The 72,089-nt window shown below is 39.2% G+C and overlaps 1 protein-coding gene across 1 annotated transcript; it reads right to left on the reverse strand.

Moving 5' to 3' along the window:
* Nucleotides 1-29,589: 29,589 nt before the first annotated feature.
* On the reverse strand, nt 29,590-56,075 carry LOC143857124 (AT-hook motif nuclear-localized protein 11-like). The gene is made up of 6 exons (XM_077367408.1): nt 54,410-56,075; nt 54,150-54,329; nt 46,390-46,457; nt 44,204-44,335; nt 38,567-38,728; nt 29,590-30,296 (listed from the first exon to the last, which is right to left on the reverse strand). Exons 1-6 carry the CDS (start codon nt 54,639-54,641, stop codon nt 30,066-30,068), a joined length of 1,005 nt encoding a protein of 334 aa, XP_077223523.1. The 5' UTR covers nt 54,642-56,075; the 3' UTR covers nt 29,590-30,065.
* Between the last annotated feature and the right edge of the window lie 16,014 nt (nt 56,076-72,089).

Consider the following 72,089-nt stretch of genomic DNA (forward strand, 5'->3'; position numbering starts at 1 on the left):
TGTGAATGGTCTTGTCTTATCCTTGAGCCCATTTGTGAATGGCGCCTCTTTTCTCGAATCCATTTGTGAATGGTATCGTCCTCCTTGAGCCCGTTTGTGAATGGTGCCTCATTTCTCGAGTCCATTTGTGAATGGTCTTGTCTTCTCCTTGAGCCCGTTTGTGAACGGTGCCTCTTTTCTTCGAGTCCATACAACTATGGTCTCTTATCCTCTTTGAACATCATACATCTATGATGTCTCATTTCCTTGGAATCCGTACAAATACGGTATTTCATTCTCTTCGAGTCCATACAACTATGGTCTCTTATCCCCTTTGAACATCATACAACTATGATGTCTCATTTCCTTGGAATCCTTACAAATACGGTATTTCATTCTCTTCGAGTCCATACAACTATGGTCTCTTATACCCTTTGAACATCATACAACTATGATGTCTCATTTCCTTGGAATCCGTACAAATACGGTATTTCATTCTCTTCGAGTCCATACAACTATGGTCTCTTATCCCCTTTGAACATCATACAACTATGATGTCTCATTTCCTTGGAATCCGTACAAATACGGTATTTCATTCTCTTCAAGTCCATACAACTATGGTCTCTTATCCTCTTTGAACATCAAACAACTATGATGTCTCATTTCCTTGGAATCCGTACAAATACGGTATTTCATTCTCTTCGAGTCCATACAACTTTGATCTCTTATCCCCTTTGAACATCATACAACTATGATGTCTCATTTCCTTGGAATCCTTACAAATACGGTATTTCATTCTCTTCGAGTCCATACAACTATGGTCTCTTATACCCTTTGAACATCATACAACTATGATGTCTCATTTCCTTGGAATCCGTACAAATACGGTATTTCATTCTCTTCGAGTCCATACAACTATGGTCTCTTATACCCTTTGAACATCATACAACTATGATGTCTCATTTCCTTGGAATCCGTACAAATACGGTATTTCATTCTCTTCGAGTCCATACAACTATGGTCTCTTATCCCCTTTGAACATCATACAACTATGATGTCTCATTTCCTTGGAATCCGTACAAATACGGTATTTCATTCTCTTCAAGTCCATACAACAATGATCTCTTATACCCTTTGAACATCATACAACTATGATGTCTCATTTCCTTGGAATCCGTATAAATACGGTATTTTATCTTGCCCAAGCCCATTCAAAAATGATGCTGCATTTTCATTAAGAATCTTTCAAAAGTCATCCATTATTCTCTCTGAGACCATTTGAAAATGACGTCTCATTTCCTCTGAAGCTGTTCAAAAGCGATATTCCTTTCCCTCCGAAAATCCATTTGAAAATGGTATCCCATTTCTCTCGTTGCCAGCGGCACCGCAGCGGGTTTGTTTTATTGCATTCCAATTCTAGGATTTCATCTAAGGTCTTGCATTATATTAGGTTGCATTGTGTTTAGGGGGTTCCTTTGTCGATTAAAGTTACGCAAAATGGTTCTGTCATTTTAACTTTGGTATTCGATGACTACGTCGTCTCTACCAAAGAGGGGCATCTGTAGACACCCACATTTTGCTTTACTTTAACCAACAATAACCTAATATATGTTTTAGGTCATTAATATCTTGATCTGACTTTACGGATCATCAATCGGGACAAAATAAGATAGGGTCACTTCATAGCCCGAACCCTGATTCCATTCCGAGACCCGATTTCCGTAAATCGTTAGATCAATGGCAGATCTTGACCTGGGTCTAACCATCCAAAACCACCTAACCTCTCCTCTCATCCTAACCATCCAAACCTCACCTAACCTCACCTAACCTCTCCTCTCATCCTAACCATCCAAACCTCACCTAACCTCACCTAACCTCACCTAACCTTACCTAACCTCACCTAACCTCACCTAACCTCCTATCCCATTCTCCTATAAATACCCTCTCATCCCACCATCCAACAAAAAGAAGAAAAAGAACCCCTCTCTTAGAAAATTCATCCCTCTCCCTCATCTCTTCAAGGGTTCGGCCATCCTTGCCGGATCGGGTGATTTTATACGTTGGGTGATATATATCAAAAGCAGTCATTATCAAGCAAGGAATCATCTTCAAGGAATTACCATCAAAGAAAAATCAAACACAAAGTGGGTTTCCAAAGAGGTAGGCATTTATTTCAATTCTATGTAGGGTCTGTTTTCATGCATATCTTTTACTTTAAAAGAAAAACCATGTTAGGAAGCATGTAGGGTCTGTTTTCCCCCTGGTTAGCCTCTGGTTAGACCCTGGTTGCACCCAGGTTCGCTGCTGGTTGCACCCAGGTTCGATGCTGGTTGCACCCTGGTTCCCTACTGATTCGCACCCTGGTTCCCTGCTGGTTGCACCCTGGTTCCCTACTGGTTCGCACCCTGGTTCCCTACTGGTTCGCACCCTGCTTCCCTGCTGGTTGCACCCTGGTTCCCTACTGGTTCGCACCCTGGTTCGATATTGGTTCGCACCCTGGTTCCCTGCTGGTTCGCACTCTGGTTAGACCCTGGTTGCACCCAGGTTCGCTGCTGGTTGCACCCAGGTTCCCTGCTGGTTGCACCCTGGTTCCCCTGCTGGTTCGCACCCTGGTTCCCTGCTGGTTCGCACCCTGGTTCCCTGCTGGTTCGCACCCTGGTGCACCCTGGTCCGCACCCTGGTTTGTACCCTGCTTCCTCCTAGTTAGACCATGGCTAGTCTCGGGTTTGCTCCTAACTTAGACCCGACTCACTTGACCCTAACCATTAACCCAATCCAACCAAGTCATATCCCAACACAATCCGAGTCGCATGTCTGAATCCATTTGGCCGAATCTCATAAGCCCGCCCACTTTGAATTCCGAAAATTCAAACCCTTGATGATTCCAATATGCTCAATTCTTTGATGCAAATTCCCAATTCCAAAATCCCATTGCTATATCAATGTTTTTGAATCTCAAGTCCAATGCTCAAATACAAACCCGATTCCTGATCCAAATACCAAACCTGTTTTCCAAAATCCAAGCAACCTCCCCAGTGGAACTACGTGTGGCTTGATCCCCATCACGGGGTACGTAGGCAATTTGGCACTCCCAAGTTCAGTCGCACCTTTCTCTATCTTTCCCATTCCCTCACACTATTCATCATCTCGATTCATCTCGTGTCTCTCGGAACCATTGGATTATGGTTTCCGTCGTAAGGACCCTTAGAGCCCAATTTAGGAACACCGGTGTCGTGTCGTGTCCTAAGTTTTAGGGAGTCTTAGGTTTTAGGGAGTCCTAGAGTTAGGAGTCCAGCCTCATCACGGACGTTTGCTATGTATAGCAACCGTGCCATAGGTCTAGTTACACTAGTCACCCAATCTTTCCCTAGGACAAGCCTAGTAAACTAGGATGTAGGCAAACCTGCATTAGTCTAAGGGACCATTTGCATTTAGATGAGAATCATATAGCATCTTAGATGAAATCCTAAGATAATAAAATCCTCAACTTGAATTAAATAACTTCTCCTAAAACTGTTGAAACAGTCAATCCCGTCTAGGTCGGTGTCCTAGTTGAGTTAGGCTTAAGTAGCTTAGCTTAGGTGCACCGAACTACGTCGACTCTGATCCCAGTAAGGCTTGGGTACGTAGGCAGCTTGGATGTCTGATGGCATACCACCCGCGAGTCGGCACCACAAACAAATTGTGGTGTTTTGTATATTAATTTTCTCGTAAATACTTAATCAAATCACTTAGGACTTTCCATGAAATTAGAATTCTAGGAGAACTTTCACTTAGATTGAATCCAGACAAATTAATAAATCAAGATACACATTTAGGATTCTCATTGAAATTAGATCATAGGATGCATGTCACTTAGTTCGCACATTAACATAGAGTTGAATGAGCCATTTAAAATAAATTTAAAAGAGTTAGCTTTTGGAATCGAAGACCGATTATCGGGCAGGAATGGTGCATGTGGCGGATAACTCCCCATACCTTCCATTCTCGTAACCAGGTAGCGAGTCTAGATTTCTGGTTAATTACGGGTCCTAGATCCCACATCTAGGTGGCGACTCTGTCAGTCTCTTTCGTGTGGAATTCGGATTGCCTTAGTGATCCCAAGTTCACAGGAAAGATTAATTCAAATCAACATTAAAATGCACACGTCAATCGCGTGGAAACGAGAGACCAAGAGAGAGTGCGAGGCGGCTCGCGCCCCACCCCTCTCGCGGGATCCGGGTACCACAGATACCAATGGTGCGGTGGCACTAGAAGGCGGGTATAGCCCTCACGGCTCCTACTTATAGTATCTCTCCGAGAGTAACCTGATAGCACATCCACAGCAGAAAGTAACCACAAAACAGATAATATATGCAAAGGATGGAAGTGAGTGTGTGAGCCCTTGTTTTATTTTGTATCTATTTGGTGCCCCTGGCATTCTAACGGAAAAGGTTCCCATTTGAAATGATTTTAGTCCAAATTTCTTCCAAAATTAGTAAAAATGGCATTTTTACAGAGTTAGGCAATATTCCAAGAATTCCCCAGCAGAGTTGCCAGCCTGTGGACCCCGATCCCGAGGATGGCGAGTGAGGGACACGAGATCCCACGTCAATCCTCTAAGATCTCCACAATGTGAATGAGAGCTCTACCAAGGAACTCTCGAAATGATGCCACTCACAGCATGGGTAGCGATATAAATGAGATACCTCTCGATTCAAGGACCAGCCCGGAACCAAGATGTACCTATAACAAAGAAGAGTCGTCATCCAAGGAAGTAGGCCCTGGATCCCATGAAATACTCTGTTGCAACGGATAACCAGAGATACAAAAGTCCGTGCCTGATGACGAATGGGGAAGGTATTAAGCGCCCTCAATTCGCCCAAGTGCAAGCACCTGGTCTCTTATGCCATTTTTAATTAATTTTGAAGAGTTTTGGGCTAAAATCATGTGAAATGGGAACGAGTATCCCCGAAGAAACGTCTATCTAAGCATGCATGACCCGGGGATGGGCAAAAGAAAATAAACATCCAAATCCTAACTCAACGCATCTACTCCTAACCCATCACATCTAGGAAAGCAATAACATCCGCATGCACAGCTACAGCTAAGCAAGTAATAACAGATATGATAAGCAGAAAAGCAGTAAATATCTACAGCTAAGCATGTGAAACTAAACGCACAAGGAATAAGCAAGCTGAAAGTAAACACACAAGGAACCAAAGACAAACACACGATAAGCTAAAAGATGCGAGGAAAGAAAGGAATCAGAAAATAGACGGTATGCGCAAACCCGAAATGCCAGAGAAAAGAAAATGGGACATACGATAGACTCAGGGAGCGATTCTAAAGGAATCGAGCTCAGTGATCCTGATCCGCTAAAGATCAGACAAGTCTTGCGATCGTCATAGCCTATCGTTGGGCTCAGCGAGGACAATCCCTGTAAAGGGGTCACGCTACGTCGTCGCCCATCCTAAAACCCGATAAAATGTTGGAAAACCAATAAAACCGGCAAACCACAATCACAAACGGAAATGAAATGAAAATGAGGCTCCGAGTGACGTGGCAATCACCATCCTTGCCCATTTTGGTTTTCGTATTTTTGGAAAAAGATTAAAAGATACTTTTAGATGGTGAAATGATTTTTTTGAAAGGTTTAAATGATTTTATTGAAAAGTTTGACTGAACTTGGGATGACGATCCCAAGCTACCTACGTATCCTGTAGAAAGGGATCAAGCCAACGTAGTTCGACACAGCTTTTCGAAAAACGCTTTTGTTGTTTTTTGAATTTTTGTTGTTTTTGTTGTTTTTATCCCTTTTGATTGAAAGGGGGTTTTGGCTCAAGAGGTTGCCGTCCATCATCACCTAAACCCGACGAAGTGTTCCCAAAATCGATGGGGATCCCGAAATGCGAAGAGGATCCCAAGGAAAATGAGGAGTGAACCCGAAGAAGAAGAAGTCCCCTTGGTAAGGATGGTTTTCTTAGCCGACCAACTTGTAAGCGCATTTATTGAATTAGAATTAATGTCACAAATACAGTAGTGTTATTGATGTATAGCCAAAATGTCCTTGCATGCAGGAGCTACTCGGGTGGCATTGGAATGGGCCTGAGTGCTTATAATAATGATGATCAATACTTAGAGAGTAAGTCACAGTTACATCCGAGGCCCAAATGACTCGAATACAAAGAGGTGTTTTGACCCTCCTTGATATCAAATCATCACGAGTAATATGCATCAGACCAGACTTGCAGTGAGGATTTCTGCTATACAAGAATAAAATGACTTTATTTGTGACATTTACTCGGAAAATAAGATTTAAAGAGATTGCCAGTTAAAACAGGATTTGAAGGGTTTTCCGTAGATATTAAAAGGTAAATATCTATGCCATTAGCTAGGAACAATAGCACAGGCCATGCTCCACTTGAATTGCCACATGCATCCCCACTCCATTTCCTCTAAAGGTCTAGCCTATAGACATTTTCGATCTTCAAATTACCCCTCAGACCAGCGTCTCATCCTCCTTCTTTTTTATGACAGTAGCACATATAAAACTGAAATGTAGAAACTTACAGTGCTCTTGCCTGCAGCTTGCATGTAAATTTGGTCATGGCTTAAAAAATCAAGTTAAGATGAAACCCACGAACCAAGCATCATTTGAGAAGAAACTAAAATAGAAGCAATTATGGAAACCTTAAACAAATGAAGGGTGTGGATATTACCTGAAATTGATTCAACGTGGGAATTCAGAGGCAATTTTTAATAATGGTCGAGTGATCTGTCCCTTCCTTCCTCTGAATAGAGCACAAAATCAATCATGATGGCTGCAAATTAAATGGTAGTAATGGAAGAGATGACCGGATGGGGGTTTGGATGAATTCAGAGCTTTAGATCTAGGGTTTCTGGTGGAGGGATTAGAGATTATGGCTTCAATAGACGAGAGTCTGATGAAGATCTGACGATGGTGGATGGGCTAAAAAAAATGAAGATGGGGAGTTCTGATGGAAGGGGTCGGCCAAGGGTGGTGGCGATGGAAAGGTTTTCCCTTTTTTTTTAATCTAGGTTTTTAATGGAAGAGGGTTTGGGGGTAAGGGGTTTCGATGGTGGAGATTGGTGGTGGATGGGGTAGATGGAGGTGGTTATGGTGAGGTGAGAGGCATCAGCAGTGGGTTTGTGAAGGGTGGTGATGGTGGTCCGATGGAAGAGGGTTTGGGCGAAATGGAGAAGATGATGGTGGAAGAGTGTTTGGGCGAAATGGGGTGGCTGTGGTGATGATGGAGGTAGCAATCAGAGGTAGCAAGATGGCCGGCCGGATTCCGGGTGGAGGCGACGGGGAGGTTGGGGAAGATGATTGGCCTTCCCCTCTCTCTCTCTCTCTCTCTCTCTCTCTCTCTCTCTCTCTCTCTCTCTCCCTCTGGATTTTCTCTCTGTTTCTCTCCTTTTTTTTTGAAATGGAAAAGGGGTTTAAGGGTGGTTGAGATGTAGGATGGTGGAGATGGAGATGCAAATGAGGGTGGGTTGCAGAGATTGGAAATGGAGATGGGTTTTGGTTTTTGGAGGTGCAGAAAAAGGGGTTTCGGTTTTGGGGGTTGAGGAAGGTGAAGGTGGAGGATGGAAGAGGGTTTTCGAAGGGTGGTGTTGGGGTGGAGATGGAGGTGGAGGATGGTGGAGGTGGGTTTCGGTTTTTGGAGGTGCAGAAAAAGGGGTTTCGGTTTTGGGGGTTGAGGAAGGTGAAGGTGGAGGATGGAAGAGGGTTTTCAAAGGGTGGTGTTGGGGTGGAGATGGAGGTGGAGGATGGTGGAGGGTTTTGTGAAAATAAAAAAAGGAAAAATGAGTTTGACGACGGCGGCTATGGAGGTGCAGAGGTGGTGGAGGGGGTTTCAATGGAGATGCAGAGGTGGTGGAGGGGGTTTCAATGGAGGTTTGGGTGGTCGGATTCCAGCAAGCTTGCCGGAATCAATGGAGGTGGGCTTGCAGCAGTGGATAACGAAGAGGGTTTTGATGATGGGAAACGGTGGAGGAGATGGTGGTGGGTTCTGATGGTGGTGTTGTTGCCTTGGCTCCCTCTCTTCTTCTCTGCTTTTGTCTCTCTATCTCCTCTCTCTGTGTATTCTTGCGGCTGCCCGTCTCTCCTCCTCTTTTTTTTTTTTTAGAAAATGGGGCTCTCCCCTTTTAAGCCCTAATCGACCCTCTTTAAAGGGGAAATGGCATTTTTGCCCCTACTCCTTCCATGGACAGCCCCCTTCAAGTGTATTTATGACTACTCTTTTTAACTACGAGGGGTGGTCTGGGTAGAAAATGGGGGAGGTAACATTTAGCTCTTATTTGCTTGGCTTCGGGGCTCGGATTTCGGGATTTATTCAATTTTTGGGAAATTTGGGTCAGGTCAAAATGGGGTGTCTACAGGCATCTACATGGATTTATAGAAATCTAGGGTAGCAAATAAGGAAATAAAATCAGCAGAAGAGAAAAGGAAAATAAGGAAAAGGAAACATAAATTATGGAAATAGCTTAAAAAAGAAAGAATCGTAACAATTTTCTCTCACAGTAAGATATTTCTCCTCTTACCACAGGAAGTTTTTCACACCCGGGTGGTTTACCCAACGGGGAGAATTGTGGGTTGTTGACTGATAGCCCTCCAGTTTCTCGCTCACAGCAGGATTGCCTTTTAATCGTAGTTGCAAACACACAGACCTCAGCTAATCATGCAATTGATTTCAGCACCCAAAATAACAACCCAGACACATTCATAGAGATGGAAGGGAGTACTTTTACCTGATCTACATATATTGTTTGTTCACCACATAAAAGAGCCTAAATCTCATAAAAATACATGGCATTATCAAGCTTCAAACCAGTAAATCGGCATAAATGCCCTCTCTGCCCAAAATCCAAAATAAAAAAACAGTAAAAAATAGAGAATATAAATGATGATGCTGACGAAGCTCCATAAAAAGAAAATAAAGAATACCTATGTAGAAGGATTGAATGAGAGAGAGGAAGATGAGAAAGAATCCAAGTGAAAAGGAAACTTGAAACCGTAGTTTAAAAGAGAGGGAGAGATTTTAGGCAGAGAGGGGGAGATTTTGGGGAGAGAATGGAATAGAAGAAGAGAAAAAAGAGGCAGGTACAAATAAAAAGAGGAAAGTGACGGAAACTCTGTGTTTTGACTTTGAATTTTAAACAAAACCAGATTTTAGGGAGAGAATGGAATAGAGGGAGAGAAAAAAATAGGCGGGTACAAATAAATAGAGAAAAGTGGCGGATATTCTGTGTTTTGAATTTTAAACGAAATCAATAAGTGCCCGTTTGGATACCCCTTGGATTTGGATTTGGAGGTGAATTTGGATTTCCAAAATCCATGAATTTGAAATCAAGAATTTTAAAATTCACAAATTTATAAATAATGCCGTTTGGATGACCACATATAGATTTGGATTTCAATTCTAAATTATTATTATTTTTGTTTGGATGCTCTTTGGATTTGAATTTGAAATCTAACAAAACCAAAAAGCCCTAAAATACTTGATATAGGGGCATTTCAGCCATTTTCCACGATCCAGTGGTATTCTAGTCATTTTACCCTATATATATGGGGGTATTTTGATCATTTTTTTATGTCAAAAGGGTGTTTTAGTCATTTTCCATAACTCAGGGTATTTGGTCATTTTCACCCGGTATAGGTGTATTCCGGTCATTTTCCTTGACCCAGGGGTATTCTAGTCATTTTACCTAATATGGCGTATTTTTATCATTTTTATCTCATTAGGGTATTTTTAGTCATTTTAGTCATTTTTCATGAGCCATCGGTCATTTTTACTTGATACAGGGGTATTTCGATAATTTTCCATGATCTTAGGGTATTTTAGTCATTTTACCCTATATGAGGTTATTTTGATCATTTTTATATCATAAGGGTATTTTCGTCATTTTGCATGACTCGAGGGTATTTTGTCATTTTTACCTGTTATAGGAGCATTTCTAGTCATTTTACCTAATATGGCGTATTTTTATCATTTTTATCTCATGATGGTATTTTTAGTCATTTTAGTTGTTTTTATGAGCCATAGGCCATTTTTACTTGATCTAGGGGTATTTTAGTAATTTTCCAAGATGTTGGGGTATTTTAGTCATTTTATACTATATGAGGTTATTTTGATCATTTTTATGTCATAAGGGTATTTTAGTCATTTTGCACGACTCGAGGTATTTTGTCATTTTTACCTAATATAGGGGTATTTCGGTCATTTTGCCTGACTCGGAGTTTTCTAGTCATTTTACCTAATACGATGTATTTTGATCAGTTTTTAATGTCATGTGGGTACTTAAGTCATTTAACACTTTTTTGGTATATTTTGGTCATTTTAACCCCTTACGAGTCAGATTTAGATTTATAAATAACCTCTCGTAGAAAGGATTTATAAATCCAAAAAATTACACTAACATGATGAATTTGTAAATCATGTGGATTTCACTCAAATCCAAATCCAGATGTCATAAAGGCTTGCCAAACGCCAAATTTGGATTTGAAAATCCAAATTCACCTCCAAATCCAAATCCAAGGGGTATCCAAACGAGCCCTAATGGGATAGCAAATTAGAAATGGGCTCCAAATTTTTGAAACTAAATTAATTTTAGGGGCGGCAAACTGAAATCGATAAGGCAAATTTGATTTAAAGAGCGGCAAATTCTAATTTTAGAGCAGAATCCTACAGGCTTAGTGTGTGTGTGTGTGTGTGTGTATGGGAAATCTCGTGCGATGCACGGGGAGTGGGAAAACATTATATTTAGCTTCTCATGATAGACAATAGAGAAACTGCATATTACGGAAACCTTATAGATTGGAGGGTTGCGATCATCCCATCGAAATGATTTTGGGGGCACAACCTATTTGCGTCGCGACCCATCAAATGGACGGCTTGGATCATCCTATGGCATTGACCACAAACTTAATTTGAAAAATCTGGGTGGCGCCTACAATTTGGCCTTAATGTTAATGCACGACCCACACCATAGGATGATCGAAACCATTCATTTGATGGGCCACAATGTAATTAGGTCGTGCCCCGAAAATCATTTCCATTAGATGATCACAACTCTCCAATCTATAGAGGTTTCCGTAATATGCAGTTTTTCTTTAGATCGGAGGGCTATGATTATCAAATGGAGGGTTTGCATCATGGGGTGGTGCGTACAATTCATTTTGAAAAATACAGATGGGGCCCACCTCGTTCAAAGATTTGAAGAAATTAATATTTGGGCCCACCAACTGTAGGGGATAGACCAGTTCAAAGATTTGAAGAGATTAATTTTTGGGCCCATCAAAAAGATTTTGAAAAATATGGGAGGGTTTGACCGACCCGTAAGGGTCCGGGGGACACAGGCCAGGTCAAAATGACCCGGGGAAATTTATGGGTCACGAATCTTGGACCCATATCCGGCCCAAGAACTGTACGAACGACATCACAGGTTGATCAAAACTGTCCATGTGATGGAACACAACATCAACAAGTTGTGCCCCAGAAATCATTTCCATATGCAGATCCTAGTCGTCCAATCGATAGAGGTTTCCATAATATGTTGTTCCTCTTACATCAGATGGTTAAGATCACCCTATAGATTTTTTATTACAAAAGCATAAAGGAGGGGGGTAAGATTGAAATTATGTGGCTTTCATGGGTGCCTTTATATAATTCATATATATATATATATATATATATATATAGAGCAAAGTGTTCCTGCGCAGCTGCTCAGTTAGCTTAACTGAGCAGCTGCCCCAAAAAACTCATGTGGCCCCATATTTTTTGGGTGATTCAAAGCATTCATTTGATGGGCCCTTCCATGGATTGGGTGTGTACCAAAAATCAGCTCCATTGGATCACCAATGGGTGTCCATTTGTGGGGCCAAAAATGGACAAATACTGTTTCTCCACAAATCTGTCCATTTTTTGCCCCACAAATGGACACCCTAAGGTGATCCAATGGAGCTGATTTTTGGTGGACACCCTACCCATGAAAGGGCCCATCAAATGAATGCTTTGGATCCCACCCAAAATGTGGCCACATGAGTTTTTGGGGCAGCTGCTCAGTTAAGCTAACAGAGCAGCTGCGCAGGAACACTGCCCTCATATATATATATATATATATATATATATATATATATATATATATATATATATATATATATATATATATATACAGAGGAATGGAAACTAAGGGAATTATTTCAATTACACATCACTTTTTTTTTACTTTTTTTAACAAAGGCACCCATTCAACCCACATATTTACAATCCTACCCCCTCCTTTATGCTTTCTAACAAAGGCACCCATTAAAGCTACTTAATTTCAATCCTACCCCCTCCTTTATGCTTTTTAACAAAGGCACCCATGAAAGCCACATTATTTAAATCTTACCCCCCTCCTTTATGCTTTCGTAATAAAAAATCTATAGGGTGATCTCCGATGTAAGAGGAACAACATATTATGGAAACCTCTAACGATTGAATGGCTAGGATCAGCGTATGGAAATGATTTCTGGGGCACAACCTGTTGATGTTGTGTTCCACCACATGGACGGTTTGGATCAACCTGTGATGTGGTCCGTACAGTTCTTGGGCCGGGTACGGGTCCAAGATTCGTGACCCGTAAATTTCCCCGGGTCATTTTGACCTGGCGCGTGTCGCCCGGACCCATACAGGTCGGGTCAAACCCTCCCATATTTTTCAAAATCTTTTTGATGGGCCCAGAAATTAATCTCTTCAAATCTTTGCACTGGTCTATCCCCCACAGTTGGTGGGCCCAAAAAATAATTTCTTCAAATCTTTGAACAAGGTAGGCCCCACCTGTATTTTTCAAAGTGCATTGTACGCACCGCCCCATGGTCCAAACCCTTTATTTGATAATCATAGCCGTCCGATCTAAAGAAAAACTGCATATTACAGAAACCACTATAGATTGGAGAGTTGTGATCATCCAATGGAAATGATTTTTGGGGCACGACCTATTTACATTCTGGCCCATCAAATGAATGGTTTCGATCATCCTATGGTGGGGTCGTACATTAACATTAAGGCCAAATTGTAGGCCCCACCCAGATTTTTCAAATGAAGTTTGCGGTCAACGCCATAGGATGATCCAAGCCGTCCATTTGATGGGCCGCGACGCAAATAGGTTGTGCCCCCAAAATCATTTCGATGAGATGATCGAAACCCTCCGATCTATAAGGTTTATGTAATATGCAGTTTCTCTATTGTCTATCATGAGAAGCTAAATATAATGTTTTCCTACTCCCCATGCATCGCACAGAGTGTCCCACTAGTATATATATAGAGGAATGGAAACGAAGGGAATTATTTCAATTTCTCCCAAAAATCTGTGGGAATTACACATCACTTTTTTGACTTTTTTTAACAAAGGCACCCATTCAACCCATATATTTACAATCCTACCCCCTCCTTTATGCTTTCTAACAAAGGCACCCATTAAAGCCACTTATTTTCAATCCTACCCCCTCCTTTATGCTTTTGTAATAAAAATCTATAGGGTGATCTTAACCACCCGATGTAAGAGGAACAACATATTATGGAAACCTCTATCGATCGGACGGCTAGGATCAACGTATGGAAATGATTCCTGGGGCACAACCTGTTTCCATCACATGGACGGTTTGGATCAACCTGTGATGTGGTCCGTACAGTTCTTGGGCCGGGTACGGGTCCAAGATTTGTGACCCGTAAATTTCCCCGGGTCATTTTGACCTGGCCCGTGACACCAGGACCCTTACGGGTCGGGTCAAACCCTCCCATATTTTTCAAAATCTTTTTAATGGGCCCAGAAATTAATCTCTTCAAATCTTTGCACTGGTCTATCCCCCACAGTTGGTGGGCCCAAAAATTAATTTCTTCAAATCTTTGAACGAGGTAGGCCCTACCTGTATTTTTCAAAGTGCATTATACGCACTGCCCCATGATCCAAACCCTACATTTGATAATCATAGCCCTCCGATCTAAAGAAAAACTGCATATTACGGAAACCTCTATAGATTGGAGAGTTGTGATCATCCAATGGAAATGATTTTTGGGGCACGACCTATTTACATTTTGTCCCATCAAATGAATGGTTTCAATCATCCTATGGTGTGGGTCATGCATTAACATTAAGGCCAAATTGTAGGCCCCACCAAGATTTTTCAAATGAAGTTTGCGGTCAACGCCATAGGATGATCCAAGCCGTCCATTTGATGGGCCGCGACGCAAATAGGTTGTGCCCCCAAAATCATTTCGATGGGATGATCGCAACCCTCCGATCTATAAGGTTTTCGTAATATGTAGTTTCTCTATTGTCTATCATGAGAAGCTAAATATAATGTTTTTCTACTCCCCGTGCATAGCACGAGGTGTCCCACTAGTATATATAAAGAGAGGAATGGAAATTAAGGGAATTATTTCAATTTCTCTCAAAAATCTGTGGGAATTACACATCACTTTTTTTGACTTTTTTAACAAAGGCACCCATTCAACCCACATATTTACAATCCTTCCCTCTCCTTTATGTAACAAAGGCACCCATTAAAGCCACTTAATTTCAATCCTACCCCCTCCTTTATGATTTTTAACAAAGGCACCCATGAGAGCCACATAATTTCAATCTTACCCCCCTCCTTTATGCTTTTGTATTAAAAAATCTATAGGGTGATCTTAACCATCCGATGTAAGAGGAACAACATATTATGGAAACCTCTATAGATTGGACGGCTAGGATCAGTGTATGGAAATGATTTCTAGGGCACAACCTGTTGATGTTGTGTTCCATCACATGGACGGTTTGGATAAACTTGTGATGTGGTCCGTACAGTTCTTGGGCCGGGTACGGGTCCAAGATTCGTGACCCGTAAATTTTCCCCGGTCATTTTTACCTGGCCCGTGTCACCCGGACCCTTACGGGCATGTCAAACCCTCCCATATTTTTCAAAATCTTTTTGATGGGCCCAAAAATTAATCTCTTCAAATCTTTGAACTGGTCTATCCCCCACAGTTGGTGGGTCCAAATATTAATTTCTTCAAATCTTTGAACGAGGTAGGCCCCACCTGTATTTTTCAAAATGAATTGTACGCACCACCTCTTGATCCAAACCCTCCATTTGATAATCATAGCCCTCCGATCTAAAGAAAAACTGCATATTACGGAAACCTCTATAGGTTGGAGAGTTGTGATCATCCAATGGAAATGATTTTTGGGGCACGACCTATTTACATTGTGGCCCATCAAATGATTGGTTTCGATCATCCTATGGTGTGGGTCGTGCATTAACATTAAGGCCAAATTGTAGGCCCCACCCAGATTTTTCAAATTAAGTTTGCGGTCAACGCCATTGGATGATCCAAGCCGTCCATTTGATGGGCCGCGACGCTAGGTTGTGCCCCCAAATCATTTCGATGGGATGATCGTAACCCTCCGATCTGTAAGGTTTCCGTAATATGCAGTTTCTCTATTGTCTATCATGAGATGCTAAATATAATGTTTTCCCACTCCCCGTGCATCGCACGGGATGTCCCACTAGTGTGTGTGTATATATATATATATATATATATATATATATAGCTAGAGAAAAAAGGAATTTCGTTTCTTTTTCTGTGAGATTTACACATTAGCATTACTCTTTTACCATTAACCCCTTTGCTGATATCTAACATCTATCATTATGAGAAATTATTTGAGGGTAAAATCATAATCTACATACGAAAAGTACAGACTCAGGGTACCTGTCTATGACAATTACAAAAAAAAACTACCAAGAAGGGGTAAAGGCATATGATAATGACGAAAGAACTACTTTATATTACTCATGCAAGACACTTGCAAAATATTGACGGATTCCGGGCACCTGAAGAGGAACAACAATTATGGAAACCTCTATCGATTGGAGGGCTAGGATCAGCCTATATCGATTGGAGGGCTAGGATCAACCTAAGGAAATGATTTTACGAGCACAACTAATTGATGTTGTGTTCCACCACATGGACGGTTTGGATCAACCTATAACCCGCTATAGATCGGAGGGTTCAGATCAACCTATGAAAATTATTTTTGGGACACAACCTATGTAGGCAGTGGCCCATCTAATGGACGATTTGGATCATCCTATGGCACGGGCCATACCGTACATTTTAATAAAGTGAGTGCGATCATCAAAATACGGTGAGTAGTGCCATTATAAAATATGGTGGTGAGGACATTAGCACTATATATAATTTGAAACCATCGTTGTTACTTGGATGTTCCCACGCGGGTCGGGTTCAACTCGAATTTGGGTTGGGTCGGGTTAAGCTTTTTCGCAAATCGGATTGGGTTGGGTTGGGAAAAATCAACCCGAATTGGAAATCGGGTTAGGTCGGGTTGGGCTATCGGGCACCCGACCCGACCCGAAACCTGAATTTGGGTTCCATCTGAAGAAGTTCTGTATATGTGTTTTTCTTTTTCAACATTGAAATAGTCTCCACCGTCTACAATGGACGGTTTGGATAATCCTATGGTGCGGGCCATACCATACTTTAATAAAGTGAGGAGTGTGATCATCAAAATATAGTAGTGTGAATAACATTTCCCTTTGTTAATTGTTAGTCCCTGTTTGGTTTGGATTTTGAGAACCGATTATGAGTTAAAAACTTATTATTGGTGACTCACTATTGGTTCTGAAAATCCAAAACAACCCAGCTTCAGTTGAGGTGGTCAACAATTGGTACTATATCAAATCGGGTCAACCCGACCCGACCCAACCCGAATTGGAAATCAGGTTCGGTCGGGATGAGGAAATTGCAAATCGGGTTGGGTCGGGTTGAACCCAGTCGGGTATGAAATCAGGAACTAATTTTCCTTTTTCCCTATGTGCGGGTCAAATTACGGAAAGTTTGATATTACAAATGCAGGACACCTGTAAAAATATTGACGAATTGTGGGCACCTTAAGAGGAACAACAATTATCGAAACCTCTATTGATTGGAGGGCTAGGATCAGCCTATGGAAATTATTTTACGGGCACAACCTATTTATGTTGTGTTCCATCACATGGACGGTTTAGATCAACCTATGATGTTGTCTGTACAATTCTTTGTCGGCCCATGCATCACACGGGGTTTTTTGCTAGTATATATATAGCAGAAGAGAAAAGAAAAGAATCTTTTGATTTGTTTAAAAAATCTATGGATTTAACACATCAACATGGTTGTTATGGTATTAAAGTCATTTTAAGATAAAATCTTACAAGAAAGTCAACATTTACGGCGGTTCTCATTTAAAGTCATTTCTTCTATACGTAATTGTCATGTTTTTATGCATTTTCTTTGTAGTTTTTTCTGTAGTTGTCATATTTTTATGCATTTTCTTTGTACTTTTTTCCATAGTTTTTCTACTTTCTAGCCCTTTTTCAGTAATTTTTCTCATAACTTAGGACTTACGGCATTATTATTATTCACTATGATTATTATTATGTTACCCACCTTTGTAGAAGTCGTACTTCGGTACAGTTTTTACCACGTCAAGAATAAGACAAATCTCTAAAAAAGTCACATAAAAGGCTAACATCAAAGGATGGGCGAGAAGTAGCCTTTGACGAAGGTGGCTATCAAATACCTATAAAAACAACAACAATCTTAAAAAAACAGAAAAATTCAAACCGTCCATTTGATGTAATGGAAGTTTTTGCCATTGGATGGTGATAAATTCACCCCCTTCTATTCACCCCTATTTGTCAAAATGGACTATACATTCCACACCATAGGATAATCCAAACCGTCCATTTGATGGCCATCATTGGGTGGTGATAAATTCACCCCTATTTGTCAAAATGGACTATACATCCCGTACCATATGATGGTCCAAACCGTCTATTTGATGGCCACCATTGGACGGTGATAAATTCACACCCTTCTATTCACCCCTATTTGTCAAAATGGATTATACAACCCACACCATAGGATGACCCAAACCGTCCATTTGATGGCAACAATGTATCTGTACAAGTTTATATTTAACTAAAGGGTAATTATAATTTGTGTACCATTGGTATTATGGAAACAGATTTATTTGCTTACTGTGCTTATGGACAATGATGTTATGTGATACTCCAATCTGATTTCCATAATTGATGTTGCTTTGCCATTAGAATGAATGCCAACCTCTGATTTCCAACGAAGTCCACTGTACAAAGATTCATTGCATTTTTCATTTAATCCCAATTTTCACATCAATTGTCTCTTAAACCATTTTGTATTTGCTTATCAGGTATATTTTACTAGGTTATATTTCCTTCTGTTGATTAATCTATTTGAAGGACTTCAAGCTGTCACCCCAGCATACATTGTCCTACATGAGCTTCCAATGTTTCCCACTGATATTTGTTCTCCAACTTGATCAAAATAAGTTGCAATTAACTTCTATAGAACCTCTTTAAGTTCATGTTTAAATAGATGCTTTATGTCTTAACTGGTTATTCTTCAATCATGTAAGAACCTATAAATGTCAAAGATTACCACAAACCAATGTCAAATATTGCTTTATTTTTCTATTTTATAATGTCTTAATCAATATGCAATGTTATCAGTTATTTAATTTCTCTATTGTCAATAGTTTTAATAATTCTTTTAATTAACCATTATCTTTTCTTCGCCGCCCGTGCATCGCACGGTGTTTTTTACTAGTATATATATAAAGAGAGAGAGAGAGAGAGAGAGAGAGAGAGAGAGAGAGAGAGAGAGAGTTCCTTCTCCCTACAGTAGATAACTTATCTACTCCCTAGGCTTAAAATATAGTGGGGGCACATTGTTTGGGTGATCCAAAGCATTCATTTGATGGGCCCTCACATAGATAGGGTGTGCCCAGAAAATCAGCTCCATAGGATCATCCTAACCCTTCAAACTTTGGAGGCAAAAAATGGACAGATTTGTGACGGTTTATACCCGTCCATTTTTACCTCCACAAATTGAAGGGTTGGAATGATCATAGTTGATTTTTTGGGCACACCCTATCTATGTGAGGGCCCATCAAATGAATGGTTTGCATCACCCAAACAATATGGCCCTTACTACATATGAGAATAGAGTTCCTACTCCCTAGAGTAGATAACTTATCTACTCAATAGGCTTAAAATATAGTGGGGGCACATTGTTTGGGTGATCCAAAGCATTCATTTGATGGGCCCTCACATAGATAGGGGGTGCCCAAAAAATCAGCTCCATAGGATTAAAATAAAGTAGGGCCACGTTGTTCAAACCCCAAAGAACATGTATTTATTAAAAAATTCGTTGGATCCGCCTTGTTCGAAGATCCAAACCGTTCATTTATTTGGTCAATGTAAATAGGTCTTTTCCTAAAAATAATCTCACTTCAATGTGTTGGGTCATATATATGATACCATTCATCTACATATCGAAAGGATACATAGGACCATCCTTTAAATTACCCTACAATGAGATTTGTGTATGGTTTCCTCTATATACAAATCAAAGGGTTAGGATTATCCCATGGAGATGATTTTTGGGGCACAAGTTACTTACATTGTGGCCTAACAAATGAACGGTTTGTATCTCTAAACAAAGTAGCCTCACCAACTAAATGTTTCATATCTTTGAACAATGTTGCCCCCTATATTTTTATTTTTATTTTTAAAATACATGGCCCTACGTACAAACCCCACATAACGTGTATTTATTAGAAAATTTATCGGGGTCCAACTTTTCAAAGATCCAGACAGGTCATTTGTTGAGCCCCAATGTAAATAAGCATTTCTCCAAAAATAATCTCTATTAGATGATCCTAACTCTTTGATTTGTAGAGGTTTATATGGTGATGTCTTAGAGAAGATTTTATGGGCAATCCTATTAATGTTGAGGCCAACAAATGAACGGTTTGGATCTTTTAACAAGGTGGCCAAAGAGTTTATTTGGGGAAAAAAAGGGGCATCTGTAGACACTCCATTTTGACCAAGTCGTAAAGTCCCCAAAGTAAAGTCCTTAAAGTTTAAGTTTCCATCAGCTTATTCCGCGCATTTGTGGGTACAAATTGCCCAAGAGTTTGTTTGCATTCCCAAGGTTACCCCTAGAAAATTCCTTGATTATTTGATTGAAATTGGCAAACAAGGCAAGCTGAGTTAGTGCAATTATCAAAGTATAATTGTATTGATATTGTTTTCCTTTGTTTAACTAGGGGGGGAGTGAAATACCCAACATGGGTGTGCCAATGCCATCCCCCATGTGCAAATAGCTAAAGTCAGCAAAAGGGACAAATGGGGTGTGCGGGCATCAAGACGAGGGTGTGCTAATATCGGCACAGTCTTTTCTTATAAAAGAACCATCCGAATTAGGGTTTAGGCAGAGATTTTTTTCTTCACCAGCAAGAAAGGGAAGGGAGAAAACCGAGAGAGAGCAATGGAGAGAAAATAGAGAGAAAAAAAGGGTCGAGACCATCTCCACAACCTCGGATTCGGGCCACCACCTCCACCTTCTTCTTCTTCCCCTCTTCTCCTTCAAAACCGCTGCCCATTAAAACCCTAGAACTACCATTACCATCAATCCCATCTTCCATAAACCCCCATCTCCACCACCCAAACCCCTCTCAGCCACCATCCCCATCTCGATCTCCACGGAATCCATGCCCTCACCACTGCTAGCCACTAATAGCTACCTCCTACCTCCACCTCTACCATTGTATTTCTCATCTTCTTGATTTTAGATTTGGATTTTCAGAAAAAGGGTTGATTAGAGTTTGCAGAGAGACTTTTGCTTGAGGAAGAAGAGGAATAAGAGCTTCTACCAACATACCCAACATCTCGATTCCAATTTCCACAGCCACTCTACACCATTCCATCATCGTCCTCATTTCCGGCCAACCACCACCACCACCGTCCGGCCTGTTCCCTCACCGGCTATCTCTATTACCCTCAAACCCTCCATCAAGAACCCCCATATTTCACCACCTCTGCCATCAAACCCATTTTCAGTTTTTCATCTCTACAACAACCCAGCAACTACCGAGATCATCTTCCCCCGTAGTTTAATATTGTAATTTTGCTTGTTTTTTCTCCTTCTTTCCTGTATCTTTCTTGTTTTTGTTCTCTGGGTTGCCCCCTCTTGGGTGCTCCCTTTTCATTTTATACAAATTGCTATTTAAAAAAAAAAAAAAAAAAAACTAATAACACAACAAAGACAACAAATAGGCTAATTATATTGGAGACCACCAATTTGCATTGTATAGATCCGAAAATACAGGTAGCCAACCAGATCGAAAGAATTTTAATGAACACGCTAAGCCATATTCTTTCAATATTACTAAATCCGATCAGATTTTCGATCACCTGTTGGAAGGAAAGTTCAAAAAACTATCACAAGGACACAATTCGCTCACAGGATTAGTCAAAGGATAAAGACTCTTGTAAACGGCATCATTCATCGAGACATTCCACACCAATAATTGTATCATGTTTTGGAAATTTTCTACAAAACATAAGAAAAGGGATGTTGAAGCTCCCAAAATGGAAAAACAAAGTCATTATAACTGATAGTAATCATTTCCCCGACATGGCAGAAGCTAGTATGATTGTCATTTGATCCTGCATGATGGCAGACTTCCAAAGAGACGACATCAACGAAATTGGCGAAGAACAGTTGATTCGACTATGTTATCCTAGGTAGTTTTAAGGAAATAAAGAAGTGAAGAGTAGTTAATCAAATTAAACCGAAATTTCAATAAAGTGGTAGTTGATCCTCTTACCTTAATTGGCCTCTTCCTTCATTAATTACAGTTGACTTATCTATAGCTTGCAAGAGGTCAAGGACAAAGGCGGTGAAGTCGATCGGCTGATCGGTCGTTAGGTTCCGGCTGATCGGCCGAACTTATAGGTCAGGTCCAGCACAATAGGCAGGGTAGTGGTCAGTTGAAGGCTGTCACCACCCTGACACAAGACAGATTCTCACATGCCGCAGTTTCGAGTGGTACGGTCGATCGGAAACGAAGATTGAACAAACCAACAACGGCTCGTGTCCGATCGGCCTGGATGAGTCAACATTTCATGCTGACGTGGTGGGGCAACGACGGTTAATTGAAGGCCGCTGCTGCCCTGGCACCTGAAAAATTCCCCCACACCGCAATTTTTAGGCAGTGGGGCCGATCAGCCATGGGCGGTGGCCAATCTACTAGGATGAGTCAGCATTTCGTGCCGATGTGACAGGGCCTGCGGCAGGTAGTTGAAGGCCACATCGGCCCTAACACCTAAAAGCTATGAGTTGGCCGACACTTCGAATTTATTGCCTACTCACGTGTCCTGCTGTGTCCGACACGACACCCGTGTCGACACTCCTTTGGACACTTTTACTTGTATTGCTGGAAGCGTTAAACTTAATGTGGGTGTGTGGAAATGTTTTTGTACCGTGTCAAGTGTGACATTATGTTTTTTTATTGAATATTGTGTTTACCTCATTTAGACAACTTGTATCCATGTCGAAAATGGAGACACGAATCCATATCCACAAATCATGATCACATATACTTTCTATTTTAGCCGTGTCCCCGTTTCTAAAGTTTGGGGGTTTGCCTTGTCCGACACTCCGTGTCCGTGTCGACACGTGACACTCGTGTGTCCATAAATCATAGCCTAAACGATTTCCTTGCGGCGCAATTTTTGGCGGTGCGGCCGATCAGACGCACAGACTATAGGTGGTAGCCGATCGGCTGAGGTGAGTAACTTGTGTTCTCTGTCTCTCTATGAACTTTGCACGTTTGGTGGCTTGTGGTGTTGGTGTCCGATCGGCCAGGGGTTGGGCTGATCAGCTGCATGGTGACTCTTGAGTTGGTGACTCTTGACTGGTTTCTTAATCGGATGTACTTCCTATAGTTTTTTTTTTTTTTTTTTTTCGAAAAATGAAATATAGTTACATTGGGGACAAGTAGTCCCACCCTATTTACATAGCATGAAGATCCAGGATCAGACACCCTAGGCCAAAAATCATAAGAGAATCGGATGTAATTCCTATAGTGGTTGGTCTTTATTTTATTTCAAGGCTTAGTGGGTCAGGTATCTTGGGCGAACCGTTTGCTCGAGTAGCACATTTTTGGGTCATCATCAGAGTGCTAGGTTGCGACTGCCCGCAGGCCGAGCAAAATCTAGGTGTCAAAAATACCTACCCAATTAGATGCAACCTTTCAAGTGATGGTTGCTAAAGGTGAAAAATTGATTTACCATTCAAAATGGTGAAAGTTAATAGGGAATGGGAAATGTGAGGGGAGTATTTATCCATTCACAAGGGGTTCCAATCAAGGCAGACTTCTACCTCTTTATCTTTAAGAGGATGTGATGTTGTTTTCAGAGCTTAGTGGTTGAGCACATTGAGACCGGTCTTATGGGACTTCTCTTCTATATCCATGTCTTTTAAGGATTATAGAGAAGAGATTGTGTCGAAGGGGATTTCTTCAACAAAATTAAAAATTGTGGAACTGGAGAAGATAATCAAGACGTGAGAAGCACTGAGAAGGTGTATTCCCTGAAGTTGTGACTTCTAAATCAAACAAGCAGGACCCGCAAATTCAACAACTATAAGACGAGTTTGAAGATGTTTTCAGAGAACCACACGGCCCGACGCTCGTCAAATGCCTCTTCTTGAAGGCACCAAACGAATCAGTATAAGACCCTACACGTACCCCTACTTTCAGAAAACTGAAATAGAGGAAATTATTAAAGAATTACAAAATTCTAGGGATCATCAAACCTGGTGTATCCATGTTTCATCTCCTAGTGTATCCTCGCTTCTGCAGCTGCTCTATACTGCACTTCCTTGGTAGCCCTCTCCACAGCTTGTCTGGCTTTCTCCCTTTCCCTCTTGATTTCCCTCCGTCTCTCACTCTCCTTTTCAACTCTCCTTTGTTCTTTCTCCTTCTCTTCTCTTTCCCTCTGTTCTTGTTCCTGATCTAACTATTCTTGTTTCTTCTTTTGATCTCTCTTTGAGCATCTTTCATAGCTTTCTCATCTACCTCCAGCCAGCTTTTGCGTCCCTTTCTCTGTCCCTTACTTTCCTAGCATGTTTAAACTTTGCCTCAGCTCTATCTTCGAGGAAGATTGCACAAGTTGTTTTGAAGTTCTGTTGAAGGTGTTCTATTCAAGATCCTCGAGGAGGATCGCAAAGTTTGTTGGAATCTTATGGGTGCTGATTCAATATCTTCGATGAAGATTCAGTTGGAAGTTGGTCTTTTTTTGTTTTTAGGTATGATGGGGAATGTAAAGGAAATAGTTCTTTTTGGATAGTTTTTAATTATATTTTGGGCTTTGGAGCTCTCTCCTTAGCCGCCATACGATGTAATCACGGGGGACTCCTGGTCCCTTCTTCATGTTTATCTTGTATGACTCATTAATATTTATATATATACTTGTCAATTTTCAAAAAAAAACTTTGCCTCAGCTCTATTCACAGCCTACTTCATAGCAGCCGCTGAATTTGTCTCTACTTCTTCTTCACTACAAAGAATATATGTGCACTCATCAGCATAAGTTTGAGACCTACCCCATCGCAAAGTCTTCAAGTTCGTCCATTCAAGAAACGCCAAAGCTCTTCACTGAATCATTAAGTGGTCTAGCTAACTGATAGTTTTGAGTTGACTGTGGGAAAGAAGAGGATTCAGTAACCAACCTTCTTGAATTTAAACCAGCAGAACTTTTGTCTGCCTTCGAAACTGGTACTGGTTTAATGAACAATCGAGGAGGGGGCCTTGAAGGTGATGGTTAAGTTGTAGGTTGTGTAAAGAGAGGAATCTCAAAAACTGTGAGTCATACATCAGCTGTTTCCAAATTTTCTTCAGATTTTGGAGACATGTCAGAAGAATTAATGTTAATTAATATAGCAAAAAAGTGCCTTCAACGGGAATGATGTTGGAAAAAACCTAGAACAAATGGTTTCTTTGGTGAGGAATCAAACAAAAAGTAAGAATGTATAGAACTGCATATAACTGAAAAGAAACACAGAAGAATCCCTAAACAAGTCACTGAGAAGCTTTAGCAAGTCACTGACAAGTTTCGCGAATAAAATCGAAGGAACAATATCATATATAGTGAAGAATATCTCTATAGACAATTGGGGTATTCTTTGTAAAGTCATCAAACCAAAATTCCAGCACGGATGGAGATCAGCCAACTCGGAAGCAAATGCGTTGGCAAAACTAGGCTTTGACCAATGTGACCAGTTTTTTAAAGTAGACCATGTGAACTTATTATTAGTGATAGATACCCAATAGTTTAGTATTGTTCCTGCTTGAATTTCACTACTTCCTCTTTTTTTTTTTTTTTTTTGAATGGTGTCTCTCCCCTCTTCTTGTACATACTTTTCATGTCAGGGCAAGTACCTCTTTCAATTCAGTTTCGCATAGTCAAGGGAGATGGAGAGCACCAAGGTATACCTCTATCAAGATTACTCAAGCTTGGATAAGTAATATTCCCATGATAACACTGACACCCAATGAAACAAATTATCAAAGGTAGCCCATAGCATGATTTTATTAAATATCACTATTCGTAGGTACTTCGACTTTTGCCCCTAAGCATTCTCTTATCGTGTTCTTTGTAGATGGTCTGTTCATAGCCACAAAGCTCAATTTTTACATAGTCTACCCCTCACAGACCAAGGAGAAAGAGCTAAAGCCTCCATTTATACCTCCATGGTCTTAGGCATCACCTTGGAAGACCTGAACAGAGAGAACGAAGTTCTACAATCTTCAAAAGAGCAATGGATGGAAATTGGATTAATTCATTTCTCTACATGGGCCCCACAACCTCTGGATCTGCAATTAGGCCAACTAGAAGAATCTAATTGAGAAGACTCCCTTGGAATATCACCTCCACAATTTCCTATCTGGTCCCTCCTCCATCATATAAGACTCTAAAACTTGACATGAATCTCACAACCAGCCCGATCCCATGGTCCAATAAGTTATGAAGAATGATGGTTTCTAAGTGATGTGCCCTACCTCTCTGACGAAGGAGTCAATCACCCTTGTCTCATTATCAGCTGGTCTGAATAATACTGCAGAGGTACCTAAGAGAAGTATCATTGCAATTTTGTTTCCATTTGACTTAAAATAATGCTATTTTAAATCATCACAAAATGCATTTCAAAAGTGCTCTTAGCTCCTTTGACTCCAAGAGAATAGAGCTATGGTTCGAGCTACGGGTGCTACTCTGGTCGGGTTGGTTCGGGTTGAGGCCAACCCAAACCCAACCTGAAGAACCATTTACTCAACCCGAACCCGATCCGACCCCAGTTCCAGCCTGACGAGGTTCGCCCGACATGAGAAACCCTTTTTCCAACCTGAACCCGACTTGAGTTCAACCCGACCCATCCCGAGGTTCTAAGCTTAGTAGAAAAAAAATGATTAAAATTTCCGAGTTTCACTCGGGTCGGGTTGCCCAAGCCCTCAACCCAAACCCAACTCGAACTCAGCCTAGTTTTGATACACTAGGTTTGATGACCCCTAGGATTCTGTAATTCTAGTAGGTTTTCATATCCGGAAAGATGAGATGAAGGCAGCAATAGGTAGAGTGACATAGGTCAAAGAGTTAAAAATGAAAACATGCCACCACCTAGGTTGCTCCAACCACTACCGATCCCTACAAATATATGGTAGGATATTTCATTAGATTTTAGTGATGGGCTTGCCATCTCTTCTGATGACCAAATAAAAATGAAAACATGCTACCACCTAGGTTGCTCCAACCTCTACCGATCCCTACAAACATATGGTAGGATATTTCATTAGATTTTAGTGATGGGCTTGCCCTCTCTTCTGATGACCAAACGAAAGTATGGTAGGATTTATCTAATCGAGATCCCATTTTAACAAGTATTGGGAAGAATTATTTAAGCTACAGTGAGTCAAATTGCAAATGAGCTCATCATACCATCCCCAATTTGATGGCCAAATGGAGGTTATTAACATATGCCTTGAGAATTATTTGCATAGTTATTTAAGCAATCAACCAAAGTCAAGGGTGAGGTAAATTCCCATGGCCGAGTGGTGATATTATAACACCATGTATCATACAGCTACTCAAATCATACCCTTTGAAGCAGTATATGGTCGGGCCCCGCCTAATTGATATCATACATTCCATGTTAAGATTTGTTAGATTAGTTATGACAAAATCTGACTGTGGGATCCAGGGAGTTAGATATGGTGTATTGGGTAGTTTGGTGCTTATTTAAGCACATTATACCATTAATGAAAGATATCAGAGATTAGTGAAAATTCAATTCCATTTAACATTCCAAATAGTACCAACGTACTGGCTGTGGATGAAAAATTGAACGCTTGAGGGAAGGCATTAAGACTACTAAAAGAGCATTGCCAAAGTGCCCACAGAAGGATGAAACAATTTGCTGATAGACAGATCAGAGAGAGAGAGAAAGAGATTGAGGTCGGTGATTGGGTGTATCTCAGAATTCAACCATTTAGACAGATCCGTGGCTGTTAGAACATCCCAGCTCTCTCTGTACGATATTAAAGTCACTTGCAAGTTCTGGAAAAGGTGGGATCTGTGGCATATAAATTGGAATTACCAGTTGAGTGCAAGCTACATACAGTGTTCCACCTGTTGAAATTGGAAAAAAAAAAGAATGAAAAGGGAATGATATCCCCCCCCTCTAACGGATAAAATCCCCTATTTAATGTTATTCGGTAAGTTTTAATGGCAAAGAAAAACATTACAGGGGGTGAATTTATCCTCAAGCAGTGAACCATTCTCACAGAAACCGTTAAAGGGGGGGGGAGATATCATTCCCTAAATTAATGTCTCTAAGGGGGATAGAGGGGTAGGACGGGTGGGAGGAGAGAGATTTGAGAGGACATGACTGCAATGACGGTAGAGTTTTTTGTTTCCTGATTCTTAGCTACTTCTCACCATAGTCTCAGTTGTACCCTCTCCAATCTCTCTCCTTCCCCCACCCGCCCTACCTGCTCACTACCAAGACACTAATTTGGGATTTGATAGCATCCATCGCAGAAGGCATTTAGCAAATGGGGTGTTGCATTTGAGAGCAAGCACACAAGCTCACATTTCAGCAGATTTTGTCTTCATTCACGAGGTGGCTGCTCTCAAATGCAACAGCCCATCCACGAAATGCCTTTTGCGATGGATGCTAGCAAATCCCCAAAGATTTTATTCCTAGTCATTTCCAACTTGGTGCAATTTCCATTACTAGGTTATTATCCCTTTCCTTTTGGAGCAGCGTATATGAGACACTATCGCTCAAGGATGCAAAAAAACACTCTTAAGAACCTCCCTCACCGAGGAATTTCTTTTATGAACATAAAGCCCATCCCTCACAATTTGGCCTCTACTAATATTCGATGGAATAATTTGTCAAGCCCTAAACACCAATCATTAGGAAAAGCAAAACTGACAGTGATGAAATATAGATGATTTCTACATGGAGGCTGTTTGGCTGGAATCGGGAATCTGAATTGGTATTCCGGTTCTGGAATAACAGCTCCAGGGCGGGAAATAGATGGCATTGTAAATCCCCCTCATCCATTCTGCCCTGGTTTCAATTCCATCCCCATTTATTTGAAGCAAATTTCAGAATTGGATGGAATCAGAATAATGTGCCGATTCCTATTCCTAATTCCGACAATCCAAACGCGCACAATATTTAGATGACAACAAAAGAAATCGTGATTCTCCATCTGAAATAGCAAATTGCTTCTTAGACCCTATTAAGATACAACATAACAATTAAATATTGATGAAAATGGATGGGATCTAGAAACATTATCAGGATCAATGGACACATTTCGGGACCATGGAATCCTAAATTATTAGCGATCAAACCTTCATAACCAACAAAAGCCCACTGGACAATCTGCATTCATCCTGTTTGTGCAAAATGTTCATAAACCAATGTTACCAGGAACACGATTCGTTACGGTACGCAGTACAAGATTCGTTACGGTACGCAGTACAAGAACATGTACGGGATATGATGGTAGCCCAGTATGTTGGAATGCTAATTCAGGTCGCTCAGGTGCATACTCTTTTTATCATTCTATAGTCGTACTCCTTACATTTAATTGAAAAAAAAAAAAAAAAAAGGATCTCATTACTCATATATATTTATTCAAAAAGAAAGTTTCACTTCCAATCCAACCCAAAATTTATAAAATCTAAAGATCTCCAAATACCACTATAAAAGTACCAACATATATTGCATTTTCAATCCTAAATGAAAGCATGCGTGGTCTTTATTCTGATGCTCTTCCCGCCTTCTCTCCCTCTCAGCGTGTATCTTTTTCTCTCTCGTGGATCGTCATATTTGGTGATCCGGGTTGGAAACAATCACCAAACTTCCGGAAAATTCCCAAGGTTGAAGGGTGAAAGGAGAAAGACGAGTTCTCATGAAATCAATTTCAGACATTTGCAGGTGAAAATCAACTTACAGGTATATCGTAAAACTCCCCTCGTGAAATCAATTTCCAAAGAACTCAAGCAACCCAAAGAATATTGTTCTCAATATCCACAGGAAATGATTTTTTAGTGCATGCCCAAATAACCCATAATCCATATCTTTATAGGGCTTTCTTGTTGCTTTGAGACAGGAAATATGTAAAACAGATTGATGAGAGATATGTTCCAAGGACTGATCACCAATTCAACAGATATTACATTGCATTAACTTAAGGTTGCAACCCTATCTAACATCAGCCCAGCTGGCTTACCTATTTCAAGAAACTCCCCAATTCAAGCAAACAGGCCCAAACATAGAGAATATATACAAAATTCGGACAATGGAATTCAGTGAAAGATGGCCCCTCCTCTTATGGAGCTATACATTCTTATACAGCAAACATAAAATGCTTCTTCTATCTTATAAACTTGAAGATAAACCCTAGGATTAAACTCTGCCTAAGTTTCACAACAGTTGAAAGGTAGACATTGTGAACTACTGGTGGGGCTCAAATGGCTGATTTGTCTGCAAAACAAAAAAGGCTGAGTTTCAAGAACATGCTTGCAAGTTTCAGTAAATGGCCATATATTCACATCAGCTCCCACATCTTGTTAGACTTCGAGACGGAGACAGTTATCCACGTGTCAAGTCAATATCCATGTGAGCATTCCTCATATCCATTGGCCGTGAACCGGGCCACAACCCACCCATTATTGATGAATGGATATTTTGATTGGGTGGAGCACTGGTAGGAGTAGCTGATTGCTCACCAGTTGGTTGCTCAGATTCTGCACTAGGCTCTGGGCCAGACCCAGATTTGTTTTTTGTTTTGGTGGCACCATAAATAAAACTCCCCACTATTACCTGCAGCAGATTTACATATCATGTAGCAAAGTTTTGCAGCATACTAAGGGAAGCTAACCTAGTTATTGAATTACAAACCTTTGTGTGTGTGTGTGTGTGTGTGCGCGCGTGTAAGCTTAAATGAGCTATAGCTCACAAACACAGGGGACCCACATTGTTTTGGATGATCCAAAGCATTCATTTGATAGGCCCACATATAGATAGGGTTTGCCCAAAAAATCAGCTCCATAGAATCATCCCAACCCTTCCATTTGTGGAGGTTAAAAATGGACAGATATATCGAGGATTATACCCATCCATCTAACCTCCACAAATGGAAGGGTTGGGATGATCCTAATAAAGCTGATTAACTTAAGGTTGCTTTGGAAAAAGGTTCCTGTGCGATAGCGCAGATACGTTATCTGCGCAATAACGTTAAATACATGCCCATTGGTTGCTTTAGGTGGACCCGATGTGTTATTGAAATACCCTTCTCAATATCAAAACATACCAAACAGAAAACAAAAACCGTTCTCTGCGTCTTCTTCCTTGAACGAAAACTGGAAAGCCCTAAATCTCCTCTTCTACACTTAATCTCCAAATCGAGTTGGAGCTCTCGCTTGTTTAAGGTTTGGGCCAACGCTCACGGACGCGCTAACTAAATACCCAAGCTAAATTCAGTAGAAAAGAAATAGAAAACTAAAAACGTGATGAGTCTTCCTCCCTGGCGAGAAAAAATCTGAAATAAAAAACCCTAGCTTCCTCTGGAGATTTTGACTTCTCCCTGAATCTTTGAAGAAGAAGACTACATTCCTAGGAGACTTGCGATTTGGGTTTAAAGAAACCCTAGCAAGAGAAAACACTAAAATCCTGTGGAGATTTCAACTTCTCAACTTGGTTATTTTCCCACTGAAGCTTTGAAGAAGACGACAAGAATCCAACTTGGTCACATTTATAGGTTACTATTCAAATTTGTATACAATGATTTATTTGAAGTACAAAGGAATTGATAGTGTTTTGGATACAAGGAAAAAAAGACCTTCAGAAATGGTTTTTTTTTTCTAATTCTGTTTTGGAAGTATTTCATCAGGCAAGGAAAATTTGGTAGAAAGCACGAAGTGAAAGTATGTCTATTAAGGAGTGATTTGAACTCTTTACTGGAGTTTCGTATATTCATATTGATTTGATTATTTTATTTTATTTTGAATTGTTTGGTGTGGAGTTAATTGGGATTAATCTCTCAATAAACTGTGTCGCTGGAACTGGGTTTTTGCCTTGACTGATCTGCCATGGCTCTGATTTATTTTTCCTCTCTCTACGGTTTCAGATTTTTTCTCGCTGGGGAAGAAGACCCATAGGATTTTTAGTTCTTTGTTTCTTTTCTACTTCCCATCGACTTGGGTATTTCTTTTTTCTTTTCAGCGCTTTGAGTTGTCGCAGGACCCACTCGAGAAAGCCAGTGGGAATTCTATTAACACTATTGTGCAGATTAGGGGTGAGTATTCGGTTAAAACCAAACTGTATTTTCTAATTTTTAACTGGACCGAATATTTTAGGTTAGTCAGAATCCATAACCGTTTTAGTGTCTAACCGAAATCGAAATATTAGTTCGGTTGATTGGTTTTTTCGGTTACAACCGAATTGTATTTTTGCAATCAAAACGGCCTAATTTTTCAATCCGAAACAATTATTCGGTTATTACCATGGAAAATTGAAAATAATCAAATAAATGCATAGTTGAATCAGTTGATACTTGATAGTTGCATATTGGCATATTGCATACTACTTACTGAGTAAGTGAGTAGTGGCTAGTGCCTAGTGGGCCGGCTAAGTGGCTAGTGGCCTAGAGTTCTAGTACCTAACAATTTCACCAACGTCCAAACTCTGTTACGAAATGGCCTAGACTCCGGTCGGAGAAGGAATCATCACTACTCAAAAGTCAAAACCTTAGCCTTCAGTTGCAACTTGCAAGGAAGAAGAAAGAATCGTCAAAACTCAAAACCCAAACGAGGGGAGAAAAAAAAACTAACCCAAACGAGGGGAGAAAAAAAAACTATTCCTCGAAGTCTCGAATATCAAATACTTAAAGGAGAGTCGGAGACGGGCGGTGGGCCGACGGCTTGGTTGCAACTTGCAACTTTGCAAGGAAGAAGAGAGTGGAGAAGAGAAAAAATCGTGGAAACCCTAGCCCCCAAATCAGCAAATCTGAAATCCCCTTTAAGTTTGCACTTGCAAAGTTTCAAGGAAGAAGAGAAACGAGTAAATGACGGCTTGGTTGCAACATGCAAGGAAGAAGAGAGAGTGGAGAAGAGAAAAAATCGTGGAAACCCTAGCCCCCAAATGGGCCAAATCGGCAAATCTGAAAATCTGAAATCCCCTTTAAGTTTGCAGTTTTGAAAGTTTCAAGCAAGAAGAGAAACGAGTAAACAATGGCTTGGTTGCAACTTGCAAGGAAGAAGAGAGTGGAGAAATCCCCAATTCGTGGAAACCATAGCCCCGCAAATCGGCAAATGTGAGAAATCCCCAATTTGTTTTCGACTTTTCATTGTATAGAGTTACTCGAGTTTTATTGTAATTTTTATCATTTCTTTACTGAGATTAATTTAAGTAATCTTTACTCGGGACAGCCTTTTCATAATTTCATTGATTTTTTCATTGCCCATGGGGGTTGTCCCTAGTAAAACAATGTTAACAACTTAAAAACCGAAATCAATAACCGAAACCGATAACGGAAACCAAAACCGATAACAGAATATTAATGTCACTCAAAACCGTAACCGAACCGATTTAAAAAAAAAAAAAAAAAACAATCCGAAACTGAATTTCTAATTCGGTTTAAACCGACTAATGAACACCCCTAGTGCAGATAACGAGTAGCGCAGGAACATTTTTCCATATATATATATATATATATGAGAACGGTTTCTACACACAAGTGTAGATAAGTTATCTACACACTAGCTTAAAATACAGTGGGGGCCCACATTGTTTGGGTGATCCAAACCATTCTTTTGATTGGCCCTCACATTAGGGTTGGGATGATCCTATGGAGCTGATTTTTTGTGGAAACCCTATCTATATGAGGGCCAATCAAATGAATGGTTTGGATCACCCACACAATATGCCCTCCACTGTATTTTAAGGTAGTGTGTAGATAACTTCTCTACACTTGTGTGTAGAAACCGTTCTCTCTCTCTCTCTCTCTCTCTCTCTCTCTCTCTCTCTCTCTCTCTCTATATATATATATATATATATATATATATATAGAGAGAGAGAGAGAGAGGAAATGAAGTATGTTCAGCTGCACAAATAAGCTATATGTGCATGGCTGCACAAACCATAGTGGGGGCTACATTTTTTGGGGGATCCAAAGCATTCATTTGGAAGGCCCTTCCATGGATAGGGTGTGTACCAAAAATCAGCCCTTTAGGATCATCCTAACCCTACCATTTGTGGAGGGAAAAAATGGGCAGAAACAGTGTCTGTCCATTTTCCCCTCCAACTTTGATTGGGTTAGGATGATCCTATAGGGCTGATTTTTTGTACACACCCTATCCATGGAAGGGCCTTCCAAATGAATGCTTTGGATCCCCCTACCCCACTATGGTTTGTGAGCCATGCACAGATATGAGGAAATGAAGTATGTGCAGCTGCTCAGATAAGCTATCTGTGCATGGCTCACAAACCATAGTGGGGGGCAACATTTTTTGGGGGATCCAAAGCATTCATTTGGAAGGCCCTTCCATGGATAGGGTGTGTACCAAAAATCAGCCCTATAGGATCATCCTAACCCAATCAAAGTTGGAGACGAAAATTGACAGAAACTGTTTCTGCCCATTTTTTACCTCCACAAATGGCTGGGTTAGGATGATCCTAAAGGGCTGATTTTTGGTACACACCCTATCCATGGAAGGACCTTCCAAATGAAGGCTTTGGATCCCCCCAAAAATGTGGCCCCCACTATGGTCCGTGCAGCCATGCACAAATAGCTTATCTGTGCAGCTGCACATACTTCATTTCCTCTCTCTCTCTCTCTCTCTCTCTCTCTCTCTATATATATATATATATATATATATATATATATATATATATATGAGAAAACTGTTGGTGCGTTTAAGCTCACCATTTTTTTGGTGAGCTTAAGTTGTTATAACGCCTCCCATTCGTTTAAATGTTTGGGTCCCGCTGAGTCCCGCTTAAGCGCACCAATGGGAGGCGTTATAACAACTTAAGCGCACCAAAAAAATGGTGCGCTTAAGCTCACCAACTGTTTTCTCTCTCTCTCTCTCTCTCTCTCTCTCTATATATATATATATATATATATATATATGTGTGTGTGTGTGTGTGTGAGGAATATGTTGGTGCGCTTAAGCGCACCATTTTTTGATGTGCTTAAGTGGTTATAACACCTCCCATTCATTTAAATGTTTGGGTCCCGCTTAAGCAAACCAATGGGAGGCATTATAACCACTTAAACGCACCAAAAAAATGCACTTCTCTCTCTCTCTCTCTCTCTCTCTCTCTCTCTCTCTCTCTCTCTCTCTCTCTCTCTCTCTATATATATATATATATATATATATATATATATATATATATATATATAAGTGATATATCCGCCCCTTTTGATCACCAGGAACACCCCTCGTCACTGTTTGTGACAATCATGGGCATTGAATTCTTCTGGCATAAGTACAAGGGCCCCTCTTTAGTCATTGATACACTGACAGGGGGTGTTCCTGGTGATCAAAAGGGGCAGATATATCATTTAACTATATATATATATATATATATATATATATATATAGAGGAAAAGGAGTGTGCGGTCGAGCACACCTAAGCTTAGGTGCGGTCGAGGGCCCAAACACATGGGTCCCAGATTTTTTGTGCTGATCAAAACCATTCATTTGCGAGGCCCAATCATAGATAGGGTATGTACAAAAAATCAAGTCCGTTGGATCATCCTAACCCCTTCAAAAGTGGAGGGCAAAAATGGGCAAATTTGTGGCAAACGGTGTCTATCCATTTTGACATCCACAAATGGATGGGTTAGGATGATCCTATGGAGCTGATTTTTTGTACATACCCCATCTATGTAAGGGCCTTTCAAATGAATGCTTTGGATCATCCTAACAAAATGGGCCCACATGAGTTTGGGGCTCTCGACCGCACCTAAGCTTGGTGCGGTCGACCGCACAATCTTATTCCTCATATATATATATATATATATATATATATATATATATATATATATATATATATATATATATATATATATATATATATATATATATATATATATATATATAGAGAGAGAGAGAGAGAGAGATAGGAAAAAGGAAATCTAAGAGTTTACATAGGTAGCTTACCTATGCAAGCTGCTTACAGCCGGCGACTGGAAAAGTTTTCTGGCGAGTGGCTAGTATTGTTTTGTTCCTCTCCGGCTGGAAAATTAGTCCCTAAAATTTCAAGTAAATCCAACGGCCGGATTGGGAGAACGAAGCTTTCAAAGTGAGTGCCAGTTTCTGTGAATTTCAAAGGTAGTTCAAACAATTTACATAAACTGCCACTCACTTTGAAAGCTTCATTATCCCAATCTGGCTGTCGGATCGACTTAAAACTATACGGTATTATTCTAAATTCAGAGAGGAACAAAACAGTACCAGCCACTTGCCGAAAAACTTTTCCAGTCACTGGCAGTAAGCAACTTGCATTGGTAAGCTACCTAATGTGTGTGTGCGCGCGCGCGCGCACAAAGAGAGAGAGAAGTGGTCCTACTCGATCAAGTAGGATCACAGGCACACACACACACACACACACACACACATATATATATATATATATATATATATATATATATATATATATATAGAGAGAGTGAGAAGTGTTCCTACTCGATCGAGTAGATAACCATCGGCTTAAAACACAGTGGACCCACATTGTTTGGGTGATCCAAACCATTCATTTGATAGGACCTCACATAGATAGGGTGTGGCAAAAAAAATCAGCTCCATAGGATCATCCTAACCTTTCGAACTGTGGAGGTAAAAAATGGACCGATTTATGAAGGTTTATACCCGTCCATTTTAACCTCAACAAATCTAAGGGTTGGGATGATCCTATGGAGCTGATTTTTTGGGCACACCCTATCTATGTGAGGGCCCATGAAATGAATGGTTTGCATCACCCAAACAATGTGGGCCCCTACTGTATCTTAAGCCGACGGAGTAGATAACTTATCTACTCGATCGAGTAGGAACACTTTTCTCATATGCATAGAGAAAAGTCTTCCTACTCAATCGACTAGATAACCGTCAGCTTAAACCACCGTGGGCCCACATTGTTTGTGTGATCCAAACCACTCATTTGATAAGACCTCACATAGATAGGGTGCGCCAAAAAAAATCAGCTCTATAGGATCCTCCTAACGCTTTGAACTGTGGAGGTAAAAAATGGAGAGATTTGTGGAGGTTTATACCCGTCCTTTTTAACCTCAACAAATCGAAGGGTTGGGATGATCCTATGGAGCTGATTTTTTGGGCACACCCTATCTATGTAGGGCCCATGAAATGAATGGTTTGCATCACCCAAACAATGGGAACCCCCACTGTATTTTAAGCCAACGTAGTAGATAACTTATCTACTCGATCGAGTAGGAACACTCTTCTCATATACATAGAGAGAAGTGTTCCTACTCGATCGAGTAGATAACCGTCGGCTTAAAACACAGTGGGCCCACATTGTTTAGGTGATCCAAACCATTCATTTGATAGGACCTCACACACACACACACACACACACACACATATATATATACATAGAGCAGAGAGAAGAGCTCCTACTCCCTAGAGTAGATAACTTATCTACTCCCTAGGCTTAAAATATAGTGGGGGCACATTGTTGGGTGATCCAAAGCATGCATTTGATGGGCCCTCACATAGATAGGGTGTGCCCAAAAAATCAGCTGCATAGGATCATCCTAACCCTTCGAACTATGGACGAAAAAATGGATAGATTTGTGAAGGTTTATACCCGTCCATTTTTACCTCCACAAATCAAAGGGTTGGGATGATCATATGGAGCTGATTTTTTGGGCACACCCTATCTTTGTGAAGGCCCATCAAATGAATGGTTTGCATCACCCAAACAATGTGCCCCCTACTGTATTTTATGTCTAGGGAGTAGTTAAGTTATTTACTCTAGGGAGTAGGAACTCTTTTCTCATATATATTGGCTTGCATTTTCTTGTCTGTCAGACCAGATAAGTCCGTCGATAAGAAATAGAGTGGGGCCCACATTGTTGGTTGTGCCCAAAAAATAGATAAGGTATGCCCCAAAAATCATCTCCACAGGATCAAAAACATTCATTTGATAGGCCTTAACATAGATAAGATATGCCCTAAAAATCATCTCCACAGGATCATCCTAATCCTTCATTTGTGGAGGTTTAGAATGGACAGATTTGTGGAGCTTTAAAATCTGTCAATTTTAAACCTCCCAAATCAAGGGTTAGGATGATCCTATGGAGATGATTTTTTTGGGCACACCCTATATATGTCATGGCCTATCAAATGAATGGTTTGGAATTTGGATCACCCAACAACATAGGGCCCGACAGAAGTGTGCGCACGTGCGTGGCGTGGTGGCGGCGGTGGTGGTGGTGGTGTGGAATGGTTTGGAATTTGGATCACCCAACAACATAGGGCCAGACAGACGTGTGCGCACGTGCGTGGCGTTGTGTGTGTGTGTGTGGAATGGTTTGGAATTTGGATCACCCAACAACATAGGGCCAGACAGATGTGTGCGCACGTGCGTGGCGTGGTGGTGGTGGTGGTGGTGGGGTGTGTGTGTGTGTGTGTGTGTGTGCGCGCGCGCGCGCACCATGGTTTCATTCACTCAATCTGCGAACAGAGCCGCTTGGATCTTTTGACCCGTATTTGATTTGTTTCAGCAGTTTGTCCAGAAACACATGGCAAATAAATCCGCATGGAGAGTCATACAAGGGGGTGAAGAATTATATCAGACCCCATTGTAATATGTTTTTCCTCTTTTGTTTACAAATTTTTCCGTTGCCATTTCAAAAGAAAAGATTAGGTCTGGATCCAAGCTCTAGATGCATGCCCCATGCACATATTAGAACATTTAACTTACTCCGAGTTCAAAATGAATCGCTGCAAATTAATTACCTGAATCCAAGCTCTAGATGCATCAAAAGAGCATTGAAATTGATAATGGTACATGCTAATAAAGACGAAAGGAAAATTAATGGAGATAATATAGATTGAAGCAATTACCTGGACTGGGGTTGCTGCAATGAGCATTCCACCGACTCCACCGCCAATGACACGACCATCAGGGCTGGACAGCGAGACACTAAGACCACCTGTTCGACTGCGGGACCCGCTATTATCAGTGAGCAAGTATGAGCCTGATAAGCACAGAATCTCGAAACGGCCCTGCACAAGTTCAACGCAGCATACAGGGTTGCTTGTAAGTGGGTGACAGAAGATGCTAGTTCCGTAACTAGAACGGAGTTTATGTGCATATGACCGAAGAATGGCCTGTTAGGTAAAGAACCAAAAAATTAAATATTTCAAAGCCAAATAAACAAATTGTACACATGGCATGTGTACCAGATCAGGACTGTCATCATATAGGCAAACAAGTTGTCTCTTTCTTAGTTCGATCTTTGGGTGCCGGATCCTCTCAGTTCTTAAATGGTTCGATCTTTCTTTTACAGGTTGGCCACAGTGAACATGGAAGAATCTCAATACACAAGGATTTGGAAATTTGCTGCCCCACCACAGGTGACGGCTATCAATTGGAAGGTGGCAAAGAAAAGGATCAATACATGCAACTGGTTAAAAAGAAGGAAAATCAATATGGCAAGTTGATGTGTTCTTTGCAAGATTCTCTAGAACACCATATGGCTCATTGTCCTATTTCCTATCGTGTATTTTTTTTTTTTTTGAAAGATGACAATTTCATTGATATTAGAAAGGCATTGGGGACCAGGAGTCCCACCCTGCAATACAACATATCAATAAGACTGGACCGGGCATACCCGGAGCCAGAAGAGGTATAACTAACCAAAATACCTTTACAACAAAATAGAATTTCCTTCTCTATACCCTTCAGACCCTCCTATGATCCCAAAAGATTGCGGCATTCCTCTCTTTTTAAAACCAAAACCCACTTCTCAAGTTAGCGCCAATAGTAACAAAAACCAGAAGTTAATAGCAGCAGAGGCAAAAACACCCAAAGGGTTCCTGCTATATCTATGAGATCAACGGGAACATAGGGACATTCTTCCTTACCCAGAGTATTTCTCCAAATCTACCAAAGTGGAGTTGAATTCACCAAGGACTAATTCCTCATCAAAAGCTTGGTCTTCCTCATTCAAGTTCGATTTTTCTGAAGCCTCTGCGCTTGAAATTCAATCCTCCAGCCTTCGAAGTCCATCCTCTTTCTTTGCTTCCCAATTCCATCTCCTATCTTTTCTTTCATCCATCATGAATTTGACAAAGAGGGGGTGTTTGTGCAAGGGCTTATGGGTTTCTTTCACATCGTATAGCCGAAAGAAAACCTCCCTCCTCCTATTGGCCTCTCTCTTAAAATTAGTCCATTCCTTTTTCAAGAATGCACCGATATCCTCTCTGGGTATTGGAGAGGATTTTGAAGCCTTTTCTTCATTATAGCCTAATCCCCTGAATCGAAGAAGGAGTTCCTCCCGATCCAAGGACTGCTTCCTTTTCCTACTTGGTCCTGTAACGGAAGAGGGGGGAGAGGGGGAAGGTTGGTTCTGATCCATACTCCGAACAGTCTGAGAATTGATTCCAAGGATGGAAGACTGAAAGGTAACTGCCAAGGAGATTTAGGCCCCAAGCACTATAACCAATAACCGTCTCCATAAACACTTAGAGCGAGGGTGCCCACCTGGAATTTTACTAGGATATGACTCCTTTAAACTTCCTGACCAATTATCTCTACCTTTTCAAGTGCCCAAGATAAAAAGACAAAAATCCTGATTTTATGCATGTATCGATATAAGGACCCTAGCATGTACTATGTCATCTTATAAGCATTCTCTTTGAGGGATAGCACATTAATATAGCCAACACACGCCAAAACTCTAAGACTTTTTAACATCACATCTAAGAAAAGACATTTAAGTGGCCTACTCCTGAATCTGACAAATCTTTTCATTCTTCGTTGATATCCATCTAACACCAACCTACATCTTCTTTATGACGGCCACAAGGGAAGACCTCCAACACTCAGATAAAACAAGTCAAGACAGGGGGGAAGGAAACCCAAAGATCCTATCCTGAGACCAAGCATGCCACAGGTAAGGTGGAAGGGCAGGGAAGGCTTTTAGAAATCCGAGCCATATTTCCTGATTCTCGATTTAGCCTGACATTAGATAAATTTGCACTAAAGCCTCTATTCCAAGAAAAGCCAAAGCCAGGCTTTTGAAACCTTGTGATGATGCCCAGCTGTTCTTTCAGGGAAGACTTGGGCAGGAAATCTTGTAATTTTCCACTTCTTACCCCTGAGAATTTGAAATTTGAAACCTGACGGTGGGGGCCCCGCGCGCCATCTGAGCAGCTATTCTGAATCTCAAGGGGAATCGACGGTGCCCAATTCACCGGTAAGACATCCGACAGTGGGGGTGGGGGGGGGGGGGGGCTCACTCAGACCAACCCCAGTTGGAGGGTGGAGACCTTTGGAATCCTGAATTGAAGCTCCGACTGGGTAACAATGGTCATCGACCCAAAGTTTCACAGAGGGAGAAAGCAGCTTCCACCGGGGGCCTGATACATAACTCATACACTGATTATAGATTCCTTCCATTTTCACTTCCATTACATGTCCAAATAGATTTCCCAAATCTTCAACTGTCGATGTAGCCCAAACATGTAATGGAATGCCAAAACAAATTACCCATTAGATCTCAGACCCCTGAGTGTAGTCTGGGGACCAAAGGGAGAGAGAGGGTAAATAGCCTCCCCAACCATCAATCCCTAAGGCCAAAACCCTAGAGACCACCTCCCTCGAGTCCAAAATAAAGAGAATTTCATCCTTAGAGAGCAAGCAAGGACAGGGGAGAGTGGGGATATTCCAGGAGTTTTTGACCCACAACCAAAGATCCTGTAGGGATCCAGACGTATCCTTCCTTCTACCCACCAAGCAGGCCTCTAGGGATTCCAATCTTGTTTTCATCTCCTTTCCAGAAATAGAAAGGGACAAAGACCCATCTTCCTCCGAAGAGGAAGAAATTACTCTGAAATCAAGCCAAGGGTCAATATCCTAAGTTAAACCTCCAACCCTTGCGATGGTGGGGGGTACAGAGCATGAAGCTTTCTTTTTGTCCACCCTACCCAGGTGACACCAGCGACATCTGGTCCGCCGCTGAGAGTTTACAGGACACACAAAGTCAGTCCCCATGCCCCCACCACTGGTCATACTTTCTTTTTCCAGCCAGAATCTCATCTACCGGACGATAAACTGCGTTTGGAGATGCCTTCTTTTTCCAAGAACCAGTCCCCTCTCTAGCCATGGTTTCAACTCTTTTTTATTTCCTATCGTATATGGATGTACATCATTAAAAAAATTCGCCTATCTTGGACCCTTAAAAGATCTATCAAGAGCATATTATTGGAGTGGAGTGGAGGTCCGTTTGACAAAGTGGGGAGAGCATTTGGTGCCCTATGTTTTGATTTGGCACAAATGGAAAGAAAGGAACAATCGTGTTTTCAAAGATGAAAGCCGAGGATGAGTAAGAATGATGCTAGAGATCACATCCGATCTTAGTGTGGAGTAGAAGTGACAAGGATGCTCCTTGCTACAGTGTGGATGAGATTCTTAGAAATTGGAAGACAATAGTGTTCGAGGAAAAAAAAAAGAGAAAGTATTGCCGGGGTGGAGCCCAAAACTGTCCAGATAGGCCAAACTTAGTTTTGATGGGAATTCGAAAGGGGATCTACTGTGTAATGGCATAGGCGACATATTCCATGGTTGTAATGGTCAGGCAATATTATCTTTGTCATGTTAAGTCGATGTGTGACTCCAATGAGGTGGAAGTAAGAACTCTCTTATGGGCCATGAGATGGTTTGCGAAATATAGCTCTAGTCCGTTAATTATTGAAGGTGAATCATCAAATGTTATTGCATGGGCAAGCAACAAAACTGTTGGGCCATTTAATTGAACTTACATTCCAGCATATGAGGCGCTCCGCAAATGAAGATGCTGATAAAGTAGCTAAAGGAGCATATAGGGATGACGATAACTAAAGACGGCAAAATAAAAGGGACGACTACATGCTCTCTGTTGTATTTTTATTTTTTTTTGGTTGCAGTTGTTAGCTTTGAGTAACATTCCAATGAAAGAAGGGATATTTGCTAAATGTGGTACGAATTTTTTTTCTTAGTGAGGCATAATCAATTAATAAATGGCTGTAGGATAATTGGGGTCAATTTTAAAACAACAATAGAGAAGAATGCTCCGAAAAGTGGTCCTTTTATACACAGTCAACATTGCAAGAGTAATATATAGTTATATACCCCATTAACAAACAAATAGAACATTTGTCTTTTTCAAGAATGAACCACACAATAAAACAATCACTGGATAAAACATTTCCCCTTTTTCAGATAAAACTATCAAATGAGATAAAAGCACCCCTTTATCTTTTAACTCAGGCCTCAAATTGAGATTACAAATCCCAAAGATGCATTAATGTTGTATATTTCATATGATATTGTAAAAGCTGTTTTACTTTAAATATAATAATCTTGTAGAATCATAAAGTACATATGCACACATAAGGCAGTTTGAATTGCAGCTTAGAGGAATCCCCCACGGAATCTATATATTGCCCAATGCCTGTTAACCACAAAACTCAACTCAACCCAACTCAACAAAGCCTTTGTCCCAAACTAGTTGGGGTCAATGCATGTTAACCACGTAACAGAAAATTTTAATTTTATTTCATGCACTTTAAAAAACAATGAATTGCATTATACATATACAAATTATAATGGGATTACTAATTAGCATACAATGCACACCAAAAACTTGTTATTTTCTGTTGTTAAGGCTATTCTTGTCCAGAAAAGACCATTACCCTTGATTGGGCTGGGAAAGAGATTGACTAGTAAAATTAGGAATCCCTATATGTGTAATGTTGCCATATAATCAAAAAAATATGCTCCATTTAGGATGATAAAATACATTGGAAAGGTAACACGTTAATGCTTTTCTCCCTATCAGTGAATCAATCACATACAAGTGGCGGCACAAGTGTATGTGATACGGAGAATTCATGCCTCACAGTATGGATGGGCGATAACACAAAGTACACCTATCAGGTGACCCTAACCTGACCAATTGGATTGAGGGCTAGAAATTGAGGGTTCAAGGACATCGATCACAGTCCACATTCAATGTGCACAAGTCCTCTACCCGGGCAATTAAAACAACCAGATGGGTGTAATTATGGGCTACAGAGAATCCACAAAAGGGCCTACAAGGACGATCAACCTGAATCTCATGCAAATGCAAGAGAGTAGTTGATGCAAGAGAGTAGTAGGATCTCTTCCCTTTACTAATTACTACACATCACATAATATGCATAACCATATTATATGAGACATATAATATAGGTGTGCATCAGTATGAGTACTAAATTTACTAGCTACTCTTTTCTTAATGAAAATTTACTAACTACTCTAATACACTAATTCTAGTTTAGTGTGCTTTCCATTCTGTTATTGATCAAGTAGTGTTTCCTCTATGAGTTAATTTTGAGCCAGCAGAGGCTTCACACAGGCAACTCAGAACTGCTAAGAATTAAATGTAGAACACAAGGTGTATAGGTTTCAATCTTTTACTCTAAAATGCAAATGAAATGGTTATCAAATGTTTGAACCTCATAGGTGACCGTGCCACCAGAAATTGCAGGCTGACGAAGTGTTACTGTAGAGACAGCACCATTAGCTGAAAGAATGCAAACAGCCCTTGGCCCCTGCTGAGAAAATGACATTATCTTTGTTGCAATATCCTGCACAAGAAGGCCGAAGAAGATTTCAAGTCATCTCACTTGGGGTACCATAATTAAAATACCAGTAAAATACAAAATTGATATTATTAACCATCCAAAAATAGTTGAATTTCTAAATATTAGCATGCCAATAAAAATTCACAAGGTTAAGTATGCAGTATTTTTTTACAATGAAGAATTTCAGCCCCATATACTATAAAGTAAAGCATGCTTTGAATCTCCCTTCACAGCCGTTCCATTTTCCAAGTTCCTACCACAAGTGCGTAAACTGTATAAAAGGCATCATTTTTCTGAACAAGGTAATTACATGGCAAATAGAACCCCAACTACAAGAAGACAAGCCATCCCAGAATCAAAAAACGTAAAAAAAATGCAAGTATACAAAGAGAACTAGCTACACAACAAGAAAAACATCACTAATGATCTTGCTCCGATCGACTCCTTTTTCAGCCAAGCTATCGGCTTCCGAGGTTGCTGCTCTCCAACGGTGATGTATTTGTGGATTGATTTGCCTGCATAGATCAGAAATCTCCATTTTTGTAGGTACCAACTTCCACGGACCTATCGTCACCTTTTGGCCCATACAATGACTACATTCCTTGAAAAATGCATTGACAAACAAAACAGTCCGAAAAGATGCGAAGACCGGTGAGTAATGCTCTAGCATCTGCCTCGTTACAGTACGCTATTCCTCATGAGCCTGAAAATGTACTCGTGTTTAAAAACTCGTTGACACGACTCGGAACTCCCTCGAGTCGACTGCCTTCTACCTTGGCCGTGTTCCGTGTTGCACAACATCGGCATTCAGTGCTTTTCCCTCCAGAGTCGATAAAAACTCCTTTGACTCTCCCTATGACCGCGTCAAGAGAGCACTCAGCCATGTCAAACGCGTCCGTGCTAAGTCGACAAGGATTTTTCTAGGCCGTGTTCCGTGTCACATCTGTGTTTTCAAACACAGCAAAAAAACACTTCAGCATGTGACCATCACAATCCCTAAATACTCCCCCAAGACTTGCGGTACCGAGATTTTCTTTAGAGTTTTCATCAATGTTAACATCCATTACTTGATCAGAAGGCAGGCACCATCTTGGGGAGTGTTTCTATTTTACTTTCTTCTCGCAAACAATCACTTTCAAATTCTTAAAGGCAACGCTAAAAGGGGAAAACCCCTATTGACATCTGCTTGATTTCCATTATGATTATTTATTTATTTTAATGGTTGATTTCCATTATGATCTTGCCAAGAGATTTACTTTTGATATTAGTTCCACCCAAAAATGCCACAAGACAGCAAATGGAACAAGTTGCCACAATTGTTTTCCATTATCTCCAAATGGCACACTATCCCATCCAAAGATATGATCACTTTTATGAAGTTTTGGAAAGTCCAAGCCATGTCAAACAAATAGACTCATAGAGAGCTTCCTCATATTAGAAAGTTGATGGGACAGTGGATGAAAAAGTGGTCGATAGACTCTTCTTCCTCTAAGCAAAGAATGTATGTGCTAACGATGCGAACTTTCAGCCTCAGGAGTTGATCGAAGTGTTGATTTTTCTTTTAATCGCCGTCCAAATGAAAGCCACCACTCTTGGTGGGGCCCAAGATGGCTAATCTTGAACCACCTGGAAAAGGAATGATGCACGGACAATAGATAGAAGAATAAGGACTTGACCAAAAAGATGCCTATCGGCTTCTTGATTTGGTAAGTAAATCTTCTTAAGAAGCCCAAACAGCAAGGTTCCTAGCTATATTGTCCCAAACAACTTTCACATCCCCACTCTCATGCATGTCTTTGATTCTCACCCAACAAAAGAAGGACAACATAAAAGTTCATAGGATAGTTATATCTAGCGGTGAGATACGGTTTCACATATTAGAGGAACAAAAACTGTCGAAGATGCCTCATAAAAGAAGTTTTGTAATGAGGCTTACTAGAGAACAACAAAACATCCTATTTTGAAATAGTTGATCATCTGCACCAGTAGTATTTAAGTGAGAATTACAAATATTAAATCAAAAGTTTCTAGTAAATATTCATAGCAGTATAACATACCTCTCCCACTGAAATTGTTATAATATGTGGAGTAAAACCCATTCCAGCCGAACCGGACAGCCATTCACCTATCAAGACAATTATCAATTAAAATAATAATCTTCTTACACTCGTAATAACTCCAAACAATAGAATTACAAATCTAAGGCAGATAATCCATAAAACATATCCTAAGATGTTCCGATAATCAATAGTGAATGAAAAGCACACTCGAAAGAGACTGGTGAAAAAAAAAATTTGAACCAATACCATCTAATAATTTTGGACATGAAAAACTTTTTTTAAATTTTTAAGGGAAACATGATTCATCAGTGTCATACAAAAACATTTTTATGCTACTTAAGAAGTAAAGGAGGCTCCACAACCACTGGGAACAAGAAAAGAAATTGAACCAAATGATAAAGATACATGCATGAGGTACACTGTGAAAGCAAACATAAGGAAATTTAAGAGGACAAAGACATAAAAGAAAATTAATATCTGACTGTCAACAGAACATGGAATCAAAGCAGGCTATGATGATGTATTAACTTGGTCAGATTGACCAAAATAATAATTCAGCTCATCCTAAAAAAGAACTCGGAAACTCAAGCCAACAAGGTTATATATTTCTTTCTTCTGCTTTCTTTAAAGTATGACCATGAATTAAGAAATGGAAGAAACAGAAAAAAAACTGACGAAAAAACATAAGGAGTATGTACACAAGTAAACGTGAAGAAGATATAAGTCAATGACTTTAGCAATGGAAGTCCCGATCCACTATTTCCAAATGATTACATCAAGTGTTCACTGCACCAAAACCTCGACGGGTGTGAGGAAGAACACTCATTAAGCTAAATGAAACCCATATTTATAGTGAAGATGCCTGAGTGTACTAAACTATGTGTTGCACACTACATGATCAGTCTCACAAGTATTCTAAGACGAGTTTTGGAGTCATAACTTGCATGCATACTGAAATCAAAACGCATGCTGAAACAAAAGTCGTAATTTTATTAGTGGTATATTAATACAATATATGTTACATAATTACATTTATATGAATTGCATGTGAAATGTAGTGTATGCATTATGTATAAATAGTTATATGAATTATATAAGAAATGTGGTATGTACTGAATTGATAGACATGGGCGACCGTGCATGTCACTAGGTGGTCGATGTTGTTATATGAATTATAAATGGCTGTCTTGCTCATGTGATGGTTTATAAGTGTGTATTTGTGCTTATTCAAGCATTTCCTGAAGTGTCATCTTAAAAATCTATCATTTGGACATCTTTCATACTTTTCTATAATTTCCATCAAAATTTCCGTCCCAAACCGGAACAGACATTTAAAACCTTGAGGCCACACAACCCATTCATTTCATCCATAAATATGGCCTCTACTACCGCCTCCATTTCTACACATGATTCTGGGAAATTGCTATGGAATGCTACAAGAATTTCAGTAGCATCTCATGCAAACAGTACCATCTCCAATAGATTTCGACGAAAGTAAATAAAAGAGAAAGGATACAATACAGATAGTTGTTCTTTCAAACAACTTTTGGGCTATTTCTCCCAATAGCATTGGAAAAGGGACACCTACTCGCATGTTCTATGAGACTAACTCCAGCAAATAGAATGAGAGAAGAGGAAAGAAGGGAAAAGTGTCCTTCGATTCATTTTTACATCACATCCACAAGAAGGATCCAAAACCTTGGTAGCCTAGCTCAAAGTAGTGGAAGAGTGACGCTGGCTAATGGACGAGAGCAGATAGAGCAGCATTAGATCTTGGGATTTTCCATGAGATTTTTCATGAAACTTTCCAAATAACTTATAAAAAGTTACCAACATAAGGTTAATATAAGAGAAGGGTCCTCAAAAATGAGAATGGTATACTTATTTACACATGAACCACAATAATCTCGAGAGCAAAATTGAAAAAAACTAACACCTCTATTGGCCAAACAAAAAGAATTTTGACAAAGGTCACAAAGCATAGACGTGATTCTTCGAATTGCTAGTTTCAGAATTATGATTAATTTTCAAGAGTATTTCAGAGGTTTTAAGAAGATTCTTTATCATAACAAGCATTTTAGCAACATATGAGAGCATTGCTATCATTTGCTAGGCTTGCCAGAGGACGGCCATGTGCATCACTCACTTTTGGCTTATGTTCATGTAGTTTTGAGACTTTTGATACTAGTTTTCACAAATCGAGACCATTTCTTGAACGAGATCAATGATGCAAAGTTATTCATATAACTACATTGGAGTTATCTTAATTCCTCCTACTCATATGAATGATTATTTAGCGGGATTTGATCATCTTGTCTCAGGTGCAGCAAAATGAGAGATCATCCATTTTAATTTGTCATTAGATTGCTAACTTCACAGCAATTGGCAACAGGTACATCTTTAATAAACACTTCATTTTGCCCCGACAACTGAAATCAATACTCTCAGGGAAAATAAGAGTATCATATTTAACTCGTTGAGCAAAGATTTATGTATTATTACCATGATCAAAGCATCTGGTGAGCCCAAGGTATATGGTAGACATTTCAGTTCACATAATCTGATACATTTGAGCCTGTAAAGTCCTATTGAATCGTACTAAAAGCATCAAGGCCCACTGTAGGGACAATTTGAAATAAATGACACGAATGTTGAGGAGACAAACAAAGCAACTGGACGAAGACTGATAGCAAATTACTCACTTCATAGAAATATAAAAGGATCAAAACCGATAGATGCCCAAGTGCATAAGAAGCATCTTATTTCAAAGTAATTGTGTCAGAGTTCATCAAATCATGCCAATCTAGATGTACAGACAAATTTACATTCTTGACTGAATTCAAGAAAGGGTATTGATATGTGAGACAGAACAGCTACACGATTAAGAATAAAAATTAACAAACACATGGAACCATTCCCTACTAAGGCTAGCAAGTGATAGTAATACCTTCCATCTTTTGCCAAATACATGATAAAATAAAAACAAATCTTCTTGAAAATCCTAAAATAACGCTCAAGAATTCAACAACATTCCAAACCTAGCTTAGGCAATTCAAAAAATCCCAACCATCAACGATACCTTCACGAGAAGTTCTCTCCCTTCTCTGCATGAAAAGTCTCTCCCTTCTTTCTCACTTATTATAGGTCATTTTCAAAGCTTTTGCATTGAATGCAAAAGTTACGCCCTCCTGTTTTTGTTGTTTTTACATAATCACCTCAATCATACTCCAAGAAATGATCTAACACTTACAACAATTTAAACCCATGGTTCGACATTATCTACCTGAAATGACCAAAAAGCCAATGTACTTTGCCAATCAAAAGACATCACTCAATTCTTTTCAACTCTACTCCTGAAATATCAAGCTCATTTATAAGCAACTACCATCTTCTTTCTAAGAGTACTTCTCTCTCAATAACCATATGTTGGTAAAACACATCTACGAAATCTTAGAAAAATCTCTAAAAAAATCCAACGCACAAGCCAAACTCTCACTCCTATCTACGTCGGCTAGCCTCACTCTTCCACTATTGTCAGACTACGGGGGTATTGAACCCACTCTAACCAATGTAACGTCAACAAGAGTTGAATGAGAAACCCTTAACACTCTTGCTTCTTCACTCATTCCATTCTATAGAGGTAGTCCCATAGAATATACGAGTAGGTATTCCCTCTTCCAGTCGTTAGCGATCGAAAGGAGCCAAAAGTGGCTTGCAAGAAAGACTTTTTTCTTTTCTTTTCATTTTCATCCAAATCTATAGTAGCTGCTTCCAAAACTCTGGCAGCATCCCATTAAAAATTTTAAAACCAAAAGAAAATATCTGGCAAAATTGCATCACGAATCTGTCTGTTTTGTCCAGCATTGTTGGAACGTTCCGTACTAGAATGGAAAATGGCATAGAAGGTGGAATAAAACATTCAGCCCAATATTGTGCTATGTTCCAGTAGCTTTGGTCTGTTAAAAGTCCATTCCGAAAAAAATTTCAAAATTCAAAAAGATGCTTTTAGATGTTTTTCGGGATTCCCATTTTTTGTCCTTTTAGCAATGGTTTTACAGTCATTTGAGAGCCATTTGATGTCTCTTAGGCCTCTGAAGCGAATGGGAGGGCTAAAAGCACATCAAAACCCCTCATTTTCACACTTTAACAAAGCCCGTGTCTTTGAATTTTTAAACCATATAAATATTCCATGAACGAATGATGCTTTTCCATTCTAGTGAGCAAAATGAAACGCTCAATTCACCAAAATTGATAACTAAGCTAGAGAATTAGAGACAAGTTTCATGGATGAAATAGATACAGTCTTGTGGCACCTTCCCTTTCATAACCACGAGGGCTCAAGTTTCGGGTTACCATTTTTTTTTATTCTTTTATTTTTTGCATTTGAAATGCATCCAGTAGTTTAAATTTTTATAGCTTCTGTTAAAATAGTCCACGCATTTCATGCTTCCCTATTTTTTTTTAAATCGGCAGAAAGAATATTGCACCCTAACAAGTGTCAGATAGGTGTAAAAGGTGCATGTGGCAAGTCCAAAACTCTTCTTAAAATTCCAATTCCTTGTAAGTCAATCACACAGCATGCAAACTCTTGTTACCTACAAGGTTTCTCATTTGGGGATCAAACCCAAAATCTCTTGTCAGTTGCTACCAATCATGTGTTGTTTTAGTTTTCAAATTTCTTTATTTTTTTCGTTTAAATTTCTGTTATTTCCACTAAGCCGAGCTCATCCCCCTTTATTTACCTATTTTCATTAAAATCAACACAATTGAAATATTGCATGATGACACAAGGCACCATAGTTTCAAACTCCCCCACGTCATCGTGGACTCCCCCCGTTCGACTCCCGTTTACAGTGGCCGCATTCCACATCTCACCCTGCAAAGTCAATAAAAACTCATTTTACTCTCCCGAGTTATGACCACGTCAAGAGAGTACACAATGGCGTCAACCGAGTACTCGAAAATCTTGTAAAAAAAGGATTTCATCTAAATTTTGTTTCATCCAAAATTTAAAACTTTGGCCTAGTCAACTATGAATTTCTTCGGCCGTATTTTGATGCACATCGACATTTTGAAACACTGCAAGTCACAATCATGTAAACAGTTCAGGTGGCAATTTCAAAACTCTTGTTAAAGTCCAAACCGTACACGATGATGCAGGGGAGTTTTAAAACTGTGGGAATGCGAGCAATTGCTTTATCAGACTTCTGGATAAATACTTTTGGAGGGAAGAGATTGAGTTGCGTGTTAAAACCTTTGTTGCTTGGAGGAGAAGCACTCAATTCACTTACATGAATATACTCTCTTTTTTTTAATTCTTTTTTTCCCATCTTAATCAGCCCTTCTCCATTCTCTCCTACTATAATACTTAATTAGAAACTGACAAATTTAGAACGTCTCTAGAAAATTTTTCTTTGAACATGAAAAAAGAGACCCTTTATGTAATGAAGGAGAGTTTCTATGGCACGATTGACTCACAAGGACTTGAAGAAGAGTTTTGAAGTCGTAACCCTACTTTTTACACGAGTGTGCCTTGCAGTGTTTCAGAACGTGGATGCGGATCAAAATACGGCCGAAGAAATTCATAATTGACTCGACCAATGTTTTAAATTTTGGTCAAAAAGAAATTTACATGAAATCGTTTTTTTTACAAGATTTGCGAGTTCTCGGTTGACGCGACTGAGTACTCTTTTGAACATGAAAAAAGAGGCCCCTTATGTAACGAATAAGAGTTTGTGTGACACATGATTGACTGCGTCGAAACCGAGTACTTGACCGTGTCGCACCGGTTCTCTTTTCTTCTTCTTTTTTCTTCTTAGCATTTACATGTAAAGTCATTTAAGTAAATGTAGATTTACTTAAGATTCACATGTAAATAAGAGAATACCCCCCATTTAGATCTATTAAAAATAGTTTCAAGACCCAAATCTAAAAGGATAAAAGGTCAACATTCCATTTCTAGTAGAAAATTCGAAAAAAAATGAGTCAGGTTAAAATCTTAACTTCCAAAGGATGGTGTATTTTTTCCAATTTTAAAAATTCATAAATTCTATCACGTCCAAATATGATTAAATCCCAAAAATCTCATAATTTGGTCTCTAAAAAATTTTCATCTTGTCAGGCATTTCAGCTGATAGTTATTTTCCTTTAAGTAAATGTTGGATCTTTTACATATTTTGTTCATTTAATTGCTTCTTATATTTTTCTAACAATTTCTGATTTTTTCAATTTTTTTATATTTTTAACTATTGAAAAAATTCCCTCGTCGTAGCGGAACGAAAAGTTTCAAACGAAAAGGAAGAAACATCGAAACGTTCCGTTCCGATCGCCAAAACGAAACGGCGAATGAAACGGAATTTATAACTTCAATATGCATCAAAGGTGAGGCATTAACCAATCACCTCAAGGAGGACACAAAGTGAGGAACATCTTTTCATATTACAGGATTGACGTTAAACTAGCCGTTAATTACAGGGAAATAAGCACACAACATGCAGGACTATTGAGTATATTGTGCAACTTGTGTAGCAGTAAAGAATAAGTCGGTACCTGGATGGTTGAGCTTGTTAGAACCACTCCCATTTTAATCTCGTACAATCAAAAGATATTTCACTAGATGTAGCAAATCTTAATAGAAGTATGAGCTTCATAAAGGGGCATTCCTATTAAGATAAGTGGATTTAATTTAGTCACGTGCAGTGGATTGATATTTTACAGAAGTTATGTCACAAAAAAATGACTTAGTCGCTTATCCTGGAATGATATTTTACAGAAGCAGATGTAACTATATACCTTTTTAATACTTTTAACATATGTACACTGTAACTATATATTTATCATGTTAATTTTACGTGATAAAATTCAGATATGTGCAACCATTCAAAAAAAAAATTCAGATATGCGCAGCTTACATAGAGGAAGATGCAGAGGATAATTAAAATGAGACAGAACTGGGAAAAATGTTTCATGGGTTACAATAAAGAAGCTCAAACAACAGCATTTTCAGAGATAAATTGTTCTCAATTTTTTCCCGAAGGAGCCAGTCAATAGAAAATAAAACGGTAATATAAATTAATTCTTGTGTATAGGAAAACATTACCAAAGACCATTAAAAAAAAAAAAAAAAATTACCGTTCCAGAAAAGGAGGTAGTAGAAAAGGGGAAAAAAGGATTGGGGGATTTCAAATTTACAGAGTTTAATCCAAGATTAGAGATAAATTTCAAATGGTGAACCTTCAATCCATTCTGTGAAAGAGGCCCATGTTATATCGGTTGCAACACTACAAAAACAAGGCCAGGGATTGAGAAAGGTAGTCAAGATAAGCCTCTAACCCAAGTTTAACCAAGAAAAAAACTGATCAGTTTGTTGATAATCCACCTCTAGAGCACTTCGAATGAATCATAACTTACATAACCCCCAAGTCAAAAGTTCCTTTTATCCATTTTAGGTAAGGTGCCCAAGTTATTATATTACCAAATACCAACTTATCCTTTTTAGGTAAGGTGCCCAAGTTATTAATTACCAATTCATCACACTTAGTCTATTGAAAACCAGGAGTGTGAAAAGAAAAGGTTGAGGTAAACCTAGTGCACCAATACCCACATTTAATCAAACAAAAATCTAACACTGACATTGATTGCAAAATTCCTGAGGGCACCCATATAATAGATGGTACTCAATTTGAAGTTTTTTGTGGCTAACAACCAAATTCAATTAGTATGAGGCATAAAAGAAAATTCCCACTTAGAAAACTCACCAAGAGAAGCTAATTGTTGATTTTTCCCAGAACCAGGTGGCCGCCCTCTACCCCGCTTTTGCATTGGACTGAGTGAGCCTGGAGCCGAGGCTGGAGTAGAGGATGTGGGAGATAATGCCAGAGATACACTTCCCTCAGGTCCATATTTCCGTGGTCTTCCCCTTTTCCTCTTTACAGGCTCTGTTAAAGCATAAAACATTAAATAACGCCATCTCCAACAGCTTAAGCTTTTGGAGTAATTGGTTGTTTCACAGGTTCACCTGATGGCACTCCAGCAGGTGCACTCACATTTACGCCATGAGATGAAACTGAACTGTCAATAGGAAATGTAGATCCAACAGAACCACCTCCAATGTTGGACTGTATAGGTAAACTTGGATTCGACAATGGGCGAACACCGGCCGGTCCATGTAACCCGGTCTGTGTTCCAGACCCAGACCCCCCTAATCCTCTCTGCATATAATATGACGCCATAGCTTCCCTCCCATCCATGCATGTACTTGTAAAAATATCACAAACGAGTTTACTGCTTAAGAACCTACCTTCTATCTTTCTGTTCAATGCCCCACACAGCAAAGAAACAAGAGCCAGCTTCACAATTTCAGAAGCCGATACAAAGTAATATATCGAGGTTTAGCCATTTCTTAGTTGGGAATTCTAAGGGGTGTTTGATTTTCGAATGTTTTGTAAAAGCAATCACAAGAAAACCATAAAAAACACAAACTCAACTCAACTCAACTCAACTAAGCCTTTGTCCCAAACAAAACAAAACAAAATAAAAACGAAATTCCAAACAAAATGCTTGAGCCTAAGCCTATATTCACACATTCACAACAAGAAATCTGAAGATTTTAACAGAGTTCAAACATCAAACAGAGACAGAAAATGGAATTTTATACAAAAAAAACATAGATTGAAAGCTCCAACTAAAGCCTGAATACTTCCTCTACTGAAAAACACCTAGATTTCAAGCTTCTTAAAAGGATGAAAACAAAACCAAAAAAAAACCAAAAAAAAACAGAGAGAACCTAAAATTAAAGAGTGGACATTTTCTCCACATCAGCCCACATAAAAACCCTAGAAAGTAAAGATTGAACATTTTCTCCACATCAACCCACATAAAAACCCTAGAAATTAAAGATTGAACATTTTCTTCATATTAGCCCACATAAAAACCCTAGAAATTAAAGATTGAACATTTTCACCACACCAACCCACATAAAAACCCTAGAACTCAAAGTTTCTTATGTAGGAACTCAAATCAACGAAGAAAAACCTGAAACTAAAGCTCAAAAGCTTCCCCTACGAGAAAAAAAAAATCCTAGACACAAAGCTTCTTCCAAAACAGCTGAGAGAAACTGAGAAATTAAAGCTCGAACACCTTTGCTGAGAAAAACAAACCCTAGATTCAAAGCTCCATAGTAGAAAAATGCAGAAAGAAGAGCCTAGAGAAAAAAAATAAAGACTAGATTTCAAGCTTCTTCCACAAAATGTGGCAAGAAACTAGATTTCATCTTTAAAGAATTAAAGCTCAAACATTTTGAAAAAAAAAAAAAAAATTGAAGCTCCAACACAGAAAATGCAGTAAGCAAGAAACAAATAAAAGGAGCTGAAAAGCCAATGAGAAAAGCTGAAATTAAAGGTCGAACACTTTTTCCAAGGATAAAAACCCTAGATTTTGAAGATGGAGGAAAGAGGAGCAAAAAAAAGACACAGATTTTGAAGTTTTTGACAGATGTATTGAATTGGAGTATGAATGAGAAGGGCGAGCTGTAGTTGTTTTACCAGCAACGCAATAAAGTCTCAAAAATTACAGACAACGCCATTGGAGGGCAGAGTGCCCTAGAAATAGAGGGTACAGGGGTCCTTATGGCCGTGCATTTTTTAGGGCAGAGAGCTCTCTGAAAAACTGAAAGAGGAAGAGATGAGACGGAAAGAGAAGTAAGACGGATAAACACAAAATACCAGCTTGGATAAGGAAATTTTAAAAAAATCTAAAATATGTAGTTTTAAATTGAGGAATGATAGAATGAAGAGCGAATTTTAAAAACATCAGCTTCAAGGGCGTTCGTATTGGTTAAATAAAACATGTGAAAAATGTTAAGAAAACTGAAAACGGTGCTGTCAGGCACTTTATGGGCCCACTTGTCAGGCCAAATCATTGAGAACTGCTTGATAGGCTAATCTAAACCCTTGATCCATCAAGCCACATTTGGGCCCCCCTTAAAGAGTGTGAGTGCCAAACTAATGATCATTGGACTCAAATTTTAAACATAATTTTGAGTCCAAGAATAGGTTTGGCACTCACAATCAGTTCTCATAATCTGAGGTTTTGCTATGAAAAGCTAACAAGTTGTGGGTAATAAAATAAGTCATTTTTAACATTCGAAAATCTAACGTTCAGTTACCCGTTTCTCCATATCCTGCTTTTTGAATAATAAAATAACTCATATATTTTAAGTAGAAGAAAGAGTGAGAATGAGAAGCACCATCAAAGGAGCCTTAAAATGTTGATTTTTATAATTAAAGGTCTTACTCGTTGGATGTTTGTTAAAGACATAACCAAGACTCTCTGGGAGCGTTTGGATCGTCCAAATTATGCATTGGACTCGGCATTTATTCTGATTCTGCCTGAGATTAGGGGTTGTTTGGACATGTGGATTTTAGAATCCAGGTTTTAGTTTGAAAGCGGTGTAAAATTCCGGATTTTACAAGCCATTATCCTGGATTTTAAGGAAGAAATCTAGATTTTAGAATTCTCTCTCCATCTTGAAATTTCTAAAACCTGAATTTAGGACGATCTCCTACTCTCTTGCTCGACGAAAAGAGGGGTGAGAAATCAGAAAACAACTTGTCTGCCATCTAGGGTTTTGAGGAAATCCAAGATTCTAAAATCCACATGTCCAAACGTATACGCGGATTTTAGAATCTTGGATTTCCTCAAAATCGTAATTGGGAAATGAGAGAAGAAGGAGACCGACTGCTTTACTTCTCTTTAGAATCTTGGATTTTTAGAAATCTAGGTTTCAGAAATCTCTCCTACATCCTGAGATTTCTAAAATCTGGAAACATTGTATGATCTCCTCTCTTGCTGACGGAAAGAAGGGCGAGAAATCAGAAAATGACAGATGGTCTCCTTCTCTCATCTCCCAACTACGATTTGGAGGAATTCCAAGATTCTAAAATCCGCATGTCCAAACGGATGCGCGGATTTTAGAATCTTAGATTTCCTCAAAATCGTAGTTGGGAGATGAGAGAAGAAGGAGACCGACTGCTTTACTTCTCTTTAGAATCTTGGATTTTGAGAAGAAATCTAGGTTTCAGAAATCTCTCCCACATCCCGAGATTTCTAAAACCTAGAGACATTGTATGATCTCCTCTCTTGCTGACAGAAAGAAGGGTGAGAAATCAGAAAACGACAGGTGGTTTTCTTCTTCTCTCATCTCCCAACTACGATTTGGAGGAAATCCAAGATTCTAAAATCCGCATGTCCAAACGGATAAGCGGATTTTAGAATCTTGGATTTCCTCAAAATCATAGTTGGGAAATGAGAGAAGAAGGAGACCGACTGCTTTACTTCTCTTTAGAAAGAATCTTGGATTTTAACAAAGAATCTTGGATTTTAAGAAAGAAATCTAGGTTTCAGAAATCTCTCCCACCTCCTGAGATTTCTAAAACCTGGAAACATTGTATGATCTCCTCTCTTGCTAACAGAAAGAAGGGCGAGAAATCAGAAAATGACAGGTGGTCTCCTTCTCTCATCTCCCAACTACGATTTGGAGGAAATCCGAGATTCTAAAATCCACATGTCCAAACGGATGCGCGGATTTTAGAATCTTATATTTCCTCAAAATCGTAGTTGGGAGATGAGAGAAGAATGAGACCGACTGCTTTACTTCTCTTTAGAATCTTGGATTTTGAGTAAGAAATCTAGGTTTCAGAAATCTCTCCCACATCCCGAGATTTCTAAAACCTGGAGACATTGTATGATCTCCTCTCTTGCTGACAGAAAGAAGGGCGAGAAATCAGAAAACGACAAGTGGTCTTCTTCTTCTCTCATCTCCCAACTACGATTTGGAGGAAATCCAAGATTCTAAAATCCGCATGTCCAAACGGATAAGCGGATTTTAGAATCTTGGATTTCCTCAAAATCGTAGTTGGGAGATGAGAGAAGAAGGAGACCCACTGCTTTACTTCTCTTTAGAAAGAATCTTGATTTTAAGAAAGAAATCTAGGTTTCAGAAATCTCTCCTACCTCTTGAGATTTCTAATACCTGGAAACATTGTATGATCTCCTCTCTTGCTGACGGAAAGAAGGGCGAGAAATCAGAAAATGACAGGTGGTCTCCTTCTCTCATCTCCCAACTACGATTTGGAGGAAATCCAAGATTCTAAAATCTGCATGTCCAAACGGATGCGCGGATTTTAGAATCTTAGATTTCCTCAAAATCGTAGTTGGGAGATGAGAGAAGAAGGAGACCGACTGCTTTACTTCTCTTTAGAATCTTGGATTTTGAGTAAGAAATCTAGGTTTCAGAAATCTCTCCCACATCCTGAGATTTCTAAAACCTGGAGACATTGTATGATCTCCTCTCTTGCTGACAGAAAGAAGAGCGAGAAATCAGAAAACGACAGGTGGTCTTCTTCTTCTCTCATCTCCCAACTACGATTTGGAGGGAATCCAAGATTCTAAAATCCGCATGTCCAAACGGATAAGCAGATTTTAGAATCTTGGATTTCCTCAAAATCGTAGTTGGGAGATGAGAGAAGAAGGAGACAGACTGCTTTACTTCTCTTTAGAAAGAATCTTGGATTTTAAGAAAGAAATCTAGGTTTCGGAAATCTCTCCCACCTCCTGAGATTTCTAAAACCTAGAAACATTGTATGATCTCCTCTCTTGCTGACGGAAAGAAGGGCGAGAAATCAGAAAACAACAAATGGTCGTCTTCTTCTCTCATCTCCCAACTGCAATTTGGAGGAAATCCAAGATTATAAAATCTGCATATCCAAATGGTCCCTTAGTGTTTTGGTTAAAAAAAAAAGAATAAGGGTGAAAATGATACCTAAAGGAGAAAAGTGCTGGAAACTATTTCTTGCCCAATTGAGTTAGTCTACAGTAGGGCTGCACAAAAAACCAGGCAAACCGATAAACCAAACCGAACAGGGCCTGGTTCGGTTCGGTTCGGTTCTTCTAGGCATTGGTTCGGTCACGATTAAGACTTTTACAGAACCGATCCCATCGGTTTGGTTGATGGTTTTTGAGTTTTAATCCAAAAATGAACTGAGTTGACAGGGAAAACTGTAGACACCCCATTTTGGTCACCCTTGTAAACGCCCATTTTTGCCCCCTTCCCCCCTAACTCAAAATTGCACCTCCTTTCTTTGGTCTTCTTATTAGAGTGCATTTTTGCCATTTAGAGTAGTCTAGGAGTAATTATGTCATTGTAGTCACCCTAAGGGTGTCAACCCTAGATATAAATGCAACATAAAAGCCTCATTTGAGGTAAAGCTGAACCAAAAACCGGATAAACCGTGAACTTAAACCAAATCGAACCAGTCAAAATATGCTCGGTTATACCCCCATCGGGTCGGTTACAGTTTGGATTTTCTCCAAACCGATGGGATCGGCTCGGTTCAAAAAACCTCCCTACACTGAACCGGATCGAACCGTGTGCAGCCTTAGTCTACAGCTTCCGTCAAAATGAAATTCTTATTACATTTTTAATTAAATTTTATATTTTAATCCTTTTCCATTCAAATACCTGGGGAAATGGAATGGAAATCGGAATATGATGCTTATTCCAATTCCTGATTCGTGCAATTCAAACACAGCCTGATTCTCTACAAGACAATGGTCTTAATTTCACATAAGTGGCCCCGTGTGAAATTCAAATTTTGCTTATGTACCATTGATCCAAATAGCGACTGTTTGATTATATATTCTTTAACAAAAAACAAAAGAAGCTAAACCCTTTATTCTTGTGGTCGTTGTCTTATAGATGAAATGTTCTTTTAACATGGGAGCAGGGCCATGTGGCCATGTGGGTCAATATTAGGGCTGCAACAAGGTCGGGTTGGGTCGGATTTTTCAAAACCCTAGCCCAACCCTAGCTGCCATTATCTTAGCCCTGACCCGCCCTGACCCTGAGTCAGGGCCGCAAATCCTCAACCCAATGCCGCCCTACAGGATTCAGCCCAACCCTTGCCCGCCCCGATTGGCCCTGATTGGGCCGGGCCGGGCTGGACCTGCTTGGGTCGGACCAAGCGGGGGCAATTATACATGTTTTCAGCCTGTTTTACAGTCAAAAATCAAAATACTTCCACACAATCTATTATTCTAATTGATATATGATTTTTGGTGATAATACATAACCAAAACCCAATAGATGGAGAAATGAAAAACAGAAAGGCTCAAGGGTGGGCCGCGGGTAAAGTGTAAACAGGGTCAGGTTGGTCAGGGCGGGCCGGGGTAAAGTGTAAAGGGGGTCTGGTCGGCCCGGGGTATCAACCCTGAACCCGACCCAACCCTAAGTCAGGGCCAAAAAAATATACCCAAACCCACCCTCAGGGTCTGATTTTCCAACCCTGACCCTGTTCGGGCTCAGGGCGGGTCAGGGCTCACAGGGCCAAACTTGCACCCCTAGTCAATATCATGATGATCTACAAGATCAACTGTCCCCTTCAATGGCAATGCCCCATGTGGGACCCGAATAATGATAGCTTACCTACTGTGATGGGTAAGTGAAGGTGAAATTTTTAATTTTTAATTTTCGTGGAATTTCTAATTTCTATCTATTTTCTTGAAATCTCGTGTGGGGCCATGGACATGAAATCTCCTTAAATAAGGATAGTGTCTAATATTTCTGAATTCCCACTCGTTTTCATAAATACTTTTGGGGTGATGATATTTTCTCACACACCCCCCCGGGCAGTATCTGCACACCCTCCTGATAACGTGATTTGACATAAAGTCGCCCACTTTTCACGTTTATAAGGGGTGTGCACGTAATGGGGTGGCGGGGTGGGTTGAAAATATCATCTCCCCATATTTCGCGAGCAATTCCGAATGGAAAAAAAAAGCCTATGTGTTGTCGTTTTCCTTATTTCCACAGTTACCATCATCACGAGGAGACTATTTTTGATTTTTTTCGAGTTTTTAGTTTACTAGGAAAAGAGGACTACCTTGATGCCATTTTTGGCAACCTTGAAAAAAAAAAATTCCACGTAATGTTAGTTGAACCAACTGGTGAGAGAAGGGGAAAATTGAGAGGACACGAGTGAGTAGAGAGTGAGAAGTGGCCTAAAAAATAAGAAAAAAAATCTTAATTTGAGTGGAGTTTTATTTTGGGAAGAGATATATCCGCCCCTTTTCATTACTCGGGACACCCAGCTGCAGTGTATCTATGACTGCAAAGAGGCTGGTTGTATTACATGGGAAGAATTCAACGGATTTGATTGGCAACGTACACTGCAGGTGGGTGTCCCAAGTAATGAAAAAGGGCGGATATATCACTTCCCTTTGTCATTCCTTGTTTTTTAGCTTTTGGTTGCGGTCGTCTCACGCAGTACCTCTTAGGTCTCTCCCTCTCCCTCTCCCTCTCCCTCTCCCTCCTCATCAGCTAATATTCCATGAAAAAAATTTCATGCTTGCAAGACATGGCATAAGCAATCAAGTTTCATAGTCCATCTGACTACTTCAATTCGAGGTCTAATCTAGTGAAGATAATATATGTTGAAAGGGATGGCCGTGCTTAAGGGTGCAAATCAGGTCACAACAACCCTAACATAACACACCTTTGAATTTCCCAAGCCTAATCCAACCCGTCTAATTCTTCCAAATCGGGTCGCGTTGGGTTCATACTGGTCCAGTGCAAAAAATAAAAATACAAAAAAAACCCATAACCCTAAGGCCTTGCTTGGTTTGCAAGAAAAATCTTTCTAATGGAAAAGTTTTTCCTATGAATTTTTTCTTCTTCCATGATTTAGAGGGGATTTATTTTACTACGTTTAATTTGGAGGGATATAAATTGAAGGTCTCTCCGAGTAAATATTGAATAGAGCTGGTTCAAGTTATCGCTTTTCATATGTTAAAGAAAGAGTGGGAAATTTTAGAAATATTTTCCTTTCCAAAATTTTCCAAAAAAATCATGGAATTCAAATAAGGCCTAAGGTATTGAAAATCACAATAAAACTACGGGATGGGGTGGCGTGGGGTGGGGTGTGGGGTTTGGGTCATACACTAAACTGCCGAGCGAGGGCCCGCCAAATAAAGTAGTTGTGTCTTGTGATCAACTATGTTCAATTGCATAGGCCGTATGATCAATAGTCTCCCAACAAAGAGGAATAATTTGGGCCAGATTTGGCAACCATGATTTAGCTGTCCTCATCGTTCAATAAAAAAAATTAAGAAATCTCTTCCATTAACAAATCAAAATAGAAGATGCCTACTGTCTAAACACTAATGTCAATATCATATTTATTATGTGGACCTTTCCTCGTACATTCTTTAGTGTGGAAAACTTGGGGTCTTCCATAGGAGCATTTAGCAATGATTGATATTTTGAAGGGCTCAATAACTTGAGGAGGTGTTTAAGAGCGGCAGTGAAAGATTTATGCGGTCGTAAAAATTGAAGACATCTCGGTGTCAAGCAGTGGAGGCAAAATAGATAAAATAAAAAAGAAAAGTGTCTTTCGATCACCATCACAGGGAATATAATACTTCGATCACCGTTAAAAAAAATGATATTTACTTCGATCCCGTCAAAGTCGAGTTTCTCAAAGCGAAACTAGAAAATACTCTTGATATAGTGTTACCTCATATTCTTGACATTTAACAACTCTTCTTTGAACTGATCGAAGGTTCTGTAGACATCATGAATCCACGCAATCATCACTAACATAGATTCTCCATGGCGAGCCAATGGCCGCATAATATGAAAATCCCTAGAATCATTGGGCTAGAAAAAATGAAAAATACTTAAAAAACTCTCAACCATAGTAATTGCACCAGAGCTCAAAAAATCATCATTAAATAGTCACTCCTCACTATCTTCAATGACATCCAATGGTCATGAGTATATTCTAGTCACCGTTAATTATTTTATCAAGATCCGATTTGGATTGCAAGAAAAACTTTTCTTACAAAAAAAATTTTCTTGAGAAATTTCTTTCTTTCCATAATTTAGAGGGAAATGATATTATTATGGTTAATTTAGAGGGATATAATCATAATTTGAAGGCCCATCTAAATAAATATTCAATAAGATTAGTTCAAGTTATCTTTTTTCATGTGTAAAAAATTAGACAATTTAAGAAATATTTTCCTCTCTGAACTTTTTCCAAAAATCCCTACTATCCAAGGAGGGCCCTGGGCCCATGTGGAATGCACTGTCGGTTGTGTGACTTGTTAGGGAGGGCTGCTAGGAAGCTCAGTGTCTTCCCAGTAGGATGCGTGGGCCCAGATGACCACTGCTTGCCCTTTCATGGAAAGCGATATATTCGCCCCTTTTTTCCTTGGGCCAGCCCTCCTAGTCTAATTGTGACTACCCTTCGGCCCGCCCAAGAAAAAGGGGCGAAAATATCATTTCTCCCTTTTTATTTGGCATGTAATGGGGCCCACTATACAGATTCCATAACCAAAAATTCAATCTTATCGAACAATCCCAACCATTCGATTGATGGCCTTGAAATGAACAACTATAAGAGAAATTGAACAGAGACCCACATTTTAAGTCCTAAGATCAAATGGTTAATTACTTGATTTCACATAGCATTTCTTCTTTAAAATTCAAAGAGATGTAGAATGTCTTGTTCTTCTTTTCTTCTTGGGAAGAATTTCAAAATCACCAAATTCAAAGGAACCAAAATGTCTACATCCATATCCCGCGAATTATGGAGTGGATTGTAGTTCTTTGAGAAAATTACCAAAACCCACCCGGACCAAAGCCTATTAACAATGGTTTCTGATATTGGCACTACCATGTTTTGATAATTGCACTAACTCATCTTGTCCTTTACTATTTAACAGCTGCTAGATGTTATCACAATTTCCAAAATAGCTCTCCTAAGCAAATTAAGCAAGAAAAGACCTGGTGAATTAGTGCCGTTTTCAAAACATGATGGTGCCAATATCAGTAGCCTTAACAATAGGGCAGTGATAAATCAATCCCTCTTAAATCGACCCCATGTAGGGCCGTGCCTAGAGAGAGAGATGGGGTCGATTTAAGATATTAGGAGGTCGATTTATGACTGCCCTTAACAATAACCTTCTTTTTTTGGGGAAGGATTTCAACATCACCAAGGAACCAAAATGTCTCCATCTAAATCCCGCAAATTATGGAGTGCATTATGGTTCTTTGAGAAAATTACCAAAGCCACATGGACAAAAGCTTACTAACACTAATCCCCACTACTTTTTTTAAGAGAGGTGCTGGCAAAATGATGTCCCGCTTGGTCTTATTTTGCTACAGATGCACAAATAGATAAAGAAGGGTAAGCTTATTTAAGAGAGGTGCAGAGCACCCTTATTTTTTGTGGCTTTTATTTGAAACCCTTAACTAAGGGTATCTTGGTCATGTACCGTTGTATCCTTCTTCTTTTTTTCAAAGGGAAGCCCATTCTACAAGTGTTTTCCTTTTTAAAAAAGAAATAATTCTTCCACCTGAGCGCAGACATCATATAAAAATGGCCTATTACCCTCATTAGATAATTCTAGACCTTGGATCAAGCATGGTGAGAACCGATGTAATTTATAGTGTGTATGTATTTAAGCTGTTGAATTTTTCATGCATCAATCCTGCCATGCAGCATTAGACCTGGACCACTTGGTTTATAGGTGTGCAACTCACGTTGATTTTTAGGGATTCAGTTGAGCTTTTCCCAAAAGGGTTTTGCTAAGGGCAATCATTAATGTGCATTGTAAACATAATTTTATGAGGAATGCTAGATTCATAAGCGCCCTTTCAAAATAAGGTTTAAAGGGTGCCTCCATTGGTCAAATACCATTAATGAGTGCCCTTTGATAGGAAAGTCGCAAAACATTTGTAATTCTCAAAACATGTGTAAAATAACTTTTCCAATGCACCTTAATGAGTTCCCATTGATAGGAAAACCCATACCAAAAATGGGGTCAGATTCATGTTGATTCGCCAATTCATTTTTCAGCAAAAGCTCAACTGCACCCTTATTGGATTTCCCAGTGTTAGTCCATGATAAAAGCAGTCCGGCTCCCCAAGTTGTCAAGCACATACATGTCCAATGAGTCACCATCGTTTATGTTTATATCTTCATGCCGGTCCATCTCTTCTAAGTACACTATCAGCACCCAATTGAAAAAGGTGTTTGAGTATACTGAGGAGTGCCACTATCAAAACACGGAGTGCCAATATCATTTTCCTTATAAAATTACTTGAACTTACTACATATTGCGGAACTATTAATCTCATGATGCCTCTAATTCTATCTTGTCATGCCTGGCCAAAGAATTCTTTGATCATCTTGATCTTTTTGTTGTTAATCTCACCCATTCTCAAAAAATGAATGGCTGTTTGTTTTCTCTCTCTTACAGCTTTTTAGTAGAGGCTGTTAAAAGGCCATACAATTCCCGAAAACTATCAACATGCAAACAGAATTTTTTTTAGTAATGTGGAGGTGCCAGTATCAAAACAAGGGAACTACAGATATCATTTCTTTAATCTTTCTCAAATTCTAGTCAATTGTTTTTTTGGTTATTTCAAAGGTAAACCATCACTAACATATCCGTCTTTCTTTAATAAAAGTATAAAACCCTATCTTATTCCATAAGGAGTCCGTCAAACCTCTCATTATTTACTTGAAGATGAGCTTCCACATAGGTGGAATGAATTGTCAGACAAAGAGAGGGATGTTGAACAACAAAGGTTATAGTTGGTGTAACAACCCATTTGTTGGATTGAGGAATTGAATTTTGGTAGGTATAAGCTTAGAGGGATGTTTCTTCACTTAGAAACTCTCCCTCCTAATTATTTGATTAAAAGCCTATAATGTCTGGTTTGGCCTAATTTTCGTGGATCCGTCGGTGTAAGATCGACCATTCAAATTTTGTGAAGAGCGCTCAGATTAAAATGGAAAAGAGAAAGAAGGCTGACATCAACCACATGGGTTATATTACCTCATAATAGCCTCTTTAGCATGTAAACTAGATCTTATAATGATGGGTACTTGCTGATTTAGAAATCAAGTGTTGGATTTATTAGGGTTGTCTTTTAAACATATATGTAGTACACATAACTAGAAAATAAATAACTAGAAAACTGGGGTGGCCATGAACAACCCCATAATCTTTAAGACCATAGAAAATCAAATACATGGAAATTCATGGGCTGTCATGCACACAATTCCCTAGCTTATTAAAAACATGTTAAATCTAAATATCAATCTAGATATATACTCTGGATAAAAAGAGATCATTTAAAACCTTATAAATGCAAATTTCTCCACAGATATTATCTATGCTACATAGTAAACAATAGAATTAGTCAATTAGGAGAATCTATACATTCTATGCCTGTACATACATAAATTATTTTTATACCTGCAAAAAACCAACGCATGCCATTCGCTAGGACTAAAATTTTATGAAGAAAAATCGAAGCTAGAGTTTAAAAATGTTGGCCTTGGCAACCTTGATTTTTGTTCATGGAATATTAAATTACCAAGTGGTGAAAGTGGGATATGGAGAGTCGAAGAGGAAGAGAATTGAGAGGACAATAGTGAGGAGATGGTACCGAGTGACTGAAAAATGAGGAAAGGAAAAAAACTCTATCATGATCCCCCAGCCACCCATGCTCTCTATCTATCTATCTATGTATCTATTCTCTCCCCATCCAAGATTCCTTGCTCCTCTCTCGCATTACATAGTACATGTTACTTATTTGTACATGTAAATTTCTGTATTACTATTAATATACCTTATAAATGTAAGTTTTATTTATGGCTATATTTATTAAATGCCTTCTATATACTAAGCTCCTACTCTATTTTTATCTAATGAAAATTGAGTTATAAAAGTACAAATTAAATGATAAAAGTACATATTTTCATATGAATAGTGTTTGCACATAACACGTATCCATATCTTGTGTGTTTTGAAATAGTTTAATTAACAAAGGTGTCAAAGAAAAGTTTGAGGTGTAAGGTTTAGTCCTTCGTGTTTAGGGTTTAAGATTTAGGCCCAAAAGTGATAAAACGTGGTATTATCATGACAAGGAATTTTTCTTTGAATTACATCCATGATTTAAACATTTCACCTATATCTTCTTAAATCGCAAGCGAAATAATATTAGGCTTAAAGATAATCATTGTTAAGATCTTTGCCTAACTACACTACAAGAAAAAACCTCTTAAAGCGACAAAAGAAAAAGAAAAATAAAAAATGTCGCTATTGTTATGTGTCGTAAATACTTTATAGCAACGAAATTTTTTCCATCGCTATTTGTATCTCATTAGCGACGGTCCGAGCCTTTAGCAACTGTTCTTTTTAATCCGTCGCAATATATATATATATATATATATATATATATATATATCAGAAGAGAAATTAGAGAAATTTTTCCATTTTTCAGAAAATTCTGTGGATTTAACACATCACCCCCAAACAGGTAAATACCTCTTATGCCCTCAAATTCCAACACATCTAATTGAAAAATACCTCCAATGCCCTCAAATTCCCACGACATGTCTCTCTGCTCACATCTTCTTCTTCTCTTCTATGAAGATTTTTTCGATCTTAGTTTCCAGTTTCTTTTGTTACTTTCGTACCCTCTCCTCCACGCATCGGTCTCTCTCTCTCTCTCTCTCTCTCTCTCTCTCCAAATTTCTCTTGAAACCCTTCATGATTTCGACTCTTGCCATCACTTTATGGCGGACATCCTCTCTTAGCTGAGATCTTCCAAGGCATTCTCTCAAGATCCATAGCAGTTGTCTTCAGTTGGAAGCAGTGACCCTTTCCTGTATTTTAACCCCAGGTTTGTTTTGCTCAAAACTCTTCTACAACATTGGTATGATTTTCTGAATTTCCTTCCTAATATTCTGTTATTTATTATCATTTGAAGAATTAGAAGAATTAGATGTTCCCTCTCCTTCTCTCCCTATACACTGAGCAGGTAGTTTCTTATTTTGTTTTTCAATTTCTTCCCATTTATTATTTCTAATGTTCAAGGGTTTTGTTGGGGGTTTTTCCCTTCCATTCTTTAGGCCCTTCTTGCTTTAGATTTTAAGTTATTTCCTTTCTCCCATTCTGAAGATTTTTGAGGTTATCATCTTCATTTTTTATTAATTCTTTCTTTGTAAATTTGGATTTTGAGAGTATCATGACTCCAAAGTGGGTGTTTTTTTTTACTTCAAATTGGAGACTTTCCCCAATGGTAAATTCTTAATTTATTTTTACATTATAAACCCTTTTCTTTTAATTGTAGTTCTTTGTGTTATTATATTCGAAGAAAGGCTCTCTCATTCATGTCTTTGCTTCTTTGGGAGATATTTAATAAGCAGGCCAGCTGTTTGAGGAATTGCCTGATAAGAGGATGACCTCATGGACACATTTATCACCTCATGGACTCCCTTTCTCCATGGCTGTTCCCATTTAAGCAGGCATGCAAGAGTCATTCGAACTGTTGTTGGGTCTTTAGGGGGTTATTTAGTAAGCATGCCAAGTGTTTGAGGAATTGCCTAATAAGAACATCACCTCATTGAAGCATTTATCACCTCATGGACTCCATTTCTCCATAAGCCACGTAATGGGAATCTGTGGCATTTTTTTAGAAATGATGTTTACAATCCCATGTTTTAGTAATGGAACTCTTTTGTTTTACACTGTTCTAATTAGCTATTGGAATCCTTAAAATGCTATTAAATGTTCTTTTTTTGTAGTTCCTTCCAATTATCCCCTGCACATCATTGCCAAATTAATTGATATGTAATGTTATTATGGATACACAGTACACACTTTGTCATTTAAGTTTCAATGTCGTCCTGTAGCTTGCCTGGCATAAGTTTCAAACTTGGAATGGGAGTGTGATTCTTTATTTGGTGTGCATGTCCTTTATGGATCTCATATTTAAATTTCTTTATTTTCTTTTGCAACAATTTATGTTCTAAACATTGGATCTTTCTTTCCCTCAGCATGCAGTGTGGATCCTGATCTTGGGTCTTTTACTTTCATTTTTAGGAAATTCGGAATTTGCCATCTTAATGCATTTTTTGTTCCAATAATCAGTTTCAGATTCAATTAATTTGCAATAGCTAAAGTTTTGTGTACAATTCCCTCTCTCTATGTTTTGCAATGAGAATGATGCATTAATACCAATTTCAAACAATGAAGAGAGCTTCCATGTTGCTATAGTAGAGGTAATAATTTTTTTTAATTGATCTTATTTCTCAAATACTTGCGGTTCATAGGTACTAAATTTTATGACATTCCTTTGCCATTTCTTTGGATCGCCTCTTACTGGGGAGTACCACTGGCAATAATCGTGGGACTTTTAGGTTTCTATAGACTACTAAGGAATTACCCACAATCAGTAACTGCAGGCACTTCTCATTGGCACTCCAAGTTAGAGAAGAAGATAATCTTATCTTATAGTTATGTAAATTTTATTTCAATTGTACCGTTACTAATAGTGAACATGGTTTCATTGTGGGGATGATAAATGAACCTGGAATTTATTATACGTACATTACTATTCAATTTAGGTTTTAATACGCTTAATATCCACCATTGTATCCTTATCTGTTTTGTGTTTTTGGGCTTTTGAAACTTTGTTTGAAGCCATACGTAAATCTAACACAATTTTCACTAATCAATATGTAAATTTTGTTAGATGAGCAATTTGAATCATAAATGACTTCCTTTGAGTTATTCTTTACATGTTCCAGTCTAATTCCCACCACATGAGACTGAAAGAAGACTCGATTATTAGGGATTTTGTCCTTGGGATAGTTCAGTTCACTACTAAGATGGGATTCTTGCAAATGTCTTCTGTTTATTTTTCTTTACTTCTCATTTACCTGTATCTTTTTCTCTCAATCCACATTTCACAAATGAAAATTGGATATGCATTGAACATGATATTGGAAGTAGTCAATTGGATTTGCTTTGAAAATTCAACTCCCCTTATTGGCCTTTCTATGTAAACTGTGGAAATGAGCTTGATTGTCTGCATTGTTTACATGGAATTTTATTTTGGTTTTTTATTTTCTAGCAATTGGTATGCTGCTTTTTGGTGTCTATTTCTATAATTCGGATTTTCTGATCTTTTGGATGTTCTGTAATGAAAAGATATTATCGGAAAACTAACAGTTTCTATTGGATTTTTTTTTTACATTCTTATGAAGAAATGTGCATAGTAGTATAATGGTAGTTGGGATGCTCCTTACCTCTTACAAATTCAACTTGAATCTTCTTTTTTTTTTCTCCGTCCCGTGTATCGCACGGGGTGTTTTACTAGTACTATAATAAGCTGGATGGAAAAGCCCAAGCTTTTTTTAATTTTTTGAAAAATCTATGAAATTTACACCTCACTTTTTTTGACTTGTTTTAACAAAGGCACCCATTCAACCCACATATTTTCAATCCTACCCGTCCTTTATGCTTTTTAACAAAAGCACCCATTCAACCCAGATATTTTCAATCATACCCCCTCCTTTATGCTTTTTAACAATAGCACTCATTCAACCCACATATTTTCAATCCTACCCCCTTGTTTATGCTTTTTAACAAAGGCACCCATTAAACCGACATAATTTCAATCCTACCCCCCCTCTGTTGTTAAAAAGCATTAGAAAATATTTTTAGAAAAATATAAAAAGCATATATGTTTAGAAAAAGTATATGATACTTTTTTTAATTTATTTTTAGCTACTTTTTTACTTATTTTTTCTACATATTTTTTAAATAACATTTTTTTTCGTATCATATAACTTTTTTTTTGCCGTGTCGTGCATATTTTTTTTTTTTACATAAAAATTAATTACGAAATTTTGTATCATATTTTTTTTTGGCCGTGTCTGTGGACCCAGATCCCGAGGATTGTGAGCGAGGGACGCGAGATCCCCCGTCAATCCTCTGAGACCTCCACAATGTGAAGGAGAGCTCTACCAAGGAACTCTCGAAATGATGCCACTCACAGCATGGGTGGCAATGTATATGTATGACATACCTCTTGATCCGGAGACAGGAGCCTCGAAACCAAGACGCACCTAAAATAACTCAGAGTCGCCATCCAGGGGAGCTGGCCCTGGAACCCCATAAAATACTCTGTTGCAACGAATAACCAGAGATGCAAAGGTTCGTGCCTGGTGACGAATGAGGAAGATCCGAAGAGCACCCCCAATTCGCCCAAGTGCAACCGCTTGGTCTCTTATGCCATTTTTAATTAATTTGAAGAGTTTTGGGCGAAAATCATGTGAAATGGGAACAATCATCCCCGAGAAAACGTCTATCTAAACATGCATGACCCGGGGATGAGCAAAGAAAGCAAACAAATCCTAACTCATCACATCTAAGAAAGCAGTAAACAACCACATGCAGAGCTATAACTAAACAAGCAATGATAGATATAATGAGATAAGGAAAGCAGTAAAGTAATCACACTAACATGCGAACCTAGGCGAGAGATAAGGTTAAGAAAATAACAATCAATCACATGCTTGAGAAGCAAACAAACTAGAAGCGACGCATGAGAAATCTGAGGTAAGTACACGACAAGCTAAAAGATGCAAGAAAAGAAAAGAATAAGAAAAGCAGCGGTATGCGAGAACCAAAAACTGTCAGGACAAAGAAAATGGAACACACGATAGGCTCAGAGGGCGATTCAAAAGGAATCAAGCCCAGCGATCCTAATTTGCTGAAGATCGGACAAGTCTCGCGATCGTCATGACCTATCATTGGGCTCAGCGAGGACA

The sequence above is a fragment of the Tasmannia lanceolata genome, unplaced genomic scaffold (genome assembly GCF_043159265.1).
Source record: "Tasmannia lanceolata isolate RefF3 unplaced genomic scaffold, GAP_Taslan_0.1 ptg000024l, whole genome shotgun sequence".
Taxonomy (NCBI): Eukaryota; Viridiplantae; Streptophyta; class Magnoliopsida; order Canellales; family Winteraceae; genus Tasmannia; species Tasmannia lanceolata.

What these genes read in the sequence shown, in the direction of transcription:
- LOC143857124 (XM_077367408.1), bottom strand. Translation starts at nt 54,641, where the DNA reads ATGGATGGGAGGGAAGCTATGGCGTCATATTATATGCAGAGAGGATTA. An exon ending in ACCTGCTGGAGTGCCATCAG is followed by an intron (nt 54,330 to 54,409) that starts GTGAACCTGTGA and finishes ATGCTTTAACAG; the next exon opens with AGCCTGTAAAGAGGAAAAGG. An exon ending in GTGGCACGGTCACCTATGAG is followed by an intron (nt 38,729 to 44,203) that starts GTTCAAACATTT and finishes GAACTTGTGCAG; the next exon opens with GGCCGTTTCGAGATTCTGTG.